This window comes from Sorghum bicolor, chromosome 7 (assembly GCF_000003195.3).
Source record: "Sorghum bicolor cultivar BTx623 chromosome 7, Sorghum_bicolor_NCBIv3, whole genome shotgun sequence".
In the NCBI taxonomy this organism is placed as follows: Eukaryota; Viridiplantae; Streptophyta; class Magnoliopsida; order Poales; family Poaceae; genus Sorghum; species Sorghum bicolor.
Genome location: NC_012876.2, coordinates 5,011,874 through 5,068,471, shown reverse-complemented (window position 1 = coordinate 5,068,471; position 56,598 = coordinate 5,011,874). Strand labels below are relative to the sequence as shown.

The window sequence follows — 56,598 nt, the reverse complement described above, 5'->3', positions numbered from 1 at the left end:
ATAGTATAGTATAGTATAGTATAGTATAGTATAGTATAGTATAGTATAGTATAGTATAGTATAGTATAGTATAGTATAGTATAGTATAGTATAGTATAGTATAGTATAGTATAGTATAGTATAGTATAGTATAGTATAGTATAGTATAGTATAGTATAGTATAGTATAGTATAGTATAGTATAGTATAGTATAGTATAGTATAGTATAGTATAGTATAGTATAGTATAGTATAGTATAGTATAGTATAGTATAGTATAGTATAGTATAGTATAGTATAGTATAGTATTGTCGGCGTCTAGACTCGTGGCCTAGACACAAACAAATATAAGAATGCGTGACTATCTAAGCCCGGATGGTGATGCAAGTGGAACACAGAGAGTTTATACTGGTTCGGGCCAAGGATGCCCTACGTCCAGTGAGATCGGGGGTCTGTATTGCCTTGCACCCAAAGGTGCTCGTAGTAGGGGTGTACAAGCAGATTGCGAGAGAGGGCTAAGTCCCAGGTCTCGGCTTTGTGTGGCGGACAGAGCGCTGGTTGTCACTCTGTAGGTGAACTCACTTGGAGAGTGGTGATCGTGTGTTGTGTGGATGAACCTGTCTTGGTTATGAGCCCTGGCTCCCCTTTTATAGTCTCAAGAGGAGACATGTATTTACATGTGCGATTGGAGATTTCCTCTACTTGAGTGGTGAAGCCACAGTCCCGACCTTGTAGAAGCATGCCCATCCTGTCCTTGAGGCATGGTTGACGGCATGGTGGCTCCTGTGGAGGGTTACCGAGCCCTGTTGGAGTCGTGAGGGTCGGGTCGGTGATACTGCTCCTTGTCCTGTAATAGTGGGAAAAGACAGCTAACAGGGACGCTGGTTAGTCTGACCCATTTCTCTTTTACTGTGAGGCGGTACGACAAAGTGAAAAGAGGTAAGGTTGTATAGTGAAAGAGGTAAGGCCACAGTGACCAGGGTGGTTGGAATAGTCGCCACCATGCCCTGCTGTGATATGGGAGTCAATGCGCCTGTCGTGTCGTGGGTACGAGCGCCGTGCGCTGGAAGCCTTGCTCTGTGCTGGGGGATCGGGCGAAGCGGCGTCGGCGCCCGAGCCCTAGAGGGGTCGGGCGAGATGGAACTCGCGTCCGAGGCCCAGAGGGGTCGGGCGAGGCGGAACTTGCGCCCGAGGCCAAAGGGGTCGGGCGAACCGTGTTTTGGGCCCGCGCTCTGGTGATTGTGGATGATTTGCTTTGTCTTTTGCGATTTTTATTATTCTGATTTGGGTATCCCTTTTTATAGTACCCAACAAGTATAGTATAGTATAGTATAGTATAGTATAGTATAGTATAGTATAGTATAGTATAGTATAGTATAGTATAGTATAGTATAGTATAGTATAGTATAGTATAGTATAGTATAGTATAGTATAGTATAGTATAGTATAGTATAGTATAGTATCTATATGAATTCTCTGCAGGTTCTAGATTTTCCCCCTTGTTGCGCTGAAATTACCAAAGAAAGTGCAAATATGTTGGCATTGCCTTAATAATGCTTACAGAAAAAGTAAATAAAACAACATACAGATTAGAGTATATACGAACAAATTATTTGAACCAATCTAGAACTTTAACTGCCATGTCTATGATAATTTGTTCAAAAAATTATTTGCACAAATTGATCATAATTAAATGCTCTAAAATTAAGCTAGCGCAACTGATCGAGGTGGATTGAATATTCAAATGCTAACTTTAATAGAGAAGTACGCAGGTTAAACATTGCTGCGGCACAATCCAAGCACCCTCTATTGTGGATTTGCTTTTAACAAAAGTAGCCTTCTTTGAAAAGAAAAAAAAAGAGTTAGATCGATCACTAGTGGTTCTCTATCATATCGGTAGGTGTAAAATATTGCTGATATTAACAAAGACCTAACTACCTGGCTGAAAAAACTTAGTTTCACTGTAGAAGTCCTATCATTGATTCGATATGAGACAAGTAACATGACTGAACAATACATGATGCAGGAAGTTGTTGAATATTCGTCACTACCCATCAAGTGCGGACAAAGTCTTACATTGATATAACAAATAAAGTAGTAAACATATATATATATATATATATATATATATATATATATAGCTTGCCTGGTAGAACTCCATTTTAAATATACCTTTGGTATTAATAAGACTTTTTGTAGACAACACACTTCATCAAATCTATGCTGGATAAACATTCCTTTTAGATTACTACAAGAATCTCTCTTAAAAAAGTTAACTTGATTATTTTTACTCAATAACGAAAATGACATCATATACGTTGTGATTTGGTCTTTAGATTGTGCTAGACATAGTTTCTTGAGCGTGTTTGTTTGGTGTTTTGTGACTGAGTTGTTTCTGGTTGTCTTCTAGGTGAGATGTGTTTAGTTTTAATTAGTGATTGGTTCCCGAGTTTGTTTGGTGGTTGTATTCTAGTCACATGTGCAGTGGTTTTCTTGGCCTGCTGTGCACTCAAAAAACTAGACCGGGACTTATGTTTTTTATCCTTCTATATAAGAAAACTTGTGGCAAAGGTTTTACCGTCCTTTCGAAAAAAATATATATAGGAATCTAATAAGTGTACATAACCTTGCACAAGTTGACAAAGTTTTTTGAACTAAGGCCTTGTTCAGTTCGCAAAAATTTTTGGATTTCGACACTGTAGCACTTTCGTTTTTATTTGACAAACATTGTCCAATCATGGAGTAATTAGGCTTAAAAGATTCGTCTCGCGATTTACAGATGAACTGTACAATTAGTTTTTATTTTCATGTATATTTAATGCACCATGCATGTGCCGCAAGATTCGATGTGATGAGGAATCTTGAAAGTTTTTGTAACTAAACAAGGCCTAAAAATAGTTTGGGACAACTAAGCATCTATAGGTGAAATAAATCAAGATTTTATAAAAATAATGAGAAAATAAAGGTTTTGGCTTCAATTTTCCATGAATCATCAAGTCAACCTTATGTGGCCATAAACCTTTTGAAGGCAAACACCTGGTAAGGTAACAAACCAAACAACAAGAAATGAGTTGAACAACAGCTCAACTACGGGTTCGGGCATGATGGTTTGCAAATTGCAAGGCTATTGTAACAGCCATGCATATGCATAACACATCTCTTACACTTTCATCCTTGCTTTATTTAATAGGGTTAATTCGGAGGTATTATGATTAGAACACCAAGGATTATAAGCTAACATCACCTTGTAAAATTTTCAAGGCGATTTTCAACCCACCAACTACAACTCCACACGCTACATGAGGCAATTAATAACACAACCATTACATGCTTTTGTCGGGCTTGGGTGTTACATCTGTTGACTACGATGCATGTATTATAATCTCCTCACTGTTTATGTACTCTGGGTGCCATTGTCTAACCGAGAACAGTCAATTTTTGTGGAGACCGCAAATAAATTCGTCCCGTGAACATATTTTGCAACTAATTAAGTTATGCTACTCCACTAATTTGCTATCAGTAATCATGTATGTCTACTAGCTAGAGAGATCTGGCTAAAGATTTAGAGTGTTTGTCTTCTTATTCTGACAATTTGACTTCTCGTCGTTCGTCGATCATGTTGAATCTCCACCTTCTGTCAGTTAAATATAGTCCAAAATTAGCTGTACACACATTCAGTTTGAACATGCTGTTTTTTAATTGGGTAGCAACGTGCTCCATTTAATACTTTGTGCCTGCCCGGCCAGTTACATGATATAGTATTAATTGAAAATACTCCATTGTCGCATCACATACACATTGACAATTTTAAGTCGTAGTAGCTAGCTTGATGGTTTGCAGCATTATATACTTATGAGAACTGTCCTGTCGAGGCTAGCTGACTTGTTTAATTAATGCACTACAGACAACTACTGTTCATGGTTCAAAATTTAATTAGATAATTAAGCTCCACACATATATGTTTCACTGAATAGCAAACTCATACTGTGCTAAAATAAAGCCCATGTCAAGCTAACTAGGCCAGTTTTAGCCTTTATTTGCTCAATCAAATTAAAGAGGGGACACATACATATCTAGCTAACTTATGTTCCACTAACTGCATGCATGGCAAAAGCAATGGCGGCAGAGATAATCATATATATGGATCTATATATAGGGTGCTGCAGGCACACTACTACAACATCTACTACTGTACTGGTCAAAGTGCATGTAGTATTTTGCTTGGCCGCATCCTCCCACTAATAACCCAGCAAGAAAACAGCAATGCATGTACATGAATATGACCTAAGCATGTAGGGAACCCTAACCCTAACCTAACCTAATGATCTCTTCTAATTGGCACCAAATCATGGAGAGGGGGTAGCCCAAGACCGCCAGACCAGCCATATTCCAAGCTGGACTCTAGCTAGACAAGAGTGGCACTTTGGAATAATTCATTCAAGCCACCCATATGTACAAGACATTGAGTAGACAAGACATTGAGTAGTCCCACATGCCCCCCACTTAAGGCCTTGTTTGGATGTTATCGGATTCATTTTAATCCATGTGTTTTGGTGTAGATTGAGGTGAAATTTAGTTCAAATTCCACTCCAATCCACCTCAACACATGTGGATTGATGTGAATCCGACTACATCCAAACAAGGCCTAAACCGAAAATTGTCTCAATGCACACGCGCGCGCGCACACACACACCCAATGACCCAATGTCACCACTTTGGCCTAGGGCTAATATAATAATCCCCAACTTGCCCCCACTAATACTATAAACTAATCCCCCCCCCTCCCCACTTGCGTGCATAAGCATCAACGATAACCCTTCTCTCTCAAGGAAATTAAAGCAAGCACGCTCCTATATACGTCACTTCACCAAATGACCCGCGAGTGACTGACACATGGGCCCCAAAGACGGCTAGACCCCACATGTCATTGCGTGGCACACATACTATACTAGCTGGGCCATGCATGCATCTTGCTGCCCATCACCCTCCTCCTCTCTCTCCCTCTCTCTCTCTCTAGCTCCTGTATGTATTATATTTCTTCCTTCCATCAACTCCAATGACCAGCACTAACCTATCCCTTTCTCGATCGCCTTCTTTTGCCATCATCCATCACTTCCTCCCTCCTTCCTCCTTCCCCACATTGGGTTTGGGGTTCCATTCCAGTCCAGCATCGACGACCTCCTCCTTCGTCCGTCCTGCACCTCCCATCCATCTCTGGCCGGCCCTTTTTCTCCGTTCCTCTCCGTCCCACTCATCCACCAAAGCAAGCTGCTGCTTTCCCCTCCCAAAATATAATCCATCCGATCCACATGAACAATAAGCACCACCATCAGCAAGCAAGTATCAGCATAAATTAACCAAGGAGAGAGAGTGAGTGAGAGAGAGAGAGAGAAATTAAAAAGAAACATACAGCAAGCAGCAGAGAGCTTCAGCTATAGCACCCTTTTCGTCTCCCCCCGGCCACACATCCCAGAAACCATTCTTTACTCCCCTCCAAGAAAACAAGCACCACACAAACCCTAAAGAAATTCATCCTCTCCTCGCTCTCGCCGTCTACTATTTTCATCATCACCACCACCACCGTACCACTTCTTCTACTCGCGCCGCCGAATTATTAATATTATCGGTACTGTTATGTAGCCAATATTTTTACTTGCGACTTATTTGCTACTATACTCTCCTTACTCAACTTATAATTAGCTCTTCTCCTACCCTAGAAAGATGGCAGGCCTGGATTTGGGCACAAGCTCCTACCTTCACCAGCAGCACCAGCACCACCACCAGGTGCCCCTCCACCTCCACCACGACGACGGCGTCGGCGCGGGGGGCGGCGGCTCTGACGATGGCCAGGACTCGCTGTCGCCGGGATCAGGCGGCGGCGGTGGGGGTACGCCCAGCTCCGCCGGAGGCGCCGGAATCGGCGGCGGGGAGATCGTCGCTCGCCGCCCGCGCGGCCGCCCGCCGGGCTCCAAGAACAAGCCCAAGCCGCCCGTGATCATCACCCGGGAGAGCGCCAACGCGCTGCGGGCGCACATCCTTGAGGTCGCCGCCGGCTGCGACGTCTTCGAGGCGCTCACCGCGTACGCGCGCCGCAGGCAGCGCGGCGTCTGCGTGCTCTCGGCGGCTGGCACCGTCGCAAACGTCACGCTGCGCCAGCCGCAGTCGTCCCAGACGGGACCGACCTCGCCGGCCGTCGCGACGCTCCACGGCAGGTTCGAGATACTCTCCCTCGCTGGCTCCTTCCTCCCGCCTCCGGCCCCGCCGGGGGCCACCAGCCTCGCGGCCTTCCTGGCTGGGGGCCAGGGGCAGGTCGTCGGTGGTAGCGTGGCTGGCGCGCTCATCGCCGCGGGGCCGGTCGTCGTCGTGGCCGCGTCGTTCAGCAACGTCGCCTACGAGAGGCTGCCGCTCGAGGACGGCGACGAGGTGGCCCCTCCACCGCCTGCGGGGGGCGACCAGCAGCAACCCGGTGTGCCGTTTGATCCCGCGGCCGCCGCCGCCGCTGGCGGGCTTCCCTTCTTCAACCTGCCGATGGGGATGCCGCCAATGCCGATGGACGGCCACGCCGGCTGGCCGGCTGGCGCCCCTGGCGGCGGTGTCGGGAGGCCGCCCTTCTCTTGACGGATCCCTCATCGATCTATCGGCAAAGTGCACGCGCGCGAGGACGTGGACTACTGCGTGTACAACAACCAAGTAGCATCTCTTTCTCTCTGTCTGCCTTCCGCTTCATTCCCTTGTTCGTTCTCTCTTTGTGCCGCCATTGTTGTGATCTCTATCTCTGTCTGATGTTTTTTTTATGTTAACCTGTATGGGACTTGATTGTGTTAATTCTTGATCAGTTGAGTGTCACTGTTAATTTGAACTATGTGTTGTGACTTGTGAGGACATGCACTCATAAATTGGTCAAAAATTGTTTTTTTTATGTCCCGGGAGTCAAATGTTCAAGGTAACTTTAGTACCAACAACAATGTTATTACACAGGATACATAAATTCTTGTGGGAAACCAAAGCTTTGTTGTGTTGTCTGTCGGTGGCACTCCTCTTTGTTTGCAAAGATCAGTTGTTGATCTCTTTGTTTGTTTGTTTGTTTGTTTTTCTTTTTCCTATATCAAAGGTTCACTACTACTTGTTGGTTCATGTTGTTTAATTTGCTGGTTTCATGGTTACATATCTTTTATTTATATTGATGTTTGCAATCAGTAGGTTTGCAAAAAAAAATATTTCTTGCAAAGGATCCATATATAACTCTTCATATATAATACTGGACACATCTCTTTGTTTCTTTATTTTTCTTGCGTGTAGAATTTTACTGTTTCTTATATAGCTACCAGCTTTCTGCAATTCTACAAGTATGGTGTTCCTCACAAGCATTGCGCAAAGTAGAAGCTATGTATCCTCCTTATTGTTCTCTTTATTTTCTCAACTTTTAGCATATTAACTAGAGAGCTATATTAACTATATTAACCTCTGGATACATCATTGGAGAAAGGGATCAGTTGATTTATTTTTTTTTTTAGAGCATGGGAATCCCCGTAAATTCTAAAGAGCGAATAATGAAACAAAGTACATGCAAGAAGGAAGAGAATTAGAGAAATATGTTGTGTTTAGTTGACTCAATCATTTATTATTTCCTTAGATTGGGTGAGACCATTGCTTATTTTTCTTGCTCAAAAGATTTGTAGGGTACAGATAGATTATTAACTAAAGAAATGAAAATGATTTGAGTTTTTTAGCACTACATATAGTAATTAAGAAACAATTGTTGTTCAAGAATGTGTTCAGGTAATTATAATTGTCCTCAACAAAATTGTAGCCCAGGGAGGAACAGGTACGATAAACTAATCTGTAAATAACAAAGGTGCTACTTGGAGTTTATATATCCATGAACGAATTTGCATAGTTCTTGCTAGTGATTACTACTCCCTCCGCTGCGATTTAACTGGCGTGTTCTGGTTTTTCGTTTTGGCCAACAACCAAGCGTCGGATGCACTAGTTTTGGCTGCGTGGATGATTAATTGTGAGGCTGAGTTAAAATGAGACTGTTTTCTGTAAAATTCCTTGGTATATGGAATCAAGCTCCTCACGCCAGCTAAAACTGAACGGAGGGAGTGTAGTACTCAACTGTGCATGACTTTTGAAGTACCTCATTATATTGAAAACTAGAACTAGCGTAATTAGCTTGTAGGCGTGCTAATGCCCAATTCATACTGGAAATGATCTAAGATACAAGAAAGAATACAACTTGGAACATATATATGTAAATGTGCGTAGTATATCCAACTATCACATCTATAAATTTAGCAGTTCACTTTAATTGTATAGCATATATAGCTTCAAATTTGGTGGTGGTCTTCTAACACATGTTGATTAAGATGAAATTGTTGAATTCCCATCAATTTCTGGGTTTCTGTAATACCCGATTTTAAAGATAAAACCAGATATGCACTATATGTGAGTCTTAGAAGTCAAATCTCACATATAGCTACAAATAAAGGGTAATATCAAAAGACAATGCATAAATATATAACGTACTTAGTATAAAAGGGATAACCTTTGATAGCAACAGCGGATAAACAACTCTAAACTTCGGGTATTAACTTCACTCTACAGGATCCAACTGACTGGTTGATCACAAGCCTAAACTTCTCCTGAAGGGTGGGGGAAATAGCAAGAGTGAGTCCATGTCGAACTCCACAAGTATAGCAACTAGATTGTATAGCTCCCACAATCTCATGATCAATGTGACATAAATAATGTAGAGCATAAAACAATAAACAATGAGCATATTTAACACACAAGATTCATCACCCTTAATGTAGATGTCTCCAAGACCGCTCCTGACCGTGAGCTCGGCTAGTATACTAGTTTTAACACTCTGCAGAGGTTGTACATCTTTACCCATGAGTCATGATTTACCCTTTCGCCCGAGGTCGCGAGCCTCTTAACCCACTTCCAAGGAAGGTCGGTAGGGATCACTATGAAGCCTTTCAAAAGTTCGTCTAACATGTTAGGGCCGCAAGGTTTCCTTTGCGCGCAGATATAGATACCCCCTTCCAAATGACACAATGACGCGCAACCTATACACATAAGAACAGGGGCTCGCACTATACCCAAAACGGTTCAGCCTCTCCGGCCTTTCGGGTAACCTCTAACAAGCTAGAAAAGGTCTTCATACTGAGCTAAAGCCAGAGCCATTATAGCCCTCATGGTTGCACTGTTGTCCCGGGTGATCACGTACAGACAAGTCATCAAGTTGCTAAAAAGTCATTTTTATCGTTTATTACTTAACATTAATCTAACCACAGGATCATGGTCACAGAAATAAAATCCAAATGCTATACTTGCCTTAATCCAATTGCTCTTGCTTATCTTTTTGGTTCTGCTGGACTTACTTGTTGCCAAGGCTCTGATCTTGATCATTGAAGTACTGCTCGCCGTCTAAACTCGATCATCGATCACACAAACAATCGGGGCCAAACATACACGAAGCAAATAATAGAACTAAATTAGAACAGTACACCAATCATATAAAAACAATATGAAAGGTTTATAAAAAGATTTTATGCATCGCTACGATCATACGAACGTAAAGATCACGAAAATCGAAGCTAAAACGGAAAAGTTATGAATTTTCTAAGATTTCCTTTAGAAAAATAATTAATTAATTAGGATCACGAAAATAAAAAGTTTCAAACTGAGAAAACAGTGTTACTAACATGTAGTGCTCGTGATTACGAACCTAACGCAATTTGAATGGGTCAAAATCGGAGTTAAATCTGAGAAGATATGACCTAAACAAGCTAGTGTATTTTCTTTATATTTTAGATTTGTTTTTCTAAAGGAAAACGCAAATATGTATGTGTGACATCATGATGAAATCATCAAGCTAGCAAAGATGACATGGCCGGCTGCTACTTCTGAACTGCATGAAGAATTAGTAGGCAGCGCCATATTGTTCAGTACGTATAAACAGGCTTATTAGCTTGTTAAGTTAATGGGAAAGAGGAGCAGATGTGATCTACCGAAAGATGGCAATCGGTGGATGAAGACGGACCTCGATAGGATGGCCTGTGGCTTCACGTTGGGCGAAACCGTTGCACCGCACTTGCATCGACGATGAACAACGATGGCACCGGTAACAGGCTTTCATTGACGCGAAACTCCTTAGTGGTTTGCAGATGGCAGATACGATGGCAAACGAAGAAAAATATAATTTTACTATATGAGGGATTTTCTAAACTAGAAGCTCCCCATATAGTAGTTTTAGTGTACTTAACTCAAGAAATTGGTACATATATATAGGGAGAAAAACTCTTCACATCCACATCAATTAGCAATATGGTACTAATTGATGTTGCAATCTCCATCTTTACTAATAGGCCTGATTAATTATTTAAGCCCACTAATAAATAAATATATTGGCCTTTGAGATCATGGGCTGAGCGTTGAGGTTAAATGAAGAATTTATTATTTTCGGAATTATTTAGTTTTATAGATAAAATAATTCTAGAAAAGTATAGAATTATTATTTAAACGTGAAAAATATTCTGAAAGCTCTGAAAATTCAGAGAAAATTCTCAGAGACACTATGGAACATGAGGAACTCAAATAAAGTATTTAGAGCCCAAGATAAGATTATTTTGGAGCATCTAAAAATTAGATTATACTTACAGAAAAGTGAGAACAGAAGCTGAAAAATTCCCAAAAAGTTTGTAGAGACTGCTTGATGAACGAGAAATCAAAAGAAGCGATTTGGGTGACAAAGAAAAGATTTTAGGAAGCTCCTAATAAAAACTTGAGCTGAGCAATAAGGAATTTGATCGGAGATAAAGATAGAGATGTACCGGTTAAGGAAGATCGATCTACTAAACGCATTTTAAAAACTTTGCTCACTCAACACATAAAGGGGCAACAATCAAACATCACATCAAAACATATGCACCAGCATGTATGCATAATAATATTGCTAAGCCTTATGATAAATTTTAATTTAATAAAAAATAATATTTTTCTTATATTTTCATGAGCACAAAAATACAAAATAAATTATTTTAGCTCTATTTTCAAAGAAGCAAAATTTAGGGTGTTACAGTTTCCAATTTGACCTCCTTTGCTAACTTTATATATATATATATATATATATATATATATATATATATATATATATATATATATATATATATATATATATATATATATATATATATATAGAGAGAGAGAGAGAGAGAGACAGAGTATTCTGGCTCAGGAATCTGTTAGTGCATCTAGTTCAAGATTTGTGAAGATTTCTCTGTTCAGGTGCCGTTCTTCCTGCGTAATGATTAATGATATATATTGGCATTATTTGGGCCCATGAAGAAATATATGTATGTGTACATATATATGTTCCACACGGTAGCTAGCTAGGAGACTTATCATCATATATAGCATTTGTGTATCTGATATTCTTAGTGAATTCACGTGTGCCAGCCTATCTTTTAATCTATACCCCTTAATTATACTATATCATCTCACTTCACACACAAGTACAAATACATGATGGTTGGGCATCGATGGAAGTCTTTATGAATTATGACGGATTCTTTTGAAGGCATGAAATGACCGTTTTGGAATCTTGCCCTATCCCAAAATGGGGTACATGACTAGTTGACCACTGTGCACTGCTCTCTTCCTCTAATCACTTCATTGATGTCATTTCATGACCGACATCTGTCCTTCATTCCTTGGCGTTCTTTTTGTGCGTGTCTGATCAGGTTTGTTACAAAGAGCTGGCCTTTCCTGTGCCCTTGGGAACTGCATGCGTCCTACTAGTAGTAAAATTCAATTTGACGCATTCATTTATACTGATACATATGCTAGATCTCCAAGGATAAAACAAATAATATCGCCTCGAATTTATGATCAAATTATATATGTGTTCCTGCTTTCTTTTCAATCCATCAATTCTCAACACAACATATTTCCAACGACTGACTGTGATATCTGTCCCTTTTCCTTGTCATTTCATGCGCATCTACTTAATTTGCCTTTATATCGCTAGTATCGATCTGCTGCATAATTAACTAAATTAGCTGCACGTATACATAGATTCTGTTAACCTCATCTGGTCAAAAGGGTTATATATGCACTGTTATATGATTCTAGGTACAGCGTACCGAAAGCTAAGAATAAGACATAAAAAATCGAGTAAATTGTCCCATCAGTTCTAGACCACTTTGGGAACTAATCGAGATCGTCATCCCGTTGTTCTATGTATGTGCGCGTGCACAGTCCGGTGCCTACAAATTAGTGGACAAGCAATGCTGTGCTAGATTAGTGAAAGCAAGTGCTTACAGTGTGCTACGACATGTGCCTACAATTAGGTAGACAGTGACGCTTACTGCTAATATGATTGTAGGTCTACAGTTCATCCACAAAGCATATGTGTATCTCCTGTCCCTGCATTGTCGTCACTGCTATGCTATATATGCTTCAACTTGATTTATCTTTCATGCATGAAAGAATTCCAACTAGCTAGGTTTGGGAGTTGCAATGTCGACATGCCCAAATTTCATTTTCACTTTTATATATTACATATTATAATACTAGTTAACCCGTGCATTCGCACAAGCTAATACTATATATAAAAATAGTTTCAAAGTTATTCTTTATTTTTTAGGTGGTCAATATAAAATACTGCCTCTAGGAATCCTATTTTTAGATATAGGTGTTCATGAGACACCTCAAAACAAGCTGAACATATATAATTAACTACCTAAACCTATTATCTACAACTCTTTTCTCTCATCTATTGAGTCCCTTGGCCACTGCCACCCCTCATGTCCTCTCTCTTATCTTCTCTTTTCTCTGCCCCGGCCCTCTCCTGTTTGACTTTTCTCTGCCCTCACCCCTGCCCATCTGTCAGTGGAATAGCTGAATTTGGGTAGGGGGAGTTTGGATTTTGCAAGATCTACAGTGGGACTTCTAGAGAATCCACCACTCCCCCAACTTCAGCCCCATACTCTCTCGATATGTAGGGGCACACATATAGAAAACTGGCATAGGACCGGGGAGGCTAGAAGGTGTATCCTCCATGGCATGCGAGTGGTGGATTCATCACGACAGGCAGTAGAGATGATGAAAATTGATGAAACAGGGCTTAAAAAGCCCTCAACTATTTTGTGTCCATATTTATCATCGAAAATGGGTGCAAGAATAGGACAATAGGGTACGGGAATAGGGAATATGTGGGTGTATAAGGAAACAGATAATATTGATGGAAGTGTTATGGAAACAAAACATTAATGGGGAACTTATACTACTATAGAAGGCATTTGTAATCATGGTCAAAATTGATTTATGCTAGAAGTGTGTCTTCCACCCCCACTCCATTTACTCAAGCATCTCAAGTAGCAATCCATGATTTCTAACGTGGTTGGTATCATAGCCCACCTCTAAAAATCATTTTTCAGAAAATGAAAATGGACCATAAAAGATAGCAACAAATGTGAGTCACAATTCATGTGTGCATGCAGTTCTATGAATCAAACTCGTCAGGACCCCTTACCTTACTTGACCATACACTACCACTCTACCACACAATCCCTATGTGTGACCAAATGAATGAACCTTGTATTAAGTTTAGTTTGAATATTTGGGATCCAAAATAATTTCAAATAAAAAAGTTTGAACTAAAAAGTTTTAGATCTCATCGAGCTCTACAATTTTAGTATAGAATATATATTCATAGAGATCATTTTAAAAAAATCAATATTGAATTTAAATCTAGTTCCAACTGAGTTTTGGCTGTTTCAAACCATGACATGGAAACAAAGCTCATGCTATTTGGGCATTGCTACTAAGCTATCACATAAATTTCCTATGTGACGACAAAAATAAATGCAAAAAATGACACATCTCTTGTAGTGAATACTTGAGCTGTAGTAACAAAGTTGTCCAACTGCACCTAGAAATCTGTTTTCTAGATGCAAGCTAAAATCCACCAGCCTCTAGAAATCATATTTCAGAATCTACAAATTAGGCCAAAAAATAGTTAAAGTGAAATTTTAGTCCTGGAAGAAGCTCACTAGGCACAAGTCACACAATTTTTGTGCATGATTGAACACAAAATCTCAGGTGACCAAGTGACCAATACAATCCTTTTGTATTTAATTTATTGTAATAAAAATATGCGTGACTCTAAACAAATTTAAATGAAAAGATTGAAGTAAAATGTTTTAGATCTTATCAAGTACCACAACTTTAGTTTTATTTATTTCTCCATCCAAGGTCATTTGAGAAATTCAAGAAAAAATATATTTCAAAATTTTGAAACATATGATAAAATGAAATTTTGGGGACCTAAATGATTTCAAATGAAAAGGTATAAAGTTTGTATTCATCTTGATTTGAAAAGGTTATGTATTTTACGATGTTGGCCTATTTTTAGACGCACAACAAATTATCAACTACCTCTAGAAATCCATTTCTAGATACGCGTGAAATTTCTATCCGCCTTTAACATTTTTAGAAGCAACTAGAAAGTCTATCTGCCTCTATAAAATAAAAGAAACTCCTATAGGTGGCTGGCCTTTCCAATTGTCTCTAAAATCGTATTCTAGCTACTGGACAGCTCAAAACCATTTCTAGATATGGTTCTTGATAGAGCGTCTCTAGACTAAAAGGATGGTGCATCTAAAAATGGTTTCTCTATTAGGGACAACAACTGATAATTCCAATCACCTCCAAAAATAAGATCTGCAGAGGCTAGCTTTATTAGCCACCTCTAAAAACAGAGACTACTTTTTTAGATGATTGGTAAGGCCAGTCATTCTTAAAAATCAATTGCTTAGGTTCCCCCTCACTACTAGAAACTAAAATTTCACTTTCAGTACGAAATTGACAAACAAATGCATAATACCGACAAAAAAATTTAGAAAATTAATTTTTTTCTTTCGGTATACTGACAGAAAATACTAATCTATTCCTTCTATTACTAAATTGTGAAAAATTCAGTCTGCCAATTTTTTTTTCTGCCGCTCCCGTCGGTCCCGCAGCTGCAGCGGAAGGGCGCCTGGGTCTGTAGAGGCGTGTACGGCGCCGAGACACCTATAATGGGGGAGTTGGAACAGAGGAGGGGAAGAGTCGCGGTACGTGGGCTGGATTGGTGGGTGATACAGCCCAGCCCATGAAAATAAATATACTCCAGTACAGCTTGATGGAGTTGCACTTGCACCATGGGCTGAGAGTCGGTCATCCTGAAATGTCTCGTCAGTCCATCTTACTGCTACTTTCAATCTTTCATCATTCTCGTCAAAAAAAAAATCTTTCATCATAATTAGAAAAAGTCCACGACACCTTCTTTAACTTTTACGAAAATCTGTAATTAATTAATTTATAGCTGCAGTTTCTATGGCCTAATTATAATAAAATTTTTATAGTAAACTAATTGTTGTATACATGAACTATAGTCTGCTGCAACTAAAAAGAATAAAAGTAAGACCATCAAATGGTGCGATATTTTTTTGAGGTCGCTTCCGTCTCCCCTCTATGCGAAACAATGGACAATATAAGAGGTGGAAGGGTGTGAATGAAAATAAAGAATAACAAAAGATTCCTGATGCAAATTTACAATAGAGAATCTATCCCTACTACTAAATTGTGAAAATTTCAGTGTGCCAAATTTTTTTCTGCCGCTCCCGTCGGTCCCGCCGATCTTCTGTCGCCCAGAATCGGCAGAATAATCCTTCTCGGAATCGAAATATACTAACCAACCTAATACTAAAGAGGCAAAATTTCAACATAAATTCTCGTCTGGATCAAACTTCCGTCTGCCCCCTCTCTAACCATCCTGATCCGAAATCGAATAGATCAAATAGATTTCCTCACGTCACCCAAATCAATAAGCAAACGAGGTGCTAGGAAAAGAGACCAAACTGAGACCGAATCAAAATCGCCATGGCCATCCAAATCCAAACCAAAATCAGAACTCTAAAGAGACGGCAACTTATAAAATCAAATCAATAGGCGTTGACGAAACTGAGACCGAATTAAAATCGCCATGGCCATTCAAGTCCAAACCAAAATCAGAACTCTACAAAGACGGCAACTTATAAAATCAAATCAATAGGCGTTGACGACCTCGGCGATGCGTGTTCCCAGCTGCCAACGAGCCGATGGCGACGGTCGAGCGGGGGAGCACCATGGCGGCGACAGTTCTTCGTCAGTCACGTCCCCCCACGACTTTTGAGATGGCGATTCCTCCGCCATAGCAGCGACCTAAAGGTTGGGACAGCAGATCCGCGCGGGACCTATGGTCTGTGGTGGATGACGGGGCCTGGAACTGGAAGGCCACCGGCGGGGCACTGCAGATCCACGCGGGACCTGTGGACAGTGGTGGATGACCAGGCCTGGGTGGCCACCGGCGGGGGCACTACAGATCCGCACAAGACCTATGGTCAGTGGTGGACGGCGGGGCCTGGGTGGCCAATTGCGAGGACAGGCGTGGAGGCGGGCGGGGCTGGTTGGCCGCCGCCGGCAGATGGAGTCGCTCCTTTAGAGCAAGTTTAATAATACAGTCCACTTGTTGGCTGTAAGGTTCCTTACAGCCTTCTTACAGTCCACTCATACAATAGTTAGCTATTCACTATTAATACATGGCCCACTTATCTCTCTCACAAAGTTTCTTGGTTTTTGTGTCTAAGCTGGCTGTAACCTTAGAGCAAGTTTAATAATACAGCCCACTTGCTGGCTGTAAGGTTTCTTACAGCCTTCTCTCAGCCCACCCATACAATAGTTAGCTATTCACTATTAATACATGGCCCACTTGTCTCTCTCACAAAGTTTCTTGATTCCTGTGCCTAGGCTGGCTGTAAGTTTACAGCTCGCTTCTCCTCTCTCTCCTCCCTTCTCTCCTCCACCTCAGCATTTAGCCAGCTTACAGCCCACTATAATACTTGCTCTTACAGTCTGCTTTTCCTCTCTCTCCTTCCTTCTCTCCTCCACATCAGCATTTAGCCAGCTTACAGCCCACCATAATACTTGCTCTTAAACCCTATTGGAATTTACTGCTGGTCTGCTGGACAAGGATCACGTGACGTCGGACGTCGCCGAGATAAGCCTTTGGGAAAAGGCCACTCGAGTCCAGTCCAGTTCAGTCGAGTCGTGCACTCGTGCTGGCTTGGCTGTTAGCTCGCTATGAGTCCGAGCGGAGCGGACTGTTGACACGAGCGTGACTGAGGTCTTAATTAGTTCAAAAATATTTTTACAAAGTGGATACCTTCGTACTTTCCTTTGTATTTGACAAATTTTGTCCAATCATAGATTAACTAGATTTAAAAGATTCATCTCATAAATTACAGGTAAATTATATAATTAATTATTATTTTTATATATATTTAATACTCCATGATTTTATATATATATATATATATATATATATATATATATATATATATATATATATACACACACACACACGTTCGTCATGGCAAGGACTCCAGTCATGGAAAACCAGGTAATGCGACGGTGGAGTGTTGAGTAAAGAGCCACATCTATATGAAGATTGATGACCGATGACTAAGTGACGTGTGATATCTATGTGAAGACGGACTGGATTCGCAAGATACGGGATTCAGCATCTGTCACCGCGGGGGCTTGAGACTTGACGTGTGTTGTGCATTGTTTCAAGGCTCGTCATATCCCTACCAGGCTCCACGTGCACCACCACGGGACTCTACACTAAGTCTGCCAAATCACTCACCGACATGGAGTGGATGTCCACCCGAATCTCATATCAGAACACCGAACACCGAAGCAAACAGGTGCAGAGAGAAATGCTAGCACAGTGGCAACAACGTTTTTCTATGCTCCTTGTTGACGGTTAAATGTATGATATTCTTATCCCATTGCAAGGCGGCACGGATATATTTTTGCTAGTAGAACTAAAGCGACAGAGAAACAAAATTTATCTATGGGTTGTTGAATTTTTCTATCGATAGAACTAAACTAGCCGCTATCAAAAAGCAAGCGACAACGGGCGGGGCTAGGATTTAGAGCACGCCGCTTATATGCGTCCGCGGGCACAACCCACTTGCTTCTGGGCTGGCCGGCCGAAAGGCCCGCGCAGGGCCTAGGGGCTGCGTGTTTCGTTTCTCGGTGCTCATCCAATTGATTTTTTTTTCTGTTAGTGGCACCAAAACTCACATGAAAAAATTCACATTTTTTTGTCGGATGACCAAAACCTAGACTGTCAGTTTTCCAATTCCTCATCGGTTGTAGGGAACCAACAGAAATGTTGGTAATTTTCCTGTTGGTGCGTGTTGCACCGACATGAACCTCTTAGTTTCCAGTAGTGCCTAGTGGTATCTCTAGATGAGGCTTCCGATAGAATTGCCTCTGACAAAAAAGGAACTTCTTAGTTTTCGTTGGATTGATCATGGCAAGAATCAAAAGCACGTAGAGGTTGAAGCCATAATAGATGTGGAGGCGAGGAAGCCGTCCATGGCAACAAGAGCAGCACGATACCAAGGTGTAGTTACTGGGCCTGTGCTGCTGTGCAACAACATCGGCTGGCCGTTGGTTACTGGGCTTGGTGACTAGGTGGGCCGACAATGACTTGTGTTGGGAAGTTGGACCGACAATGACTTGTATTAAAGAGATAAGGGATTTTTGCCTATCCTTGACTTATGAACACGTTCAAATGATTCATGATGATTTACATCTTTTGGAACTAGAACTGAGGGGGAGACGTTTCATCACTTGGGCCTTGTTTAGTTCCCAAAAAAATTGAAGATTCCCAGTCACATCGAATCTTGCGGTAGATGTATGGAGTATTAAATTTAGACAAAAACAAAAACTAATTACACAGTTTGTCTGTAAATCGCGAGATAAATCTTTTGACCCTAATTAGTTTATGACTGAACAACATTTGCCACAAACAAACGAAAGTGCTACGGTACTCAAAATCCAAAATTTTTACCAACTAAACAAGGCCTTGGTCTAATGAGCAAGATACTCCGATCCAACAATGACACGCATAAAGAAATACTTTACTCTAACTACCCAATGGCCACTTGGCTAGAAGCCTAGTTATAATCTTTCTTCAATTTTTTCATCTCCTTTTCCCCCCTAACTTTGTAAGAAATTTTTTTCTTTACCTTTTCGTACATGTATAACTAGTAGGGGGGGCACCTCTCATAATATTTTCCAAAAAAAAGAAAGAATAGATGGATTGACATCTATTTTTTATCTACTCAATTGATGGACTATCTAAACTCATAGCTCTGCTACTCCTATAGAAATCGTGTTGCTTTTGATAGCACAAGCTAATTATTAGCTACTAAAAATTAGTCTTAGATGATCAAAGAAGAATGGCTAAAAGGTCAGAGAAAGGTAAAAATTGATCTTGCTATTTATTTCATTTTCTTGACATAATTATTGATTTACTAAGTAAATTTTTATGACTCTTTGGAGACGCTCTTAGTTTGAAAAAATTTAGCTGCAGCTAATAATTACTCATAGCCAGTCCAAACACGCCCTAGAAGACCTTTATGAATGTTATTCCCCTACTTAAATTGTTTTTAGTCATTATCCATGTCCTTTCCCTGGCTCAGTCGTAGTCGTTGAGAAACGACCGAGTGCAAGTGGTATCCAAACAGTATCATATATATGAGTCAAACCTTTTTTGTTGCTAGGAATATAGGAGTAAAACCGGCTAATATTGGTGTTAATATGTTGTCTTGAATCAAAGAGTCTTGTGTGTAAAACTTTTTTTCATTAAGGGCATGCCCTTGCATGGATGAGGGGTGTAGCAGATGCTGCTAGTGCGCTGATAGGAGGAAGAAAAGAAAAAGGAGAGGGAAAAGAAGAGGAGGAGAAGAGAGGTCAGGGGTCGCCACTAGTGGACACGGTAGATGCTTGTTCTTAATAATTTATAACTAGAGGCATTTCTCGCAAAATTTAGTTAAAAATAACAATTTGAAACATCAGGCTATAATATTTAGCTGAATGGTCTGCTATAACATCGTTATAGCCCGCTATTTAGTACAAAAGTATCGTTACAATGGCTAAGGTCAGCCCATTATTTAAAACACTGCAAGCACTTGGAGACCAAAAAGAAAGTGTGTTCCAAACTCTTTCTAACAGTAATTTCCAGGGATGATTATTCTATTTCCATTTTTGAGATAACGACTCGATTATTGTCCTTTATTCTTCTCCTTTAAGAAGAAACTTAATTCCTCTCGACCTCTTTTTTAGATTCTTCAGCCATTTGGTTTTGCTTGTTCCCGATTTGATCTTTTGTCTGATGATGATGAAATCCTGACGCTGCACACACAGTACTAGCAATCCGTGCCAGTTGCGGGCCATAAGCCTATAAGCTACTTTGAGCCCATCAATCAAATGGGCTCACTACAGGGCCACAGTACATCACCTGGGCCACTTTGAGCTGTGCTTTTACAGACGAGCCCAATGTTAGAGTCCGGCCCGGTCCGTTTGATGTGTGCACGTGAGAGAGGGAGAGACCCAGAAACAGAAGCAGATGAGTCCGAGCATTTCAGTTTCAGTGTGTGGGGTCAGTGGGCCCCATGGCTGTGGCAAGTTCCAAAAATATTTTGCAAAATTTTTTAGATTAATCGTCACATCAAATCTTACGGCACATGAATAGAACATTAAATATAGATTTATCTGTAATTTGTGAGATAAATCTTTTGAACCTAATTAGTTTATAATTGAATAATATTTATTAAATACAAACGAAAGTGTTATGATATCTATTTTTTTAAAAAAGAATTGGAACTAAACAACATGCGGAGTGAGACAGACGTAGTAGGCGACGAAGGAGTGCATGATGGGCAGTTTTGTTTGAGCAGGGAAGGCCGCAGCCGGGATTGGGTATCTGATTGTCCGTGTCCTTCAATTTGCAAAGGGAAACGGTCCCTCACGGGTGTCACGCCCAATTTTGGTACCTGAGTGGATGTGGATTCATCCAGAACCGTCAACCATCACGTGTGCTTTTAATTTGCATGCATGTGCCCTCCTCACGCCATTGTTTTTCTAAGGGGAGGAAATACTCCGTTCCAAATTGTATAGCTTTTTACTATATGGCCTTGTTTAGTTTACCCTAAAAATAAAAAAAAATTCAAAATTCTCTGTCACATCGAATCTTACGGCACATGCATGCATGAATTATTAAATATAAACGAAAACAAAAACAAATTGTACAGTTTGTCTAAATCTTTTGAGCCTAATTAATCCATGATTAAATAATATTTATCAAATAAAAAAGAAAATACTACAGTACCGAAATCCAAAAATTTTTTGGAACTAAACAAGGTCTATGTTTGGATATAATGCATGTATATCTAGGTTCGTGCAAAAGCTATGTAACCAGAAAAGCTAGAACCATTTACAGTTTGGAACACAAAGAGTATAACTAACAAAACCTATATTATTGCATGGTTAGCTAACATTCATATACGTAAGTAACAAGAATAATCACACTTTATCAATTCATCGAGATATTACCACTAGTACACAGAAGCACTATACAGGCGGTTTCCAACCCCATTTCACAGGCGGTTTGGAGAACCGCCTGCGCTGGGTGCCTGTGGAAATCAAGAGTTTCCACAGGCGGGTAACCTAGAACCGTCTGTAGAAATAGATTTCTACAGGCGGTTCAGCTATGCAACCCGCCTGTAGAAATGAACTTTCTACAGGCGGTTCTCATTATATAACCGCCTGTGTTAAAAATTTTAAATTTCTAAATTTTCCCACTAGAACCTTTTTTCATTTTATATTTTAATATGTACATACAACATATATATATATACACGTAATATTCAAACTACTGAAGCCTAGAGATCATGTAAACCATTGCAACATGCAATTCATTTATATATATTGTTACTTTACATAAGGTTACATTAATTACAAACATGATCACACATCAAGTTTTTTCTGTTACATGCATTAGAGGTTTCACCTCTGAAACCTCTGCTCTAATAACCGGATCGAGTTAGCTTAAGCCTACTAATCTCCCTTAGCGCTCCGTATTCAGGCTTTGCTAGGGCGCTGGTCCGATCGTGATATTTCCCTTCGCTGGGAATGACTTCTCGCAACATGAATTTGCAGAGGTCCTCAACTATGTTGTATAAAGTGGCTTCACTCATGCTCTTCGCCTTTTCAAAGTCTTTTTGCTGCACAGGAAGTTAGAAAACATCATATATTTAATGTTCATAATACATAATTAACAACCTTAATTACTTAGAGCATTAATTACCTTATAAGGGTTAGTCATATATCTTCCACCCTCTCTCATGAACTCACATACGTAGAATCCACAGTGGACCGATCCTAGTGGTTGCTTGTGACACTATATAAAGAAAAAGAGCATATTTGTGAGTTGCAACATGATGCGTATTCTATGTATATAGCTAGCGAGAATAACTTGGTAAACTTTCATACGTACCGGCCACTTATAAAAGAACCTCAAAGGCTGCCCCTGTATTCCTGACTCGCACTTTCCTCCTTTAATCTTATAATACCTATAGGCCCTATGATATCAAAAACATTCTGCAAGTTATTGTCAAACTCTTATAAAATTTTGTATGCATACCGAGGTCTCGTACGAAGGAGTTGACTCACGTGACCCTTCTGCCTGCTCCGTGTTGTGGGACCCTTGTTCCTTCTCTACGTGCTCGGACCCCTTTTCTTGCACGGTGGGGCTAGACCCTAGTGCCTTCTCGGTGCAGTCTGACCCTTTTTCTTGCACCGTGGGGCCGGACCCTGGTGCCTTCTCGGTGTGGTCTGTCCCTTTTTCTTGCACGGTGGGGCCAGACCCTGGTGCTTGCTCCATAGGGCCGGACCCTTGTGCCTGCTCCGTGTTTTCACTTGGAGAAGTCGTCATTGCAAGATTCTAAAGCATATATGTTATCAGAAATGTTATATAGTATAGTATGAACACTGAAGATAATACTCTAAGTCAATCGTTGACTAATAAATAGTTGACTTATAAATAATTAAAAGTGAATATTTGCTACATCTTTTCTAGAAAGCTTACTAAATTGTGAACTTTGTTCTAAACATTACTTTAAAATACTATAACTACACATGTGCTTAACCAAAAATTGTGTTGTTTAGCTTTTGGGAAAGCTTATGAAAAGTACTACAACTCATATATTTACCTTAAGGCAAGATTCACATCTTAACTGAGTCAAACAATATAAACATGCAAATCTACTAAGAATAAGAGCAAAGCAACACATCTTAACTGAGTCAAACAATATAAACATGCAAATCTACTAAGAATAAGAGCAAAGCAACATAGGGCATTAGTTATTTTTATATCTCTTAATCTATTATTCCTAAATTCATGAAACAATTACTAGGCCTCCAATATCATATGAAAAGCATATCACAATAATTTCATATTTATTTGAGCACTACTACTACAGTTATGAAAAAGACAAATACAATAAGCAATTAAAACCTAACTGCTTAAATCTATTTTTAAAGCTAAAATTTCAAACTAAAACATGACATATTATAGATCTACTGGATAGACAATTTTACAAGGATTCCAAAAAGTCTATATTTGCTATTTTACGATTTTTCTAGCATTTACTATGATTTTCCAAATATCATTCCAAAAACAAATCACATGGTCACTGACGTGTGGGCCCCACACGTCAGGGTCTTCTTCAACCCCCGCAGGGGAGGGATTCTGTGCCCGTGCTGCGTAGGGGAGGGTGGGGGACCTTCTCGGTGGTGCGCAGGGGAGGGGAGGGGGTGGGGAACAGGGAGATGGGGGTCGGCGGCGGCGGCGGCGATGGGGAGGCCGTGGGGCGCAGCGGCGGGGCGGCGGTGGTGGCTGTTACCGGAGGCGGAGCGCGGACGTCGGAGAAGAGAGGGAGGGCGGGCATACCTGCTGGGCTTGGGGTCGGGCGCGGAGCAACGGCGGCGGAGACCGGAGGCGGAGCGGCGGCGAGCTCGGCGGCGGCGGTGGCGAAAATCGGCAGCCTGACGGCGTAGGTTTGAAACTTCGTGGCGCCAGGGACTTGGAAAATTTCAGGGGCTGGACGTGGCCCTTTATATGCGCGGCATTTCTACAGGCGGCTGTCTATGTGAACCGCCTGTAGAAATGCATTTCTACAGGCGGTTCGCTATGTGAACCGCCTGTATAAATATTTTTCAATTATATTGTTTGTACATTATTTGTTGTAACATAATGTAAAATAACTTGTATATTATATTGTTTCTACATTATTTTTAATGTAAAATATATTTGTATCATATATTTAATGTATATTATAATATGATTATAATATGATTATATTTTTTTCTAATTTTTTTTTAATTTTTAGTGTTATATATTCTTTGTATATTGATATTATAATATGATTATATTGTTTCTAAATTTCTTTTTAATTTTTAGTGTCATATATTCTTTGTATATTGATATTATAATATGATTATATTGTTTCTAAATTTCTTTTTAATTTTTAGTGTCATATATTCTTTGTATATTGATATTATAATATGATTATATTGTTTTTAAATTTCTTTTTAATTTTTAGTGTTATATATATTTTAACTCTGACCCCATAATTATCCACTGTGACATGTTTATCTTCTACCCATTGACATCGAAACACGGGGATCTGAAATGTACCATAGTCTAGTTCCCATATGTCCTCGATGAAGCCAAAGTATGTAATAATATCACCAGTTTCGTCGTCTATGGCCTCGCATCGAACACCACTATTTTGTGTCATGCTCTTTTTATCCTTGGATTTGGTATGAAATGTGAATCCACTTATGTCATATGTTTGCCATGTTGTCACTTGGCGTGATGGTCCAGATGCCAAAGCCTTGATGGTTTGTTCCTCAATTGTTTCCCCAGATGGAATATCCTGCTCCCTTAGCCATGTGTACAATTGTTTCTTGTGTTCCTTCATTATCCAATCATTCATTTGCCCAGGATTATGTTCTCGAAGCTCATTCAAGTGTTGACCGAGCAAATGCTCCATAATCGAGAGCTGATGTAAGATGCTGTGATGTGCCTCAAGGACTGTATTGTAATCTGGCGGGATGAATGATTTCCGTCCAATCCTCCCACTTCCATGCAGCCTACCCTCATGCCTTGATGGAGGCAAACCTATTGCGACCTGGTCTCTTAGGACACTATTGCAGAATGGTCCTCCGGACTCAATTGCCTCTTCAGTACAGTACCCCTCTATCATGGATGCCTCAGGACGAGCACGAGTTGATACATAGCCATTTAGTATTGCCATAAAACGCTCGTACGTCCACATTTCATGCAGGTACATGGGACCCAATGCTTGTATTTGAGGAACTAAGTGCACCACAAGGTGCACCATGATATCAAAGAATGATGGGGGAAAACACATCTCAAACTGTGACACTGTCTCCACTGCGAATTGCTGAAGGGATTCTAACTCATCACGGTCAATTACCTTTTGTGTGACCTTATTGAAAAAATAGCACAATCGTGTGACTGCCATCTTCAAGAACACTGGATTGATAGCCCTTATTGCAATAGGGAGGAAAGTAGTCAGCATTACATGACAATCATGTGAGTTGTAGTTGGTGAGTGTAAGGTCTTTCATTGACACAATACTTCGTATACTAGAGCAGAATCCAGAGGGTACTTTCAAATTCTTCAACCACTCACACATCACATGTTTCTCATCTATGCTGAGGTTGTAGCTTGCTGCTGGGAGATGGTACTTTCCATTTTCTTGAAGAACAGGATGAAGCTCTTTTTTTATACCTAACTGTACCATGTCGAAGCGTGAATTGAGTCCTTCCTTTGTCTTCGTCTTGATATCTAGCAATGTGCCAATTAGGCTTTCAAACACGTTCTTCTGGACGTGCATACCATCGATCGCGTGTCGTATGTCCAATTCTTTCCAGTATGGCAAATACTCAAAGAAAATGGACTTCTTCTTGAATGTTGCCCCTGGAGTTGGTTTCACATCCTTTCTTGGTTTTCCATCCTTTGTCTTCTTTCCGAACACAAAGTTGATGTTGCTCACAATTTTGAAAACTCTCTGGCCTTTGCTATTACCTGATGGTGCATCTGAGTTCCTTTCATCATTATTGTCGAAGTACTTATCCATCTTTTTTAGGCGGTACCTGTGCCCTTTTGATAAGAATCGTCTATGCCTCATGTACACTATTTTCTTAGATGCATTAAGGGACACATAATGGGTTCCATCTATGCACACCACACAACCAACCTTTCCCTTGAATTGCCCTGACAATGTGAAGAGAGCAGGGTAATCATTGATCGTAACAAAAATAATTGCTCTTAGTGTGAATGAATCTTTGAGATACTCGTCTACCATTTCAACACCTTGTATCCATAACATTTTCATCTCCTCCATTAAGGGCTCCAAGAAAACATCCATGTCAACTCCAGGTTGGACTGGTCCAGAGATAAGTATGGTTAGCAAAAGGTATTTTCGCTTCTGCATCAACCATGGAGGAAGGTTGTAGATGGTGAGAATCACCGGCCATGTGCTGTGCTTGCTGCTCCTCTCAGCAAATGGATTCATTCCGTCGGTACTCAGTGCAAACCTAACATTTCTTGGTTCGCTGGCAAAGTCTTGATGGTTCTCATTAAAATCTTGCCACTGCTTTCCATCGGCTGGATGGCGAAGCTTGCCATCATTTTTGTGCTCATCCGAAGCATGCCAACTCATTAGTTTTGCATCGTCAGGGTTAGCAAACAAACTCCTCAGCCGATCTATCACTGGAAGGTACCACATCACTAAAGCAGGAATCTTTTTCTGCGCATAATAATCAACCTCTTCTTTATCTTTGCTGGTGGGTTTTGAACTCTGCTGGGTCTTCTTTTGGGTCTTCTTTCGCTTCTTCTCTGCTGTACACATGGAGGCAGCACAATCCTCATGTCGATAGTCTTTATTTGTCTTATACCGACTTGCACCACACTTTGGACACTTATCCAAGTCCTTGTATTCATCACCGCGATATAGGATACAATGATTCCTGCACGCATGGATCTTCTCGACACCCATAGTGAGCGGACTGATCAGCTTCTTTGCATGGTACGTGTTAGCAGGCAATTTGTTCTCCTTGGGAAGCATGTCTCCGATAATACTTAAGAACGTATCGAATCCAACATCAGACAGACCATACCTGGCTTTTGCCATCAGTAGTTTTAGCACAGATCTCAGCGTCGTGAACTCTTTGGTACAACCCTTGGACTCATCATACAGAGGCTCTTCAGCCGCCTTCTTCAAGGCCTCCATCCCTTTCATTAATAACATTGATGGTTCAGTATGACGATGCAACATTGCCTCTAAGAATTCAAAATCTTCTGCGGCTGTATCATTTGGTAAGACATGAGTTCTGTCATCAGCATTTATCCCAGCAAAACCACCAGCAGTGACATTTGGCACAACATGTTCACTTCGGTGTGTGTCGTGCAAAAACTGAAATCCTTCATCAGGCATGTCTGGACCGTCGACATCAATATTCGCAGGGTCCCCAATTGTATAAGGTGCCGAGCTACCCTCTCCATGCTTTGTCCAAATCAAGTAATCCTTCATAAATCCTCGGCATACCAGATGAGAAATGATTGCTTCAGTATCTTCAAAAATATTAATATTTCTGCAGTCGATGCATGGACAATATATGTGCTTCGTCTTTGTTCTCAAAGCATGGTTCTTAGCAGCATCAACAAACCTATGGACCTCAGGTATGTATGATGGATCTAGTCTTGATAAGTTATACATCCAGAAGGACCGCTCCATCATGAGCTGTGCAAAAATTAGTAAATTAATTGATCTCAATGCAAAACAGGTAGTTTAGGAAAATTGTCATCTAACCTTTCAAACAACAACTTGTGAAGATGAAAACCTCGGAGCTAACATTAAAAATAAAGACAAAACCCTAAGTAATAATAAAAAACTAACAACTAAATCAAATTGACAAGGTAGAAAATCACCATTGATGGATTCAACTAAATATATACCTTGATTCACTATAATAAATTTGATAAGGAAACATGGAAATATATAAAAATACATATTGCATAATGAAATCAAATTTACATAAAAATGAACATCCTAAACAATAGAAAACTTATCTTTCTCTTTCTTCCCAAGCATGGAAACACCATTCATGGAAAGCACTACATATATATTTCTTGGATTCACTAATTAGAGAAGAAAACATAGAAAAAAAGAGAGGAGAGACATCATCTAACCATCTTAAGCAATCTCATTTGAGCAAATATAGTCCATACCTAGCTATTCTACTCTCTCTCTCTCATGGTGAAACCCTAGATCCAAAAAGTAGCTCTAATTGAGCAAGGGGGCACAAAAAGAGCCTTTAGAGGCATCAACTAACCTTTCTTAGCCACCTCCTTCCAAGAAATGAAGATCAAAACCTCCCCCCTTGTATTTTGGAAAAACTGGACCTCCAAGATGTGCTCCAATGGAATGTGGCTGCTACCTACAGTTCTGCCCGAGGAGGAAGAAGGGGTGGGGTATTTATAGAAAGAATATCACAGGCGGTTTTTAAATCTTGCCGTACAAATTTACAACACAGTCGTGTTACAAGTAAAACCGCCTGTGAAAATTTTTTGCCCCCGCCGGCTTAGAGCATCTGTGTACTAGTGTACGGATCTACATAAAAAAATGTGATTAGCATCGGTGCTCGTGTTTACACCTTACGGCTAATTATTCTTTCAGCGGCAAGTGGCGTGCTAGACGACAGGGAGGCATATGTGATCCATCTTTTGAAGAGGCCGGTTCATAGAAGTAGAGTGTGTATGTTTATTTCATAAGCTGTGACGGAGCTTGAACAATATCTTATGGGTATATAGGGGGGGGGCATTAATGAAGAAATCAAATTTTGCCATGGATTAGTGTTTCTTATTAAGAAAGATGAAAAACTTAGGGGTGGCCATGGCCTAGGTTGGACTGGCCTATCCACCGCCCCTGTTCATAAGGGTAGTTTATATATGTGAGTCCATACATTTGTACTTATAAACGTTTCGCAATAAAAAGATAATTGCCTAGAGTTTGGTGTTGGACAATGGTTTATTGGCAGGGTCACTACCGCAGAACACTCTTTACCATGTTTTTGAGCATCCAACACTGAAGATAATCTGGGCCTAAAGCACGTCTATGTGAGCATCCAGCTGAGGAGATCCAATCCTAGAAATATTTTCAATGTCTTTATATTAGGTGCTACCCTCTCCGTTTGAAAATGTAAGTCATTTTAATTTAAGTTAACTTAATTATATAACCTGATCGAATGTATATTTTAACTTAAGCCAACTCGAGAAATTAGTTAATTTTAGGATAGAGAAAATATAATTTAAAAAATGGTTCGAATAGGCTTAACTCAGGACAAACCTAAAATATCTGCATTTGGAATGGACGGAGTACATTGTGTAACCGACGCCATGTGTTGGTAACCTTTTAGTGTCGCAATACCAGCAGGTAGCTTTTAATTTTTACTTTTTTGTTTTTGAGGGAAGGTAGTTTTTTTTTATCTGATTTGCATATATTAACAAGCAAATCAGCAGCAGCCAAAATGATTGTAAAAGGTATAGGACTATAGGAGTACTGGCTATATAGGGGGGCAATGGGTGTGAAGCCGATGGCACAGCAGTCGGCAAGGCCAGGCCAGCAGCACAGGGTCACTGGCTCAGCAGCAAGCTCCCTGGCCACTTGAACTTGGACTAGGAATGGCGTCACTAACTGAACTCTAGTCCCTCCATTTTAAATTATAAGATATTCAAAGAATATTAAAGACTCAAATTTAATCAAAATTATAAAGATTTATGCTATAAAATAGATATATTTTAAAAATATAATTAATGAAGAATTTAATGATACTTAGTTAATATAATAAATATTATTATTTTATCCTATAATTTTAATCAAATTTGAAATGTTTCGACTCTTCGAGATTCTAGCAACTGCACCAGCGAGTCAGCGACAGAAACGCGCCCTGACATGCATGACCCCCCCGCGAGTGCCTCCATGGATCCTTGGCTGGCCAATGCAAGTGACTGCCAAATGAAACGCGGACATACCGATGGATCGTGTGGCTGTCGATCGCCGTCTCCGGGCCGGGGGCGGGGCGGGGACCGTACCGGACGTCGACACGTACACGGCCGTCGGAATATTCGCCGACGATGGGGAATTGGGATGGATCGGAGTGGAGTGTGGCGGCCAATGGATGCCCCGCTGCCGCCGCTGCGAGAGGTGAGACAGCAATCTGGTCCCGGCATGCCGGCCGGCATCTGGCGACTGGCGCTGAACAAGAACAATGCCGCTCGCCGCATCATGCACTCCAAACAAACAAACAGTAGGTAGCTAGCGGCCATCCATTTGCCAATTTGCCATGGTCCGTCCGAGACGAGATCCATGTGCAGCGTCACTGATGATGACATGCGTGGGTCGATCGAGAAGCAGAGAGAAGCCCATTCAGGGTTCTCGATGTTAATTAGTCTCTGTGTGCTCGACTGATCGTAGCGTTTCACTCATTATAATTAACAGGACGCTCCCATGGACCCACTTGTCATCAACTCAATAATGGGTTTCACATGTCACTGACACAAAGTGAAAACGTGAACTAACTTATAACACTGTTTGCTTGTGTGAAAAGACATGCTTGTTTGCTGATTTATTATGAGATAAAAATACTGTTAAATGGTCGACAGATTCGACAAATAAGTTCAAACGAACAGGCTTTTCAGGCCGGTGTACTGTTGTATGGGGCGCTACCGTACCTACGTGTACAACCCTAGCATCATAGCAACTGTAGAGGGTTAATGGCTGATTGAGGAAGACGAACGGCCGAGTCCTTTGTGTTTGCCTTGCCACCAATGGCACCGCCGGCCAGGTACAGCGCTAGGTACATCTCAGTACCCAGCTGCTTCCTTCAAGACCCTGTTCAACTCGGTACCTGTCGAAAACTCTCCAGATGAAGACATTCAGAGGTTGTTGTTTCGATCTAGTAGTGGCCTCGCTAATTAACATGCATGATGCACATTATTGATCATCATACATATATTGTCACGCAGGCACGCAACCTGCTACTTGGGGCTGCTGCAGCTAAGCCAGTATAGCCACCGTTTTTTTATATGTATGGACCTGATTGGTTGCCTACTAAAATTTGCCATGCCAAAGATTTAAGCTAAAAGTTGAGCAAAAACAATTACCAAAGATTTGGTAAGCTAAATACGAAGTTAGTAAATTTTGATAGTAAACCAATCATTAGCCAAATCTATGGCTTGCCAAATCCTTTGGCATGACAAATTTTGGTAAGCAACCAATCAATCCCAGCTGCTGGAGTATTCAGTATTTATTCAGCAGCTTGAACGCGCGTGCAGCCGCAGCAACAGCTGGCTTGGCTGGGAGTGGAGTGTGGAGTCCTACCAGCAAGCTCGCGTGTCGTCTCATCTGTACGTACTACTTGTTCCTTCATCGTTGGTTGCCAATTGGCCACGACATGCATGCCCATTTTTAACTCACACCGCTCGTTCCCAATATACATATATAAATGACATGACTAAACAAAACTTGAGTTGAAATTGTATTTCTTCAGATATACTACTCCTAGTTTCCTAGATCTGTTGTGTGTCTAATAAATCTACCCTTTGTTCATTCATTCATTCACTCATTGTGGCGACGTAGGTGTGACAGCAGTGTGATGCAACGTAACGCGAGATTTCGCCGGCGTTTTCAGTTTTCACCACACAACACCACCACCACCAAGGCCAAGCAGGCTCTATCTAGCTCTCACATCCATCGATTTCCTGCTGCCTGGATATTTTTCCCAGCAAATCTCGAGTTAGTGGTCCAGATTACAGCGATTAGGCTCTCGTTTATCCGTCCGCTACCTCCCAAGCAAGGCTCCATCGCATTCCACCACCCTCCATCCTCTGATGGGCTCTCGATCGGCTTCTGGTTTTTCTTCATCGCTTGATTCGTTTCCATCTATCCTTCATTCCCACCATGCATCATTCAAAGCCCAAAAAGCTTAGCCAGCGACCGACCGATCGAGCTCCAATTCTGTGTGCGCCGCCCTCCGGTTTCGTCTGCGATTGCGATATGATTGACATGGCCGGCGGCACACACACCGATCGGCCGATCTTTGCATTGTATCTGTAATTAGCTAGGGCAGTGGTGTCCTCCACGTGTCAGGTTTACCACGCTCGTCATTCGCCAGCCAATCATGAAGCACTCAATCGAGAATCTGAATCGCATCCCGGATCCATCAACCCCCGGCCAGCAGCCACTGAAATTTCTGAGAATCAGAAACAATACGGAGGTGTGGAGGGATTTGTGTCAATTTTCTGAGACCGTGTGTAAGAAATAATATAACTCAAGAAAGAATAAAGCAATTAATTATCCGGAGCTTGACCTGAAAGCCGGAAAGGTAAATGGATGAGCTCATTTCTTGCATTTGTTTCACTGTCAAGCTAGGTCTCGGAGGAAAGTAACGGCCAGCAACTGAAATTGAAGGGTGCTGACAAGGACCTGACCTGGCGCGCCCCACGAGCCACAGCTAGCCAGACTACCAAAAGCGTCACAACAGGTGTCTGCGTCCGCCATGAATTCAACCCAGCCGTCCAGTACACAGCACCTTCTCTTATCAAACACCAACACGGGAGACGATGACTCGATGAGCATGACGAGCTGACGACCACGACGAGACGACGATGCATAGCATAATCACATGGCTAATTAATACTAGGAGGAGAGGAGAAGCATGAAGAGGATGAGCAATCAGCAGGCAGGCAGGCAGTCTGGCGTCCCTGTCTGCACCTCATCTCACACTGTTCCTGGTGTGTGTGTGTGTGTGTGTGTGTGTGTGTGTGTGTGCAGCGCAGACGCTAACACTACTGCGAAGGCCTCACGCCCTTCACTGTTGGGCGTTTGACAATTTGCATGCCTGTGACTGCACCTGCATGCGATGCGCCTCTGAAGATTTTCAGGCACGCACAACTACAAAGAAAGGGTACTGTGGTCAGACAGCAATGGGTTTGTCCCTCTGCCCTCTCTCTGCCTTATCCCATTATCCACTCTGGGAGTGGGTGGTTAGCTGGGGCACACATCTCATTCTACTGCCCCTTCCCAAACAAAACTCTCCTCTCTAGTCTCCTACTTCTACCGTTCTACCAATACCATGGCATTCTTTCACATGGCTTCGAAAAGGGCACCTTCAACAGTGATACTCCCTCCGTCTCAAGATATTAGGCGCAACTGCTTTTTCAGTGAGTCCCAGGATACAAGGCGCCAGACTCTTCCGATGCATGCAACAGCTAGTGCAGTAGCCTGTTTTGCATGCACAATTTACTGCAGATTGCTATACCTCCTCGTTTTACTCCCATCCGTTAGATGAGCTCCGTCAAATTTGCATCTGCATGTAGGCATGCATGGGAGTAGCTCGGTGTTTTGGCTAACGGCACCGTGAAGAAACGTTGCATGCATTAAAATGGAGATGGAACCCAAGAGAAATTTTTAGGAGCACGCGCTAATTAATTTGCTCCTTGGTCTTTGTGATTTTTGAGTTGCGCCTAGTATCGTGAGACGGAGGGAGTAGCAGTCAACAACAGCAGTCCCTCTTGTATATCAAAAAAAAAAATCCCATGCCAATGCTGTAGAGCAGTCCCTCTTCTATATAGAAGCGAACGAATTTGTTCGCGGTATGTCGAAAGCTTATGAGGAAATTCAAAACATCTCGTTGCCTGCTTCCAAAAGAGCCTGCGCCGTTACATCTCCTTTTCCTGCTTCCCATTCTCCAGGATGGCGTCAAGGATATGCTTCTGATATCACGATTGCGAGATGCTGCTATGTATGCGAATGCAGAGGATCGATCCCAATAATTCAGATGTGGGGGTCCAAGAGATCACGGGGGATCTACCAATGGAGACGTGCAAATTGGTAGCCACTCGACCCTTCTTTGTCTCAAGTTTATACTACAGCAAATGGTTCCAAAAGTAGTGAGAAACTGAGGACTCACCCCGTCTGGCCCTGCAAATGGATCAGTAGATCTTTTTTTTTCGGTCATACTTTGCATATAACCAAGGAGTGTCATACCTGACATAATATTTCAGTTTCAGGAATACAAAATCTACAGTAGCTAAGTCACTGAATTAAGCAAAGATTTTTTTCGATAAGGAAAGCTTCATTACTTATAAGTTCTTTTCATATGTTTATGTATAAACTCAGCCATTGAAAAAGTTCATAATATCTTGTACCAGATCTTATCTTTGTAACACTAGCTACATCACTTCAATACCACAACCATAACTTTGTTGTTTTTCTCCATACGAGTTCATTGATTATTAAAGAATCATTTAATCAAAATGAATCAATGTGGAGAAAAACTACATTAATATTAACTATGAAATTGATCTCCCGCATTTTATGAGATACTTCCCCGTCCTATAATACAATGCGTTGTGGCTATTCTAAGATAAAATAAGAGAAAGGGCAATAGACGCATGTACCCCTCACTTAACTTCCTAATTTATTGAAATCTGATCCTATTCGTATGATAAAATGGTGTAATTTAAGTTTTCTTGTAGAAAATATGGTAAACACTCAATTAATTTCCTCTTCCATAATTTTATTTAAGTAAATATTATCTTCTTGTTCCTCGAATGTACTATATTTGGGGATATATCTCAAATGCCAGAATGCACTCTATTCCAGGACAGATGGAGTAATATATATGATAAATACAGTAGGGCATGTTATGAGTCCAATCGGATGTTTAAAACCCCAACTTTTGGCCATGATTCTTCTACCCTCTGCCAGTGCACAACTGGCATTACTCTAGCTCGCACTGCTATATTTGGCATTGGTGTGAATCTCGTCATCTAGTGAAGTTTTTGCCTTGTGTGTGCACCACCACCAGTAGTCACTACCGGCTTGCTACTTAGGCATTTCGGTAAGCTAGCAAACCATTTTGGTAAACCCAAAGTCCAAAATCCTAACTCGTTGGAGTTGTTTTCCGTTCATCACCAAAGATAAAGGACATATTGCAGAGCAAATCAGTTGTACCTAAGGGTTTATTTGGATGCACATGTACCTACCTTAATTTATACGTGATGAAGTGGACTAAAGCAGAATTTAAATTAAATTACACCTCAAGACACTCCAACACAAAAGAGGTTCAGTTAGATAAATGTGCATCTAAATAAAACCTAAGCGTGCTTACTTCCCACCTTGAGAAATACATCTGGCTCTCATGCGGAGGTTCAAACCAAACATCTCCTTAAATTTTAAATAGACCAACTCTCAAAACAGTATAGTCCTGCATTGATTGTATTATTATTTTCCACAAAAAAAAAACTGCATAATAATTGTTATGGAAAAGTGGGTAGCCTATCATGAAAGTGACGGTAAGGAAAGTGGTTCGTGTGTCCTCCACAGCACACCACTTTTACTGTGTGATAACGTGTGTAGACCCAGAGTTTTGTGTACGAGCCTCGTGACTTGTCTGGTGCGCACGTGGCATCTCCACAGCCACTACCTAGGTCTCAAACGTGAAGTACTATGGCGAGCGTTGGCATCTTTCATCTCATCGCATCTCACTCACTCACTGCAAGGGTAGACCACACAAGGAAAATGACAGGCGAATTTGTTTGGTTTTCATTTTTGATGACCAACCTGGTCCTCTGTCTGAAGCATTACCTTCTTGCTATGTTTATTTACATGTTCATAAATAACTCGATCTTCTCTGGTTATTAACCTTGTAATGACTTTGTTCTGAAAGAGGTATGTAGTTTTGGACCAGTGATGATTTATTTTTTCTAATAAAAGAATATCATGACCAAGCTGTTCTATCAATCGTTGCTTGAAGTATTGACATTTTTTTTCTAATTGCATATCATTTTTCTCTTTGCCTAGTCATAATTATAATGAAACTGTGGGCTGGAACATGGGATCAACTGATTTGATGTCACACTCAAATTAGTTGAACTATGCTTAAGTGCTTCGCCATCTAGTACCAGCAGTTTTGTGAAAACCATTGCATCACCGGTGACTAGGATACTGAGAAATCAAATTTGATGACTCATTGTATTGTCTAGGGCAGAACACTACTGTTTTTTTTTTTGAGGGAAACAGGAGGGGCTCAGCCCCTACTGGAATTTTATTAGAACTTTTGAGAAATAAAGGAGGAGCTCCGTGTACGCATTGATTGGTTACTTAATCTTCCAACTCCTTATTTGGTGTGAACATAAAAATGCAAATATTCTTTTCTGTGCATTTTGGTATCTCTATGTGGTTTTCACTATGATGAAGCAATGAATTGGAGATTACCAAGATTTTAAGTTCCACTTTTTTATAAATATACACCATGTTGAGTATTTTTGAAGAATTTTACATTACATATGGAATAACATTAAAAAAAACTCGGAAAAAAAATCCAGACGCAATTTTATTTGGGTACAAAGAAAAAAGAAGTTCCAATAAGCCGAGAGAAGCTTTACATACCTTTTTGGCCACCCATCATATACTCTGTCTTCTTTTCTTCCCTATAAATTTGTCAACCTCTCGATATCACATAGAGAGAGGGAGACAGGAGAGGAAGACAGAGAGAGAAGAGAGAGATGCGGTAACCCAAGAACTGCTCTTATGCATGAAGTAGCCATAAGCATTACTATTAGGTGCTGATTCCCCTCTTGTTCTTTGTTTTTTATTTCCCCCTCTTGCCCTTCTTCTTCGATGATTGGCTGGGAACTACATCTTGGGATTTCTTTTTTCTATTATTATTGGCCTTGATATGGTCATGTGGGTGATTCTTTGCCTGTTTTATCTGTGAGATGGCAAGCATTTATTTGTTCTTTTGGGCCACTGGATTAGCTGTGAGTTTTGTTTAAACCCCTGCCTTATCCTGAGCTCAGTCTACTCATATTGCATCAGACCAACAATGGCAAACAGTTTCCATGAATATGGTTGTTCATGAAAAATCCTTACCAGTAGGTTTAATCAATCTCTTCAAACTAGTGAAATTTCTTGAAAGTTGGTTTGGTCCTTGAAAACAGCTTGTTGCCTGAGCTGGTGGGATGGACTAGTTCTTTTTCTGTCGTTCTGTTGATAGAGCTGAGACTCTCGACTTGTGGAGGAATTGGAACCTGAACCTGAACCTGAAAGATTTGATTCTGACGTGCATTCAGAGAATCGATTTTTCTGTTTCCCAAGGAATCCTATTAAGTCGATTGTTGCTAGTGAAGCACTCTTGTGTGCAATCTCTCCAAGATTTGTGGATTTCAATGCAACTGAAGCCTCTCTCGCTCTGTTTTCTCCAGGGTTTCATGCAGGGCAAAGCAGCTGGTTTCTGCCGCCTGAACGCCGCCGGAATCTGCGAGGTCTTCCCGAGCAGCGTCATCGCATAAGGCAGCCGGCACGGCAATGCCGGTTCCCCTTGCCCCGTATCCGACTCCTCCGGTGCCATTCACGCCGCCTAATGGTAAATCTTTTTTGCCCCCCAATTACCACCTCATATGCGCACAGGGTAATTTTGGCTTGTATAACGACTTTAAGGAGTGATGCTAGGTGCCAAGAAATGTTGAGCTGTATGAAAACTATATAAAAAAGTTGTTTCTTTTATCAAGTCGTGTTACTGATACAGTTCATATGCTGCTTAATTTTGGTTAGAACCAGCAGTTTCTGGTTCAGAACTTGCAGCAGTTCCGTCTGCTTGGTGAAACTTTTATGTTTTTATGTAACAAATTGCCCAAAAACTGTGGGATTGGACTGTGGAGTTTTATCTGCTGACTTTGATGTTGTAATGCATGAAAGGGGCCTTTTTGAAACAGAGGTTCGATTATTGTGTAGCTGAAAATTCATACACGAAGTGTCATTTGTCCGTCCTGCAATTTTCAGGGGCCCAAAGCCAGCTTGTCTGCACCGGGTGCCGGAATCTCCTCATGTATCCAGCTGGTGCGACGTCTGTCTGCTGTGCCGTTTGCAGCACCGTCACTGCCGTGCCGGCTCCAGGTACGCACATGAATTACTTTCATTGTGGTTTGTAGAATTTGCGAGTAAGTAACACGTCATCTGAACATTAAGCCACATTTGTGCGTGCAGAACTAGAGTACTGTCCATTTCGTTCTTTCTGTTCTTTTTAACAGGCTAAGAAGTAGCATTTGCTGTATCTATAAAGTTTTGCACCTTGCAAACTATATATAAACATAGGAGATGAGAGCTTTTTATCCACTACAGAGATCTAGTTGTAGGTTTCATGATAGTTCAGGGAGATCAAAGGGGACAAGTTTGTTTGCCCTCTGAAGTTTGAAGCGTTGCAATTCTGGTGCAGTATCAGTACTGGTTGTTGGCCTGAAATGTGAATTTTCTGCAGGAACTGAGATGGCACAGTTAGTTTGTGGAGGATGCCACACTCTCCTGATGTACATACGTGGTGCGACTAGTGTACAATGTTCTTGCTGCCACACCGTTAACCTGGCTATGGAAGGTATTAGACCTATGAAGCTTCAATATCATTTTTCCTCTCAGTTGGAAGAAGTATATTCTGTGGCTTTGATTCCTGAAAAAAATCCTACTTCTATATATTGTGCGGTTTGGAAAACTCTAGCAACCTGCCAATAGAATTTTAACATCATAGACTTGGTCTATCTTGAAGTCATAGTCACTGAAATTGGTTATTATCCAGAAAGATGAAAAGGATGACAGGGATATCCTAGAATCACTGGAGTTGAACGAATATCTCATAGATAGAACTACTTTAGTCTGCCAAGCATTTACTGAAAGTTCACAAAGATTTTAGTCCCATTCATCAAGTACACATCACGTTCAGAAATTCTATAATTGTTCAGAGTTCAGAAAATAAGTGCTCAACTCATTCTTAACATTTCCAGTGACGAATGGTTTTCTTGTTTCCCATCGCAGCAAATCAAGTTGCGCATGTAAACTGCGGGAACTGCCGTATGCTGCTCATGTACCAGTATGGAGCTAGGTCTGTGAAATGCGCAGTCTGCAATTTTGTGACATCAGTTGGGGTAAGTATTCATCCATCAAACTGCACTTAACAATAATGTTGTAGAAGACCAACATCATTTCACTGTTATTCTTTATGTGAATTAAAATTAACCACCAATTTTCACTCTCGTCAGGCCTCACCTGGTGCAGAGCAGAAGCCCAGCAGCTGATGATAGTGTCCCTGAAAATACTGAGATCACCTATGAAGGCAGCTTCTGAAAGGATGCTTTGAGTGCACATGCATAGAGTTCTTCCCTGAAGCAATTCTTTTTTTTTTCTCTCCTCATCTCCATTCTCCCCCATCCACTTCTGCGTTCCTTCGATGAATCTGGCGAACCCGCAGAATAAATGAGAGTTTTGGAAATAACTAGGGCTCAACCTCGTCGACTTGTCCGTAAAATCAAATGAGACATATATAAACCTATGGTATTTTCTCTGTTTCTGAATTTCTGAATGTTTCACTGACTGTACTTGGATCCAAACCTTCTTGTCCCCCCTCCCCCTTTTTTTTCCAAAATGCATTCACCATGGTCTCTCTTGAGTGTAACTGAAGAAACTGGTGCATGAGCTGATTAGTAGTGCATGTAGGGATGCAAGTATGCATGAGCTGATTGATCTAAACCGTTCGTGCCATCAGCTGAGACTTTTTTAGTCAGGAACAACTAATCTATGCATAGTAGCCCAATAAACTGACCCTAGCCCCTGGGAACATCGACACCGTTGTCAACATGGCATCCATCAAAGTGTTGAGATCAGAGGGTGCATCGCACCAGATGGTCAGGAACAGAAGCATTTGTTGCTTGCCGTGGCACAGGCCTGAATGCCTGATTGACTTGACTGATGGACTTCTGGGCTGGACACCCTACCCTCTCTCTGATTCTTATCCGACTGTGATTGCAGGCTTGACCCTCTCCTAGCACTAGCAGCAGCAGGCAACGATGCCATGTGCTTGTTTCAGCTCGGTAGGCACTGCAGAGGTCGAGGGACAATGACTATCAGTGTAGGATCAGTGATTCAGTTATTGCTATGTACGGATTGTCAAAATTTCAGAGAAAATAGTGCAATACCTGCCCGGATTGTCACAATTCAGAAAAAAATGGTGCAATAGTTCAGAAGGCAGCACACACAATATGATAAAAGGCATAGCCATAGGTGGTGTTCGGTCGAGTCAGCAGCACAGTAGCTGCAGTTGAGGAGCAGACAGCACAACCCCTTGATTTCCTAATGTACTAATCTTTGCAGCGCAGTATCAACACCACTTTCCAGCTTTTGGACAGCAGACAGTATGGAGTGCTGATCAGGACGCTAATAGGTCGTATGGCTTGTTTATTCACCCCGAAACCTAAAAACTTTTAAAATTCCTCATCACATCGAATCTTGCGGCATATGTATAAAACATTAAATATAGATAAAAAATAACTAATTGTATAGTTTGCCTGTAATTTACAAAACGAATCTTTTAAACCTAATTAGTCCATGATTAGACAATAATTACCAAATAAAAACAAAAGTGTTACAGTATCTAAAATTTTTTCACCTCCTCAACTAAACAAGGTCATAGCCGATCTTTATCTGTAAGATGACTAGTAGTTTTTGTGGATATTTGACAGGGGGAACACATCACTTCTTTTGGGACAGAGGAACAGATGCCTTTTTCAATCCGTATATGCTGTGTCACAATTATGCACGACAAGAAAGCTCAACAGCTTCATAGACATCTCTGATAAAGTTTTGCGTAACAAACATGTCTGATTCGCAAATTCGTGAATGTAGTGACCATCACTTAAACAGGAAAAGTTTTATGCACATTGGAACATTAGACTAAAACACAAACTAGGTTCAGTACTTATTAGAAAAACTTAAAAGGATTGTGGCACCTGCACCTGTGCATTGGTGTGCTGAGTTTGGACTATATAAACCAAAAAACAGATACAGGCATATGCTACACAATCAGGCACATATTCTCTGCAACTCGATGTAATTGTACGGTTGGATGTATATAAAACTTGGAACCACTACTGGTTGCTGTCAATCAAGCTTCAGAGAATGGTGCATCGGTTTCTTTGTTCTCCTGGAGATATCGTGGCCTGTTGAAACCTGTTCGGATCAAAGCTGTCCACCCCGTACTGCCACAACAGAAGATGTTCATGTAAGCAAAAGAAATAAATGAGGCACCCGCATAAAAATTACATGTGCTCGAGAGGGCATCGTACCTTTTCTCTCATTCTTTGGCTCCATGCGTCATTCCGGATTGGGCGGTAGTCGAGATTGGGCACCCTAGGATCAGTGGCAGCAGCTTGCTGATTCACCAACGGCTGCCGTATTCCAGACCTTGCGCCGATGTACTCATCGTCACTGTCATAATCAGCTTGATTCCCCGACTGTACTATGATAGCCACAGTGAACAACAATGCCTGCATAAAGAACAAGAAACAGTTCGCTGCTATTACTTCTAGCTGGTGAAACATTGCAAGCTCTGATGATATTTCAGTTCTACGAAGCAAAAATGAATTTAACTGACACTATACGTGCAAGCTAAGGTTAGAAATCTTTTCATAACAGGTATTATTTTTTCCACAGAAGCTCAAATGTATGCAAATTTCTTTCAGTTTCACCAGAAAGCTCAACTCTTTCTAAATATGTTCTAATCAGGTCAATTCCACTTGTCTAACATTACTACTACCTAATATATGCTTGAGGCGTGACAGTGACCCAAAAAAAACTCTCCCATTGTACAAGCCTAGTGATGAAAAATCATAAAAATAACCCCAAAGAGACATTCTCAAAAATCTATGTGCAGAGTTGGGAAATTTACTTTATTTTACCCTGACAAATCTAACCTAGTAACCTACAACAAAAACACATTAAGTGAAGCAAGCAGGAATGGAATAAGAGAAGCAGCGTAAGAGGATATGAAATATTTATAGGGAGCATCCTGTTAACTCATAATAAACATGCCGCCAGGTTATATTTTGATAAACTTCGTAAAATTGATTTACCCGAAAAAGCTCTAAACTTAGATAAAATAACAAGGTACTGAGGTGTAAATTCCCAACCATTTTTCTCACAACTGCTTCGGTTCATAATTAGCATACTGCTAACATTCCCTTATTTGGATGGCTGCCACTACAGTTTGATAACAAATTTAGAGCATACTTCTAGTATGTTTGTATGTAAAACAAACTTAATAGTTAATACATAAGCAAAATTGCTTGATCTCCTTTACGCTTGTATCAAATTACATCCAACATTCCAAGGGCTTTGCTATTTCTTTTTTTACCTCAAATACAACAGCTCCAAGTGCAACCCATTTTGCAATTCTCCAATTCTCTTTCAAAAAGCTGTACATCATGTCAAAGTTTCCAGTTTTGTCAACTGGGATGACCTGCAATGCGAAATTAAATTCAATAAGAAGAAAAAACATCATGCATAAGAGACTAGAGACAGGATCTACAGTATACTCACCTCTTTCCAACTATGGTTGAAGAAAATGAAGCCTCCTGCACCAAGCTCGACCAGTATGAACAAAATAATGAGGAATGAGTACTATTCCAGATGTCAAGGAAAGCATGGTATGCAACCACAGAAAATAAGTTGATGCTAATGGCCTAATGGGAGACTTATACCAAAATCAGCAAGTAGGGAACAGCAAAGCATTACAAAGTACACATGAAACCTTTTTGTAGTTAATTATTAATCAAGCCTTTGAACATTAGCTGCATTTTGCATGTCATGTCAGTCAAAAATAGAACAAGGATGTTCCCACATTTCAATGTTCTCTGAGGATATGAATTCATATTAATGGTCATTATGGCTGATTCCTTGCTCCACTGAGCATAATTACTTCACAAATTGACAAGACAGTAACAGAAACCAAATTGGATATGAGCACATCACATGATATTAGGTTCATAAATGAGTCTAGAATTAGAAAGGATACAATAGACAGGCAGCATCCATTTCTAGCTCCAGCACAACCAAAGATCGATGTGATGAAGAGTATAGCACCGACACCAATGAAAGCAAAAATAAACCTGCAGAACATTTTAAAAGAAGTATGAAAAAAAAAGAGATTTAAAAGATGATACACAAAGCAAAACATACTAACAACAGTGCAACTTCATACATGATTACTGCAATTATACAGTGCTTCAATTGTAATGCTGAGATCATATAGTACTAGTACGAAAATCATCACCCTTTCTGGATTAATCCTATTATAAGATTTCTTATGAGAAGAAAAAATAAAGATTGTAATGTATATCAATTCTTTTTTAAAAAAATATATATCATTTCCAGAAGTTAAAAGAATACAGTATATAAATTTCAGGTAATTTTTTTAAGGGATATCAATTTCAGACAGTTATAAAAGAGTACAAATTGGGGGAAATATCCATGATGACAGAAATTCCCAATATAGTAAAGTAGCTAAGGATACCACCAGAAAATGCCGAAAAGGAAAGGAAGATCTGTACTTGGGCTATACAGTATCCGTACGATTTTGTAAGATTCTTGCCACGACTACATGCAATTGAGTCATTATTATTAAGTTGCAAGATCCACATTCGTCTATACATAACATGCCGAGTGTTCTTAATAAACATCTAATGATCTAACGACACACTGGTGGTAGTGTCCGCTGCGTCTCCTAAATAAACACATGAAAGAGGTAACAGAGGACATCAGTCGTCACGCACGCACCAGGCACTGGAGAGCCTCTCCGCGGTCCCATCCGAGTCCGACAGGGACGCATCGACAAGGAGCAGCAGCGGCCTCCCGAGCCGCACGAGGTCGCCGCCGCTGGGCGCCGGCGACGGCGCGGGCGGCGGGAGCGGCGGCGCGACCTGCAGCCACATCACGAGCAGGTAGGCGCCGTAGCCCACCATAGCGAGCCCGACCGCCATGACGACGAGGTTGAGCAGCTTGAGGACGCACTCGAAGAAGCCCCGGCACGCCATGGGCCGCGGCGGGGCGCTCCTCCGATGCCCTACGCGCGCAAGGGACAGTCGGTAGCCTCGCCGCCTCACGCCGGAATCTCGATGACCCGGCCCCGGTGCATCAACGACGGCGGCGGATTCGGCGGCTCTGGACGATCCCGTCCGCCGAAGTCGGCGTTCTGGACTGGTTCAGGTCAGGGAAGGAGACCTCGAGCAGCGCGGCGGGATCGCGCCGAGGCAGGCTGGGCACTGGGCTCCGTTGGGATGTTGGGAGGTTTCGGCGGATTGGGGGAACTCACTCGTCGGGTTCTTTTCTTGGGCGGTCGGAGGAGAAGATGGAACTGCGTTGGGAGTGGGTGACTACGTGGCGTCCGTTTTTTTTAATCCTCCTCTTAAGCCGCAATGAGTTTATTAACCAGGAGTTACAGTAATAAATCACTTGATAATAAACCAAACAAACATATACTAATAATAATTAACTGATTGTCGCATGTCTCTAATCTCTTGCTTTCTGTCCTATATAATAATACAATTTTAGATCTGGTTAAAGTTAAATTATCTTATGTTTACTTAAGTTTATTATAAATACCATCAACTTGTACGAATTCAAATATGTGCAATCAAACATAAATCTTATAATATTTTTTCAGTATGATATATCTTTACAGAAATTTAGTTAAACCTGGTGAATTGACCTATCAATATTTTAAAATTACGCCTTTTTTTCTTGAGGGCGAGGGAGCAGATATCAATACTTTGGATAGCTTTTTCCACGCAGATTTACGTTGCACCATCACAGTGCCAATTTCAGGCAGCCCCAAATTCCGAATTGCAGGCCAGGGCATATCATTCTATCAATTATCCCCACCATCCATTAAATTAAAAAAAAATCAGAGAGCTCTTTGACACGCTCGATGCCTCCACCGTCGGTGTCGCCACACGAACACGACCATGGATAGGATAGCTGACGCGAGGCGAGGCGCCGGCCCACCGCCCAAAGCAGCTCGTTGTCTAGCGATTTCGAAGTACCCGTGGGCTGCCGCTACATACCAACAGTGTGCAAACTTTCTCCCAATTCCCTTTGGAAGCATGTACATACAGTTCAGCTGAAAACGAAATCAAGTGTCCACGCCATGTCCCTGTCACCACTGTTCTTGGACACTTCTCATCGGCTTCGAATTGCTGCTGGCTGCTGTGCTGGGGCGCCTCTAGAAAACTGTTGGTCTTTTGAGTCATGTCATCAACTCATCATGGCCTCCAGTTTCAGTATGCTGACCATAAATAAATAAAACAAAAAATGCCGCTTGGTTTCAGACTCTCAAACCGGAAATTCGAAATAGTGATGAAGCGCAAAACACAAGATACGAATACTACTTATTAACCGAGTATAGTATAGCACCAAATACGAGTTTTCAATGAAAACATGCTTAATTAATAATATATATATATATATATATATATATATATATATATATATATATATATATTTGCAACAAGACCAGCTTCTTTCTCATGTCTTGTGAGCAGTGGTAAGCCAAGTTTCTTCTATGAGATCTCTTCTTCTATATCAAGGGATCCCCTGACTCTAGTTCAATAGGAAAATTACATGGTCTGTCCTATAGTTCCGGCCTCTCCGTTATCCATCTGGCGTCTCCATGATTCCGTGGAGCTAGCCATGTAACTTCTTCCTCGCTAGCCAAACCAATGCATGTCATTCAGTCCGACATCTGAAATGTATTTACAAGTATCGCAGGATAAGTTCACTATGTAATGAACGAATGAACATGATGAATTCATGATACAGAATAGAAGTTATACAACGGAGACCAAAAATATAGATTTAGCTACTTTCCATTCATAATATATCGTGTACTACTTCTCAATTTGCCCAATCTACAGGAATTCATGTTCGAGTTCCAACTAGATCAGAATGAGGAGATTTCCACAAATGGTAAGACTTACTATTTATAGTTTTTCTTTTCACAAAGTTTGAATAAGAAGTTGAAATTGTAAAAGTTGCTACAACAAGTCTGACTATATCATAATAATTTTCAGTTTTTTTTACATGACCATTTGGTAGCTCAAAGCTGATTGCAAACTCAAGAGGAAAAATACTGGCAGTTTGCAATTTACGCAGCACATTAGCAGTTCACATCAGTAGCTCTCTCTTTTATTGCAACATTAGCAGTTCACAACAGTAGTTCTTTCTCCTTTATTGCAACATTAGCAGTTCACAGCGGTAGCCCTTTCTCCTTCATTGTTCTTGTTCTGACAAGATCTATTGATATTTAGTTATTTTCCTTTATGAACATGTGATTGCTTGAAATAGAAAGTGTGGACCACACTCTGTTCTGCAAACTTTTTATCCCTGACCAGACTACATTAGCTACACTAGTCCTAGAAAGATACACCTTTCACCTGCAAATACAAGAGTAGCAGAGTAATTTTACTACAGAATCCTACTTATAGTACTGTTTTGAAAATGTGGACCAAGAAAATGGTGGCAATACTACAAATTCACCACACACTAATTCTACAACACATTCAGATTAACCACCCTGTTGGTTTCAGCAAATAACCAATCTAACAGATAAGCTATTTCTTTCTACATAGCTTCCAATCGTGAAAGACTTCTTATGGGGGCAATATATCATGAGCAGGAACCGAAATTGGAACAAAGCAAAATGCAGGTATATTGACTATATTGGACTATTGGTTAACTATCTTGGCATAAAACTGGCTAAAAATCTTGGTAAGGTTAAATAGTGCCATACACCCATACTCTCAGATCAGCTAAATGCAAACCGAGCATCATTATGGGGTATGGAACACCAATCTAAAATATTTTTAGAAGGTCCAGTGGATTTTAAATTTTTTAAGCCAAGATAACATCTCATCTCAATAAACTGTATTCATATTATTTCTATCGATAGGCTATCCATCTGGTAAATTCACTGAAATTGCATCACGTCAACGTCCACAAATGTATGCTATGCTGTAATGAATTCAAATTCTTAAAAAATGAAAATTGAACCTTTGGCAGATAACAAAGAGCATCATTCTGAGGCTTCAGACTTCTAATAGCAGACCTAGGCAGCCACCTAAGGGTGAACTCTTAAATTTCACCTAAGTTCCTAATGAAACAAGATGGTGATACGTCATTGCATTAGTGCTCATCACTTGGGAAAAGTTAACAGCTATCATGATCATCAATTTATTTATTATGCACTCAAGCACATAGTCTTTCTATTAATCTGACCACATCAACTAATAACAGCTATCATGGTATCCAACTTGCATTGCTGGATCCAATTTGGCTATGACCACGATGATGAAACAAAACACACAAGATAATTAGGGACACATAATATTTGTGTAGGAAGTTCAAGTTGATAGCAAAAATGTTGAGATGCTAATCTTAGCTGTAACTTGTACCCTTGATGTCATTAGGTTGATACTTTGATGTTAACTTGTAGTGGACCCTTTTTTTTTGGCAAACTAGGGGCCTAAATTTGAATTTGGCACAGGGCCCGTAAAACGTACGGGGCAGCCCTGACTATGGAGTATGGAACACCAATCTAAAAATATCTTTAGAAGGTCCAGTAGATCTTAATTCTTTTAAGCCAATATAATCTCATCTCAATAAATTGTATCCATATTATTTCTAGGCTATCCATCTGATAAATTCACTGAAATTGCACCACGTCTACGTAAAAAAAAGAACGGCAGGCATGCCTATAATACGCTATGCTGCAAGAAATTCCAACTGCTTTGTTTCAATGAAATAAAGTGGGGGAAACCCTACAATTCTGAGGTTTCAGACTTCTAATAGCAAGCCTAGGCAACCTAACTCTTAAATTTCACCTAAGTTCCTAATGAAATAAGATGATGACACATCATTGCATCGCCGTTCTTGACTCGGGAAAAGTTAACAACTATCATGATCAACAATTAGCAACATATGTCCCCACTGGTGAAACAGAATGAAGAGAATAAAAGGCCGCAGAAATCTTACCCTACCAAAATTCTCAGGCAAAGGCATTTGCTTAAGATGCTGTCTCCGATGCCGTCTTGGTGCTCCTGAAGTCTCGCTTGAGCTCAGTGACCCTCTTCATGCACGCGGCCTTAGTCTTCCCGGGTACAGAGGCCGCCACCTTCTCCCACCTCATTGCAGTGTCCTTGGGGAACTCCTTGAGCGCGTTCAGCAAGGCCCTGTCATCCCCGGCGGTCCAAGCGGCGTCCGCACTCTCGGCGCCTCCGGCATTGTCCCCAATGTCAGCAGCCTCGGCCCTCGGATCGAGCGGCTTCCGCTTGCGTAGGAACTGGTCAAACGAGCTTCCTCCCGCCGCGGGGGCGCCCGACTTCGCCGCCCGGATGACACTCTCGGGCGTGCGGCGGCCGCCGAACACCGCGGCGATCTTCTCCCAGCGCTGGGGCTCACCGGCCGGGTGCTTCACCATCTGCCGCCGGAGGAGCTCCAGGTCTTGGTCGGTCCACTCGCCGGCGTCCTCCTCCCTCTCGCCGCCGTCCACGACGGCTCCACCCGCAGCCGTCGCCTTCTGCAGCGGATGCAGCGATGCAGCCGACTGGACGGGAGGAGTGACCGGATCTGAGGGCTTTGTGGGAGTCGGGGCCGGGTTCTGGCGACGGCCGCGACGGGGGGCGGGCGTGGGTTCCGAGACGGGTTCTGGGGCCGGTTCTGGAGCGGGGACGACGCGGCCTCGGCCGACGGAGATGTCGCCGCCAGTGGCCCAGGAGGGCGCGAAGGGGGCGAGGAGCAGGGAGGAAGCGATCCATATGAGGAGAGAGGAGAGGATCTGGTAGGCCGCGGGGAGGTAGTACGCGGCGGCGAGGAGCGCGACGGCCGCGGCGGCGCACGATGCGGCGTGCGGGAGGGAGAGGGGTGCTTTGGCGGTGGTGGTGGAGGAGAAGGAAGTGGAGTTGGCGCCGGAATGGACGACGCGGGCGCGGGTCTGGGAGTCCCAGGGGTCGATGAACTCCATGGTCGCCGGCGCGCGGGATCGGGGTTCGTCGGAGTCCCACGAAGAGACAAGTGAAGGGTCACTGCCTCACTGGTCAGATCGGATCCTCAGATGGTATTACGATTCTTCTTTAGAAATGTTATTACGAGTTTATTTTTGAGCAAAAAAAGAGAGAAAGATTTGACGAGGATTCGTGCTAATGCACCGGAGTTTGAACTAAAACATGTCTACCTCTTATCCGAAGAGTGACACCTGATTTCTTCGCATTTTCTTCCTAAGCCTTGTTTAATTTCCAAATTTTTTGGTTCGAGATATTTTTATTTGGTAATTATTGTCTAATTATAGACTAACTAGACTTAAAAGATTCATCTCGTGATTTACAAGCAAACTGTACAATTAGTTTTTATTTTCGTCTATATTTAATACTTCATACATATGCTGCAAGATTCGATGTGACAGGAAATCTTGAAAAAAATTTGGTTTTGGGGTGAACTAAACAAGGCCCTAACGTGCTACTGCCAAGTGCCATCCACTAGACCACTACCCCCACTGCAGGCGCATAGCTCTAGCGAGATCCTATCATGTCTATGGCAACTTCATTTTCCCCTCCCCAACCACCATTATGGCCATGACCATGACCGCCCCATCTAAACCTAGCCTAGCCACCTCTTCCGCCGTCCATGCCTCGCATCCTCTCCATCGTCTAGCATGCATGCCTTCCCCAAAATTTTCTTCTAATCCTGCAAGAGATGGAGAAGAAGAGAGGAAGACAAAGAGAAGAGAAATCTAAGTGTTGGAAAACTCAAATGAGGTGTAGTTTTTCCATTGAATGAAGCTTTACAAACAGCGGACCTCTTTCTAGATTTGAGAATTTAGCACATCAAAAACAATTTGTATTGCCATACAAATAATTAATAAAAGTAATCATGGTTATAGAATGGGCGAAACATCTATCTTTAGCCTCTGCGGAAAAAAAAACTTTAGAAAAAAATAACGCCTTATCTTGGGCCTTGTTTAGTTCCCAAAAAATTTTGCAAAATTTTGCAGATTTCCCGTCACATCGAATCTTTATATGCATGCATGAAGTATTAAATATAGATGAAAATAAAAACTAATTGCACAGTTTGGTCGAAATTGACGAGACGAATCTTTTGAGTCTAGTTAGTCCATGATTGGACAATTTTTGTCAAATACAAACGAAAGTGCTACAGTGTCGATTTTGCAAAATTTTTTGGAACTAAACAAGGCCTTGGAATGCCACTTCTTTGTCACTATATGAAAATGAACCCTAAAGCAGTGAAACCTAGTGACAAGATCAGAAATTACAAATCTTAGCTTCAAGCCGTTGTAAAGAACGACGACAAGGCGGCTTAATCCCAGCTGATTTTGGTCATCGGGACATTGTGGAAGTAGAGAAACGAGCGAATTTTTCAGCTCAAGGAACAAGGAGTATATTCTTCAAAATTGTTGAAGAAACCATTCCGTGAGGAGTAGCAAAGGCAAAAAGATCTTGGACTCGTGATGGATAGACATCGACCAAGTAATAGCTATGGCTATTGAATCGCCTACTAGCAGCTTGTTAGGTTAGGTGCAAATTGCAATCGACGCGCCTCTACTCTTTCTATCCAAAATTATAAATTATTTTTTTCAAATTATAAGTCATTTTAACTTTCTTAAAGAGTCAAAAACATCTAAAGTTGGATTAAATTTATGTAATAAAATAATAACATTAACGATACTACTCCTAAATAAGTATCATTAGATTATTTATTAATTATATTTGCATAGCATACCTATTGGATGTCAATTTTTTTTGCAATTATTTCTAAAGTATTGGCCAAACTTGTAATATTTTTACTCTACAAGAAGGTTGAAATGACTTATAATTTTGGGATGAATGGAGTATAAACGGGATAACAACCTGATCTTAAAAAAAATAAACGAGCTTTCACTGTTTTTTCCTATGAGGCAGGCGCTAAGAATATATACTCCATAAATAAATTCCAAAAAGAAGGGAAAGTTTGATATTCACATGTCTGTACAGATTCATCCATAAATTTCTCGTGCAATTTTTGGGCGGAAAAATCCCAAAATTAAAAATTGGCCGTTTACCACGAATCTTGGGTTGGGCTCTTGGTCCAAACGATTCTTTTCCGTGGGCCGTTAGGCCCGTGGAACAATATCCGTTGCACTAGACTTCAGAAGCGCTCGCCTGCACGCTGCTGCTGCTGCAGTGCTGCTGCTTCCGCCTCCGCCAACTGAACTACTGGAGGGATGCTAGCAACCGCAGGAGGCCGCGCGGTGTTCCACCTCCGCCCGCGCCCGCCATGGCGAGCCCCTCCTCCTCCCGCCACCACGCACCTCTCCCACTCAGCGCCCGCGAGGCGCGCCGACCACCATCGCCTCCCCCTAGGTATGTCTTACACGCTGCGCCGCTTCTCCCGCGCCCCTAGCACAAAGGGTGTTCGACGGAATGCCCGCCGGCGACGTCTTAGGTACAGCGTAGAGGTAGTCGCGGGCACGCTGTTTCTGTTCGTGGGGTGCTTCTTTGCGCGATGGATTTTACTTCGCTTCGCTTCTATTGAGGCCTGCGTGCTGTTCGCGCGGGGACTGTCTGCGTAGGATTATTCATTACCTACTTGTTTTCACATCCTATCTGACTTACCAAAGCAAAGAAAATGGTTGCCTGCCTATTAAAAATATTATGCTCAATTGGCTTTACGCAGTGCACAACGTGTGCATGAGAGGTCAATTCAGAGTTTTTAGTTGCTGCATATTAAAAATATTATGCTCAATAGCTTTAGGCAGTGCACAGCGTGTGCATGAGCGGTCAGTTCAGAGTTTTTAGTTGTTTTTTGAAGCAATAGTCGGATGCCACACTAGAGCTTGGGAACTTTACTTTACCAGACGAACTGTGTCAGAACAATGTCAGTTTGGTTTGGCGCCACACTGCTGATGCCCTGATTGAAACACTTATTTCCATTCACGCTTCTATTTCCATTCACGCTTCTCAGTTTGATTACCAAAACTCTGCTGCTCCTACAAGCATTATTATTGTAGTTTTCATTGTCGTTTCAATTTGTATACATTGTTTTTAATATTTTCCACCGGTGCTGCCTTCAACTCAGGTTTTTTATCAACTATGGAAGTGGGGATTTCATCAGTCTACTTGGGTCAGCGGGCGCACTCTGCAACATGTAGCTATTCTTTGGATGATAGGTTACAGGGAGAGCTAGATGATATGAATGTAAGTTCTTTTCTTGGGCAAAATCTAGATCTAATAGCATATACTTTATGGTCACACTTACCTGCTATTCTTCTACTCCTTCTCATTCCAGGGAGAACAGAGAAAGCAAGAGACGGTCGGTGCATTTCAGAAAATACCAATGGTGATGCCTGCAACTGATATACTAATGTCAGCACAAAGGAAATCTAGAAATGTGCCACCGACTAAGGGTATGATTCATCTGCCCATTTATTGTTCACACTCTGCTAGATGAGTGAAGACCGTTCTCATCAAATTTTGTTTTAGACTTTTATTATGACGAGACGTTTGCTTTATGATTCATATGTAATGTAGGTATAGCAAATATTGCTAAGCGTGAAAGGAACAAAGGTGCGAAACAGCTTGATGCCTTAATGAAAGTAAGCAGATCATCTTGTCCCTCTCCTGAGTAAGTTCATTTATTTGATACTGAGAACTGTTTTGTTTCTCAGGAACTTTCTGTACCGTTGAGAACATACACAGAAAACTTCCCAAAGAGGAGAGATTTGCATCCTTATGAGAGGTCTCTCATTGAGTTGACCTTTGGGGAGGGTTATTATGAGCAGGTATAGTTCTCAGAACTTTGGTTTCTTGGTATTATTGAGTATGAGTATGAGATAGTCCATAATGGTACAGAAACAAATTATCAACTTGGCTGAATAATACTATGATACTTCTCCCTTCTACTCGTTCAGTTATTATGATGTTGTTGGTAGTACCCTGACAGGTTCTAGGACGTGTAGATACTCTGAGGAAAAGGATTACTTCTGTTGGAAAGCAACATGCTTCAGTCTGTGCTAAGGTGAATGTATACCAATTGATTTGTATTCATTTACAATTCCAACATATGGGAGTGCATACTGGCTTACTGTCCTTGGAAATAAAAATGCACAATAACGTTTTTAACAAGGAAAAAAGATCAAATTTATTTGACTCCCACATTCAAGAGTCAAGATATGTCCTCTGAAACTCTCTTGTGTGCACATACTTGAAACTCACGAGTCATGACCCATAAAAGTTATGCTAAGTCTCGAACCATCTCACCACATTTTCAGTCCAGTGGGTTAGTTACTTAGTTTGATCTCACTTGGCAAAGTTACAAAAACATGGTTTCAGTTTTCAAAATATGATTGTTACCAGTTTGTTCTCACTTGTGTCTAATAAAATCACATAAGTTATTCAGTATCAGGGTTACATCATATTAAACATTTTCTAGGAAAACAGGGGATGCTATTATCTAAAATCTAAAATTTTGATCTGTAATCTTTATTTAATAAATTATCATTTTATATATGGACAATCTTGACATTGCTCCCATTGCTGGAATTATTTGTCATATAAAATAATATAAAATTTTATTCCTGATGTATATATTTAACCTTGACAGTCAACAACAAAACGTGAAGCAGAGGAGCGCCTCACTGAGGTTTGTTCAGTTTCCAACTTATAAAACGTTCGCTGGTCTTGATCCTTTGTCATTGTCTTATGGTCATCGACAAAAAAATTCTGGAAGTGACTCTGTAGTTGCATTGCTAATGCTTTGCTTTTGTGTCTCTATCTACTTTTCCAGGGCAGAAAGAAGCTTGAAGAGGCTTTCCAGCATGGGAAGCATGCTGTTGATGATTTAGTAAATGTAGCAAAGGTATTAACTGCAGTTATCTTCATTTCAAGTTGGAGAATAAGAAGATAATTTCAGTCTCTTTTTTCCCGCTGCTGTTATTCAGGATTCTAAAATTTTTAATTTGATTTATGGTTATTTTTTTGAGTTACTACAGGCTTTGCGTTCTATGCCTGTTGTTGATCTGCATATTCCAACACTATGTCTAGTTGGATCACCCAATGTGGGGAAGTCATCATTAGTCCGCATATTATCATCTGGAAAACCTGAGGTAATGCTCAGCACAGTTTGTATGTTGGTAGATTGTACAGTCTCACAAGCAATTTTCTATTGCTACTCTGTAATCAGAAGTAGTTGTGATTGTCTTGTTTGACTTGTTGGCTGTTAGTTACTAGTTACTAGTTCTTACCAAACAGTAGTGTTTTAATGTTCATTCTTCATCCAATGTGTTCCTGTGTCAAAGAACATGTTCCTTCTACGCTGGTGAGCTTCAGTTAACATCTATGTTAACACTTATGTTTTTTGAAAATATGTTCTGTGTCATCATTTAAGCATTGGTGGCTGCAATAGTATTATCTGTAAAATATACAGTTTGCTGATTGCTAAATTCCTCGTGTCTCATCCTACTGTATTTCTGCAGGTCTGCAGCTACCCATTCACAACAAGAGGGATTCTAATGGGTCACATTGTATCCAATCACGAACGTTTTCAGGTTGAACCAATTGCCTTTCTGCCTACCATGACCATAGAACCATTAGACTTGACACCAATTTTGCTTCCTTTGTTTTTTATCATAACTAAACGAAGGCATCCTTCTGCAGGTTACGGACACTCCAGGACTCCTGACGAGGCATGATGGTGAGTCAAACTTTGGTTCTCAAAGCACTCACTTTAAGAGGCTGTGTAGCTTTCATGTGTAAATCTGTGATATTTTTGTTATTATATTCAGACGATTAATTTTCTTTTGTGCCTGGTAAAACAATACTGTAGCAAATATGGTTTCTAGTAAAATTAAGAATGATTGTCATTTATATAGGATGTCTCTTTTTTGCTTGTTAAAACGCACATACTACTGCACCAAAAAGCTCTGATCCATTTTTTGTTTTCCATTTTTTTTGCAGATGACAGAAATAACATAGAGAGATTGACACTTGCTGTCCTTTCTTATCTACCTATCGCTGTCCTGTATGTGCACGATCTATCTGAAGACTGTGGCACCTCAGTGGCCGATCAGGTACATCTTTTACTTGTCTGAAGCTTTTGGTGTCATTTATACTCATTCTAGGGGACACCAGAAATACTAGCTTCCCCTGGCCAAATTAGAATGTGTTCAGACGTGCCAAATCATAATTTTGAAGTTTCACATCCCTCCGCTTCAAAGGGTTTGCACTTAACCAGGTGTTTTTTTGGCAGTACATCACATACAAGCATATTAAGGACAGATTTGGCGATCGCCTATGGCTTGATGTTATATCCAAATGCGATCTTTTAGGAAAGAAAGAGCCCATAAGCTTTCACGATGCCGATGATGTAGCACAGTACAGAAGATTGGGGCCAGAAGGCGCCCTCCGAGTATCTGTGCAGAGTGAAATCGGCGTCAAAGAGGTTAGCTATTCTCGTGCCAGCCTCATATTGAGTAATCCATAAGTTGTGTTTACTTGTTGCTTATTGTAGCGACTGCCAGGCCCGTTAGAATTTAGATTAATATATTGCTTCTGTGTCTCTCCAGCTAAAGGAAAGAGTGCATGAGCTACTGACCTCTCAGATGGCTCGGATCAAAGCTAGCAAGGCGGAGCATGAAACACAGGAAATTAGGACTAGTGTTGTTTACTGAAGTTTGACAATGAACACCCGAACATCCATGCTGGAAGTTTGTATAAACATTCCACTAATGTCGATGATGGTAACACGTTTCATCTGTTGTCATTTTACCCATCTGGAAAGGGTTGGTCAAATGCTAGTATGAATATGATTGCCCATTTTGTTTCCCCCTACCATTGCCGTTATCCGTTCTTTAGTTGGGTATACCCTCCGTCCCAAAAAGATTATCATTCTGGTTTTCTCCATGGCAGAAAGATTGTCATTTTTGTTTTCAAGAAGTCAATCGATCTCGAGTTTAATCAAATATGCAAAAAAAAAACAAATATTTATGATGAGTAGTAAGTATCTTCAGATAAATAATGAAATGGTTTTCAAAATAAACCTATTCGGAGTGAATTGACCGTAGCTTAGTTGGTTAGTTTTATTCTGGTGGAATTTATATCTAGGTTCAAAGTCACTGAACTGATTGATGTAGATGCTTAAACTTTTCTAAATTTATTCTAGAACATAATGACATTACTCATTCAATGGTAGGATAATAAGACATCTACGGTGGCTTTACCAATTTTGAGATTTGTTGGTTCAATCTTTTGGAGGTGTCCATAGGAATGTGTATATGAACATCTATGTTTGCACAGTAATTTATAAGAAAAATACCTTTGAAGATACTTAGTGTTGGTGGTGGTGGGGTGGTAGGGTGCATATATATCCCATTGTTGTTCTCTGCACTTTTATTGGAAATGGAGTCCCCATTCTATTTAAGATTATATTTGTCGTTCTATTTTTTCTAGATATAGTTTTTATTATATATCTAGATAGTGCATGTCTAGATGTATGTATAGAAAATGATATGTATCTTGAAAAAAAAAACAAAATGAATGAATCAAAACGAGTAGTCTTTTTTATTTTCGCAAAAGAAAAGAAACATATTTGCAGCTGCTATGCCCCGTCCAAAGTTTGCATCGTCATCTTTCGATCGATCGATCCATCCATCCATC

General features: G+C 41.0%; 5 protein-coding genes across 9 annotated transcripts; 3 read left to right on the top strand and 2 right to left on the bottom strand.

Moving 5' to 3' along the window:
* Positions 5,024-6,979, top strand: LOC8069636 (AT-hook motif nuclear-localized protein 23). 2 transcript variants are annotated; one of them, XM_021464510.1, is made up of 2 exons: positions 5,024-5,604; positions 5,700-6,979. In XM_021464510.1, exon 2 carries the CDS (start codon positions 5,700-5,702, stop codon positions 6,594-6,596), a length of 897 nt encoding a protein of 298 aa, XP_021320185.1. In that variant the 5' UTR covers positions 5,024-5,604; the 3' UTR covers positions 6,597-6,979. The 2 variants fall into 2 exon arrangements, with proteins under 2 accessions (XP_021320185.1, XP_021320184.1); XM_021464509.1 differs by having other exon boundaries at positions 5,696-6,979.
* Positions 36,467-39,459, top strand: LOC8069635 (protein LSD1). Its single transcript, XM_002445052.2, has 6 exons — positions 36,467-36,645; positions 37,288-37,448; positions 37,865-37,978; positions 38,340-38,453; positions 38,888-38,997; positions 39,112-39,459. The coding sequence occupies exons 2-6, from the start codon at positions 37,391-37,393 to the stop codon at positions 39,145-39,147; spliced, it is 432 nt and encodes a 143-aa protein (XP_002445097.1). The 5' UTR covers positions 36,467-36,645; positions 37,288-37,390; the 3' UTR covers positions 39,148-39,459.
* On the bottom strand, positions 40,702-44,285 carry LOC8069634 (tobamovirus multiplication protein 2A). Its single transcript, XM_002443857.2, has 6 exons — positions 43,679-44,285; positions 42,918-43,011; positions 42,443-42,523; positions 42,258-42,362; positions 41,191-41,391; positions 40,702-41,103 (listed from the first exon to the last, which is right to left on the bottom strand). The coding sequence occupies exons 1-6, from the start codon at positions 43,933-43,935 to the stop codon at positions 41,017-41,019; spliced, it is 825 nt and encodes a 274-aa protein (XP_002443902.1). The 5' UTR covers positions 43,936-44,285; the 3' UTR covers positions 40,702-41,016.
* LOC8080849 (dnaJ homolog subfamily C member 2) lies at positions 45,478-49,071 on the bottom strand. Of its 4 annotated transcripts, none has more exons than XM_021464448.1 (2): positions 47,935-49,068; positions 45,478-45,641 (listed from the first exon to the last, which is right to left on the bottom strand). In XM_021464448.1, the coding sequence occupies exon 1, from the start codon at positions 48,915-48,917 to the stop codon at positions 47,961-47,963; it is 957 nt and encodes a 318-aa protein (XP_021320123.1). In that variant the 5' UTR covers positions 48,918-49,068; the 3' UTR covers positions 45,478-45,641; positions 47,935-47,960. The 4 variants fall into 4 exon arrangements, with proteins under 4 accessions (XP_021320123.1, XP_002443901.1, XP_021320125.1 ...); XM_002443856.2 differs by having other exon boundaries at positions 47,930-49,053; XM_021464450.1 differs by lacking the exon at positions 45,478-45,641 and adding an exon at positions 45,748-46,332 and having other exon boundaries at positions 47,935-49,071.
* LOC8080848 (nucleolar GTP-binding protein 1) lies at positions 51,121-55,773 on the top strand. Its single transcript, XM_002445051.2, has 14 exons — positions 51,121-51,309; positions 52,025-52,143; positions 52,235-52,352; positions 52,477-52,541; positions 52,614-52,727; positions 52,889-52,963; positions 53,549-53,587; positions 53,732-53,803; positions 53,937-54,050; positions 54,420-54,491; positions 54,601-54,637; positions 54,901-55,013; positions 55,193-55,384; positions 55,509-55,773. Exons 1-14 carry the CDS (start codon positions 51,171-51,173, stop codon positions 55,611-55,613), a joined length of 1,374 nt encoding a protein of 457 aa, XP_002445096.1. The 5' UTR covers positions 51,121-51,170; the 3' UTR covers positions 55,614-55,773.

Coding starts and splice junctions, on each gene's coding strand:
- LOC8080849 (XM_021464450.1), bottom strand. CDS start 48,917: ATGGAGTTCATCGACCCCTGGGACTCCCAGACCCGCGCCCGCGTCGTC.
- LOC8080848 (XM_002445051.2), top strand. CDS start 51,171: ATGCTAGCAACCGCAGGAGGCCGCGCGGTGTTCCACCTCCGCCCGCGC. Junction 51,310..52,024: donor CCACCATCGCCTCCCCCTAG/GTATGTCTTACA, acceptor CCTTCAACTCAG/GTTTTTTATCAACTATGGAA. Junction 52,542..52,613: donor AGCTTGATGCCTTAATGAAA/GTAAGCAGATCA, acceptor TTTGTTTCTCAG/GAACTTTCTGTACCGTTGAG.
- LOC8069636 (XM_021464510.1), top strand. CDS start 5,700: ATGGCAGGCCTGGATTTGGGCACAAGCTCCTACCTTCACCAGCAGCAC.
- LOC8069635 (XM_002445052.2), top strand. CDS start 37,391: ATGCCGGTTCCCCTTGCCCCGTATCCGACTCCTCCGGTGCCATTCACG. Junction 37,449..37,864: donor GCCATTCACGCCGCCTAATG/GTAAATCTTTTT, acceptor TGCAATTTTCAG/GGGCCCAAAGCCAGCTTGTC. Junction 38,454..38,887: donor CGTTAACCTGGCTATGGAAG/GTATTAGACCTA, acceptor TTCCCATCGCAG/CAAATCAAGTTGCGCATGTA.
- LOC8069634 (XM_002443857.2), bottom strand. CDS start 43,935: ATGGCGTGCCGGGGCTTCTTCGAGTGCGTCCTCAAGCTGCTCAACCTC. Junction 43,012..43,678: donor GAGAGGCTCTCCAGTGCCTG/GTGCGTGCGTGA, acceptor AATGTTCTGCAG/GTTTATTTTTGCTTTCATTG. Junction 42,524..42,917: donor ATGGATGCTGCCTGTCTATT/GTATCCTTTCTA, acceptor CATCTGGAATAG/TACTCATTCCTCATTATTTT.